This window comes from Akebia trifoliata, chromosome 15, assembly GCF_017979445.1.
Source record: "Akebia trifoliata isolate Shusen 1 chromosome 15, ASM1797944v1, whole genome shotgun sequence".
NCBI classification, from domain to species: Eukaryota; Viridiplantae; Streptophyta; class Magnoliopsida; order Ranunculales; family Lardizabalaceae; genus Akebia; species Akebia trifoliata.
The window spans coordinates 9,381,228-9,432,065 of record NC_141389.1 but is presented as its reverse complement, the minus strand read 5'-3'; the positions used below and the strand labels follow the sequence as shown (position 1 = coordinate 9,432,065).

General features: G+C 35.0%; 2 protein-coding genes and 1 long non-coding RNA gene across 6 annotated transcripts; 2 read left to right on the top strand and 1 right to left on the bottom strand.

The window, feature by feature from the left end:
- The first annotated feature begins 14,743 nt into the window (after positions 1-14,743).
- LOC147384255 (uncharacterized) lies at positions 14,744-34,878 on the top strand. The gene is made up of 3 exons (XR_015172551.1): positions 14,744-14,835; positions 23,610-23,702; positions 34,485-34,878. It is a non-coding gene; the product is annotated as an uncharacterized LOC147384255 (long non-coding RNA).
- Positions 26,464-34,243, bottom strand: LOC147384256 (uncharacterized). 4 transcript variants are annotated; one of them, XR_015172550.1, is made up of 8 exons: positions 33,642-34,243; positions 31,488-31,550; positions 29,170-29,283; positions 29,002-29,069; positions 28,180-28,232; positions 27,589-27,681; positions 27,451-27,504; positions 26,464-27,078 (listed from the first exon to the last, which is right to left on the bottom strand). XR_015172550.1 is itself a non-coding variant. In XM_086425387.1 (6 exons), exons 3-6 carry the CDS (start codon positions 29,270-29,272, stop codon positions 26,943-26,945), a joined length of 360 nt encoding a protein of 119 aa, XP_086281513.1. In that variant the 5' UTR covers positions 29,273-29,283; positions 31,488-31,550; positions 33,642-34,243; the 3' UTR covers positions 26,464-26,942. The 4 variants fall into 4 exon arrangements, 2 of the variants coding, with proteins under 2 accessions (XP_086281513.1, XP_086281514.1); XR_015172549.1 differs by lacking the exon at positions 27,451-27,504; XM_086425387.1 differs by lacking the exons at positions 27,451-27,504; positions 27,589-27,681.
- A 12,086-nt stretch (positions 34,879-46,964) lies between the features above and the next one.
- Positions 46,965-50,382, top strand: LOC147384254 (putative receptor-like protein kinase At3g47110). Its single transcript, XM_086426602.1, has 2 exons — positions 46,965-49,741; positions 49,838-50,382. Exons 1-2 carry the CDS (start codon positions 46,996-46,998, stop codon positions 50,230-50,232), a joined length of 3,141 nt encoding a protein of 1,046 aa, XP_086282728.1. The 5' UTR covers positions 46,965-46,995; the 3' UTR covers positions 50,233-50,382.
- The last annotated feature ends 456 nt before the right edge of the window (positions 50,383-50,838 follow it).

Here is a 50,838-nt window from a genome sequence, read left to right as displayed (position 1 = left end):
TTGGTCGATTTCCACACTGGATCAAGGTTAGTTCTTCCTTGAGTTGCATTGCCCTTGTACGCGACTTGCTTGCATACATAGTTGATAATTTTTTTCCATGCCTTATGAGAGGTTTTGGCTGTGGCAATGAGTGGCGTGATGGTTGGTGATGTAGAGGCAAGAATGGCGCTAAGAATTAGTTTGTCTTGCCGAACCCGATGGTTTTTCTTGGAGATAGACAGTGGGGTTCCATCAGAGGAGGGACATTGCAATTCTCAAATTGAGCACGCCATTGGGGAAATGTTGAGGGTGTGAGTTTCTCATTAATCTGAGCTGTAATGTTGAAAACAACAAGAGGAGTTTCAAAGGAAGAGATAAGTTGATTTGCAGAAGACATTTGTGAAAAAGGGATCAAATTATCGTTAGAGATAGGGACTCCTGATACCATATAGAACAATAAAAGTATCAAGTGCTCACAATGGAAAATTTCAACACACATTCTTATTGATATCTTGAGTACATTTTATACAGGCTTGTAAATCTATCTTAGGAAATATACTGCTATCAAAACTGACATATGCCTTGGATATTGGTTTGGAATCTGTAGCTTAGAAGAAATCGGCTTATATTCAATGGTGGCTATAAAGGGTAAAATCAGTATTGGACACGTGGCGTAAATAAGATGAATATCGATGACCGATCACATGATAATTAATGCATATCTTGAGGCATTGATATATCCTTGAGTAGATTTTTGGTTAAGATTGTAATCTTACCTAGAAACAAAAAGTCTCTTCATTGACTAGAGAATATCTATTTCTAGATAAGGAGAGATTTTAGAGAAGATCCTGATTTGATTTGACTTTTCTATTAGGTTTGTTTCGCTATCTATATAAGGGGTTAATAGATAGAGGAAAAAGGGGGCTCGGAGGAGAAAGAAAGTGGAGAAGAGGCTAGGGGCTTGTAAATCTTGTAATGGCTTGAAAAATAGTGGAATGGCTCTTCAGAGCCAGGGACATAGTCTGATTTTGGGACGAACCCCGTAAGAGGTTGAAGAAGAGGGCATATGAGTCTTTTCCCCTTTAGTTTATTTAGAAGACTGAGGTCAAGGGATGCATGTCATCAGTTTAAAAAATGCAGGGTATTTCTAATATTCAGCAAAACGTAGGGGGCATGTCTAAATCACCCTAAAATATGTAAACAGGACTACTTTAACATTAAAGTTTTAATGCTAATAACAATGTCCCAAGTATTCTCATCTTTGTTATAAAAAAATTATTCACTCGTACTGGTAATAGCTTATGACTATGATAAAATGATAAGTAAAGCTTCACCAAATGATAGGGGATTCTTTGTTTCATGGCCTTTTGTGTACCTTGTTCTTCCATGTACTTATGCACATGCTGGTTCTGCATGGGTGCTTTTGTCCCATCCTGTGACTACTAGGTTTTTTGCATGATCCGTCATCGTAGATGTGCTCTACGTGCAATCGAGCTTTTGTTAATGGTATATCCGTTTCCTCACTTAAATGGATGGTAGATAAGGATTTTAGCCAATTTCTCAACTTTGTCAAAGTGCTTTGGTGAAACTGGCTATATATCCAACAGCTTCTTCAAGCACAATAATAGAATTATTCTCAATATGTGATGTAATGGGTTTCCTTGTATCTTGAGGAAAAAAATCTATGGTTCTGAGGACATTGCCACATCAAAGCAGTCGGTTTAGAATGACTCTTATGGAATACCTAGGAGGTTGAGATTACCTTACTAGAAAATATATAATAGAGTTGTGAAAAGCACTGAAAAGCTAAAACCCAATAATAAGATCCCATCTAAACACGAAATAGCCCCCCCTCCCACCCACCCTAAAAAAAAAAACGTAAAATAAAATACGTAGACAAGATAAAATAAAAACAACCATAAACTCCATTATTCTCAATATGTGATGTAATGTGTTTCCTTTATGTACCTAGTGAAGCTTACCTAATTTGTTAATGATGTCTTCTACTATTCTCATAACAATTTTGTTGATAAGTTGCTAGATTACTGCATGCAATTCTTTTTGGCTCTATGTTTAAATAATTTGCTTCATAGAATTGCCAAAGCTTCACTTCTTAAAACTTACCTTTTTTTTTTGGTTTGGTAGGCAGTTCTGTAATGGTGAATACAGGTAGGTCAATTCCCTTATCTGCATTGTCAATAACTCAACTACTTTTGATTATATGAAATTTTCATTTCATAAGCATTCTAGATTGCTACCATCATATTAATAAAGTTGGGACTAGTGAGCACTAAAATGATGGATTACTTATTTTGCACTAACATATTGGTGCTCTCTTTCCAAACACTCAAACACATTGCAAGAGGGAGTGTTCTCCATCATATCCTTCCTCTAGTACGAAAAGCATAGCAAGCCCATGAATTGACTTTAGGGCATACCGATGTAGACACCCCATTTTTGCACTCGCCTGATTAATCAACTCGTCAATCCAATTGCAATGATTCCCAATGATGGATGTTTATTCCATTGTTTTATTTTGTTACCAGATGTGTTTCAGAAATCCGGATAAGGTATCTCGAATTGACAAAACCTTATAAACCACGCTACGCTAGGAAAATACGACCCCAGAAACATAGAAATCATCATCTTGCAGACCAAAAAGAAACTTCACGATAAAAATCACTAAAAAATTACCAAATTACCAAAATACCCCTAACCTCAAAACAACCCTAGAGCCTACATTACGCTTAGGAAAACTCTCTCGAATACATAAAATAACAAATCGAAACCAAATAAATTATTTCACCAATTTTAAAAGAATTCGACAAAATTACGAAAATGCCCCACATAAAGTTCAGAACCATTTCACACAAAAAACTTCATAAATGACACAAAATAATATTTCCATTGAATTCCTTACGAAAAATCGATTCTAAAACATCCTAGAACATTAAAAACCGACTTAAAACGTGAAAAGTCCTCTCCGGGGGCAAAACGCTAATTTCACAATTTTCATAATTAAAAAATTCGAAATTAATAAATAAAACATTAAATAATTAAAGTGAAACATTAATGAAATTAATTTAAAATTTTGAACCTAAAAAATCGATCAATCGGACTTTCGGGTAAAATTGTTGAGGGTTCGTGGAATATTTCTTTAAGGACCCCTCCATTTGGGGGTCCAAAGAATTAAAGAAATAATGGAAGGGGGTTCTCCAAAAATTGAAAGTCAATCGAGCAAGACTGTAGTCAAAGTATTAAAGTCAATCAAGTGAGACTAAAGTCAAAATTAAAGTCAATTAAGCAAGACTGAAGTCAAAATATTAAAAGTCAATCAATTAAGACTAAAGTCAAAACATTAAAAGTCAATCAAATAAGACCAAAAGTCATAATAGAATTATAATTAAATAATAACTCTATCTAATAGAGTTCTAACTTAAAAATAATTCTACCTAAAACAATTCTAATTAAAATACAATTCTACCTAAAACAATTTTAACTAAAACACAACTCTAATTAAAAGATCTCTAATTAAACACTAACTCTATCCAAATCAACCTTAAGAAAATTCTATAAATAAAGGTGCTTACACCCTATTTTCGGATCAAATCATAAACCCTAAGAGAAGTAGGTTTAGAAGCTCCCCTAGCCCCCCATAAACCCTAGTTTTGGAGCCCCAACTCCTTACCTAACACTCATGCTTTGATTTTAGCCTAAAAAACACCTAAAATCCCTCCAAAAACACCTCCAAATCCGCAATAAACTTGAAAAGTTCAGATCCAAAAATAAGGAGATACCTTGATCTAGGAGATCCGAAATCAAATCCGGAGACAGAACGAAGCAAGGGAGTACAGTACAAGCAGCTCTTTTTGTCAGATCTGAGGGAACAAAATCCTTGCTATCGGAAAGGTATGTAATTTTTTTATTTTTATCTAGGTTTTTAGCAATGTGATATATTTGGGAAGTTAGTAGAGACCGACTTTGGCCGGGCGGGGTTGGTGCCTAACACCTTCCAACCCCGTAACATGATCCCCGAATTCAGATTTTTTATGGTAGATTAGTTCTTTTTATCCATGTTAGAGTCAGTTTGGTTCCTAGACCACAATAATTAGGTGGCGATTCCCAAACCTCAAGGGTCAAAAGCGGATCCGCGCACCCCGCGGATCGAGGGCGCTTTCAGTGGCGACTCCACTGGGGACTATTGATGATCAAACTTGAAAAACCCCAATATGGGAGCATTGCCAAGATGACCTAGTTTTTTTTATTATTTAATTGGATTTATTTTATTTATTTTTTCTGTTTATTTATTTTTTTGTCTTGATTGTAGATGATTTTGGGTATTGCATTTTTTTTTCCAATTAAGGATCACTTTTTGATGACCCTTAAATAATGAAAGATTCAAATTGACCTATGAAAATGATCGAATGATGAAGGTTGGACAGAAATATTAAAACGTTTTTAGAGAATATTCTAGTGAGAATTAAGTCTGGGAGCCTATTAATAAAACATAGATCTCGTCGAGTAGATTAATTTAGAATCTGAGTTCACTCAATTTCGTTATCGGAAGCCTTAGATATCATCGATGCAAGTTCAATCTGTAAATCTGGAATTATTTCTGAATGAAAGTTGGGACAGCAATGTTAAAACTCTTTTAGAAAATATTCTAGTAAGAATTAAGTCTGGGAGCCTTTAATAAAACATTGATCTCGTCGAGTAGATTAATTTAGAATCTGAGTTCACTCAATTTCGTTATCGGAAGCCTTAGATATCATCGATGCAAGTTCAATCTGTAAATCTGGAATTATTTCTGAATGAAAGTTGGGACAGCAACGTTAAAACGTTTTTACAGAACATTCTAGTGAGAACTAAGTTTGGACACTTATTAATAAAATGTAGATCTCATCGAGTAGATTAATTTAGAACTTGAGTTCACTCGATTTCGTTATCGGGAGCCTAAGATATCATCGATGCAAGTTCAGATTGTATTTTCCTAATTCACAGAAAATCTGAATTTATCTAATGTTGGCACAATTAATGTTCTTGAGAGTGAGCTTACCTCAACCATTGTCATTCTATCATCAATGTAACACCTATTGGAATCTCGATTTATTTTGGATCATCCAAAAGTGATCATTGATTGGACCTTAAAAATTATAAAAATTATGCCTATTGCAATGTTTGTTTGATCATTATCATATGCCATATTTATTGATTAATTTACCATGATCTTGTTTGAAATACATGATTGATGTTGATCGTAATGTTAATGTGCTTATGTGATGGGAATAATGTGATCTTAATTGAATATTCATATGATTTGAATGATTTTGGTTTTGATTAAATGTATGATTGGTTTGATTGGATCCATGGGCCCATTTGTTTGAAAAAGGTCCCGGGCACACCCCACCCTGTTTTGCACACACCACATGCACGTTTACTATTTTACTCACTTACACGTCTCATTTAGCCAACGTGGCACTAGTGCGTGGCCCAGTCTCTTCGGAGATGCGACGTCATTCATGAAACCCACAACTCCAGTCACGTACCTTAGGGTATATCAAACTGGGGGCATCAATACCATCTGATCAGGTGATTCTGAGAAGTATGTTGATGCACCCAGGCTGGAGCGACCTGAGCCTTTGACCTATTGTAAGCCACACAGTCACATGTCCCGATTGCCAACGTAGTACTAGTACGTGGTCGGTCCCCTCGTGGGATGCCAAACCATTCATGAAAGCTACAACTCTTGACTCGTACCCGTAGGTATAAAAGATAGTCTAAGTATATCAATTGCACTTCTTGGTCAAAACCGGTGCCTAAGCAAGATCTTGCCCCGCTGTACCCTACTGTACGAGGGGGATAGACTACGTCTATTCTAGACAAGAGGTATTTAAGTGGGCCCTTGCTCAACATTGTGTGCCACCTGTCAACTAGAGATCAAACTGACTGTTTTTGGCTTCAGAGAAGTTAATTGAGGTTTTAGATTATCACCTATACGGTATATCAAACCAAGTCACCACGTATCGAAAGGTATATAGGTGTGCTTGGGCAAGGGTGGCCAGATAAAAATGCATTGCACGTAGTAAGCTTAGAGTCTAGAAACCTTCCCTGTAGGTCACGACTCGAACTTATCGTGGGTGTTCCCGGGTTGTTTATTGAATGGAACATTTTGATTGATGAATGTAGGTGAATGATGTGAATGATGAGATTAGAATGCATGTGAATGATGAGATAAGGAATGTATGGTTGTCCTCAAGGATAAAATTTTTTTTTTCGAAAATTAAAACGGGTGCACCGACCCAATAAAAAATCCATCTCTTGCAAATGACCCAGCCCAACTCGATCCAACAATCCTGATGGACCGGGCCATTTAAATCGAAATAGAAATCAAATTTCAAAGAAGAAAAATAATTTACAAAGGGAAAGTATTTTCCAAAATAAATGTTTTCTAGAAAAAGTGTTATTATTTAGAAAAAATGTTTTCTAAGAAAAAATGTTTTCCAAAAAATATTTTTCATAAGAACAAGATTTTCCAAGAGAAAATGCTTTCCAAATAAAAAACTATTTTTTAGAGAAAAAATGTTTTCCAAAAGAAAAGAAAATTCAGAAAAAAATGATTTACAAAAAATTTATTTTTGCATGAAAAATTATTGAAATATGTTTGTGGAAGTTGTTATTCAATGAAAACATTATTTGTCAATATTTTTCAAGAGTGCAATAAAATTATTTTTGTGAATAATCATTACATTAATGGATTGGTGCACAAAATTCAATAAAATCTCAAGGTTCATTTAAAATGTTATCAAGGGGGTGACACTGAAATTGGTTAAATTCACCTTCAAAGAGGTTTAAGGGTTATCATTGTGTCTAAGCTCAATCGTCCATCGTTTAGCTAGGGTTGTAAATCCGGTCAGTTAAAATAAACGTCAATATCAAATCAATAGTCAGAAATGACCTCAAAATTTTTCAACATCGTCCAGTTGTTCTTTGAAGATCATAGTGCTTCAATCCTATCGGTTATAAGCAATATCTCAGTCCTCAGTCCTAATCAAACTCGTGTGGGTACTTGTCTTGAGTTTTCATGAGTCATTTGGGTTAGCTCGAGTCCTTTTTTCTAGTAAGGTCATGTCTTCCTTAGATTGAATTTACTCTTTCCTATTGAGTCAAGTTAGTTCATCGAGTCTATAGAGGTGTCTGTTGCCCCATCTAAAATTGATCGGATAAAGGAAATTTTTGAATACCTCGAGCGCATTAACGAATTAACTAATAATTTGATAGATTTCGTTTCTGAACAAGAAGATAAGAGTCAGGCTCAACCTTTAATCGAGAAAGGAAAGGTCTTTGACCTTGAAACAAAAAATAATTCCTAAAGAGATTCAAATAGAAACCATCTTATCCCTAAAGGAACACGAGGGGATAATGAATTTACTCAGAAATTTCAAAAGACTTGTTCGTGTGATCATATGAGGGTATGTTAGGTACAAGCTTGGGTGTTGTTCAACACAGAATAGATACTCGCCTATATCGATGGAATTAAAGAAGATGTTATAAAATGTATCAGCACTATCCTTACTACATCTTGAGTTTCAAATCACATATTATCAGTCGATATGGGGGTACCTTTTGAACTGATCTCTGATAATGGGTCGTACTTCAAAGCATAATCATTACTCTATGTTTAAAGTTGAATATCCGGAAGCACAAATCATCCCCCTACCGTCCTCAGATCAATGGAACGGTTGAAGCAGTTAGTAAGAGTCTCAAGACTATCATCAGGAAAATGTGTCAATCACATCGAGATTGGTCAGAAAAATTATCATTCACGTTATGGACATATCGAACTTCAATTCGATCCTCTACTGGAGCTACTCCCTACTCCTTAGTGTATGGCATGGAAGCAGTCTTACTAGTTGAAATGAAAATTTCTTCTCTCAGGGTCTTGTTGGAAAATCATTTGTTAGAAACAGATTGGGCTCGACAGCAGTATGAAGAATTAAACTTGATCGAAGAAAACGAGTTAAAGCCCTGTACCATGTGCAAGCTTATCTAAGAAGAGTCACCCGTGCATTTGACAAAAAGGTCAAAGCTCATCATTTACAGGTCAAGGATTTAACTATCAGACTTCAAAGAAAATTGAACACTCCTCCTCGACTATAGGAGAAAGTCTAAACCCAATTGGAGAAATTCATTCATTAAGAAAATACTATCTGGAAAAGTCGTCAGACTTTAAGAAGTGAACTACTAGAGTGAACCAACCTTGACCGAATCAAATGGTACAACATTTAAGGAGGCCATATTTGGTCGAATTAATTTTCCTGCTACCCAATTCATTATCTCCTTTCTCAGCCCTTTGCAGCCTTTTCAAAAAAAATGATGCCTTTTTCTTTCTCAGCCCGATCACCTAACCTAGGGGAGGGAAAATCCGAACTACGTTTTGGTCTGATCCCAAAAATTTGGGGTACGTAGGTAACCTAAGAAGTTACTTCAGGCCCGACCACATCAAAATAAAAAAATAAATTCCCCGACAAAGAAAGAATCTAAAAGAAAAAATTTAAAAGAAAAAGAAATATCTGCAAAATAGGGAAGAAAATTCAAAGCAAAATAAAAGAAATGCCACACAAGGGGCATTCGGGTTTTTGAGCCTCAAAATCCCTTTCTTTTTATACCCAGTCCTAAGCTTACCTATGAAAGTCCTCTTAAGTACCGTGCGAGAAGTCAAGGAAGATAGCAAAGCATGATCAGACATCAACTCCAGAAGTTCAGAAGGGAAGAAGAAAAAAAAAGTCTACTAAGTTGAAAACCCAAAAAGGGCGGCTTAGGCAAAAATTAAGGCAAGCTCGCAAGGTTGAAAATCTGAAAGGACGACCTTGGCAACAATCAGAGCAAAGAAAAGAGAAAAAATTGTAAGCTCGTTAGATCGAAAACCTAAAAAGGCGATCTAGGCAAAAGTTAGGGCATGCTCGCTAGATTGAAAACCTAAAAAGGCAATTTAGGCAAACTTTAGAGCAATGAAAAAATAAAAAAAAATTCGTTGAGTTGAGAAGCTGAAAAGACAGTCTGAGCCAAAACATCAGAAGTTCGAATGATCAAGTTTCAATACCCAGTTTGAACCAAATATAGACTCAGTGGATACAAGTATCTCGTCTATGATTGATTTGAAGAGTTTCATGTCCCTAAGCGAACCGACGGGGAGAAAGAACAAATTCTATGATGAATTTCAGAAAGAAATATTTTCTTCCAATGTCTTTGAGCTTGACTCAAAATCTTCAATATAAAAAGTCAAAATTAAAAGTTAAACCTTTATTGCGCTTACGGTAATCAAGGATTTCAAACTTTCATAACAATGGCACTTCCTTTTTTCTAAAGAGTACAGTTTCCCCCCCTTACACTAGGGGCATTTATTTTCAAATTATATTCAATTATCCCTAGTGCAATGTTCCTTGTCAAACTAGGGGCATTTTTGTTCTGATGCCTGGTCAATTCCAACCCCAAAGGATAAGGTTAACTTTGCATTAAAGGTTACCCTCTTGATAGTAATTTTGAAAACTCCTCAGATTCAAAGAGAGTTAAAATATTTACCAGACCTTCATAAAATCCAACTTTTTATTAAAAAAAAAAGTCAAATGAGAGGTTAATCCCCCGTTTGTTCCCTCAAAACTTAGTTCATTATTCTTGCACCCTGAGTAGGTATAATAGAACTTCCTAAAAAAGAAAAAAATTAGTTCATTACTCTTTCACTCCGAGTAGGTAGAGTAGAACTTCCCATAAAAAATTAGTTCATTACTCTTTCATTTCGAGTAGGTAGAGTAGAACTTCCAAAAAAAAATTAGTTCATTACTCTTTCACTCCGAGTAGGTAGAGTAGAACTTCCAAAAAAAAATTAGTTCATTACTCTTTCACCCTGGGCAGGTAGAGTAGGACTTCCAAAATAATTAGTTCATTACTCTTTCACTCCGAGTAGGTAGAGTAGAACTTCCAAAAATAATTAATTCATTACTCTTTCACCCTGGGCAGGTAGAGTAGGATTCCCAAAACAATTAGTTCATTACTCTTTCACTCCGAGTAGGTAGAGTAGAACTTCCCAAAATAATTAGTTCATTACTCTTTCACCCTGGACAGGTAGAGTAGGACTCTCAAAAAGCTTGGTTCATTACTCTTTCACTCCGAGTAGGTAGAGTAGAACTTTCCAAAAAAAAAATTAGTTCATTACTTTTTCACCCTGGGCAGGTAGAGTAGGACTCCTAAAAAATTAGTTCATTACTCTTTCACTCCGAGTAGGTAGAGTAGAACTTCCCAAAAAAATTAGTTCATTACTCTTTCACCCTGGGTAATTAGAGTAGGACTTCTAAAAAACTTAGTTCATTACTCTTTCACTCCGGGTAGGAAGAGTAGAACTTCCCAAAATAATTAGTTCATTACTCTTTCACCCTGGACAGGTAGAGTAGGACTCTCAAAAAGCTTGGTTCATTACTCTTTCACTCCGAGTAGGTAGAGTAGAACTTTCCAAAAAAAAAATTAGTTCATTACTTTTTCACCCTGGGCAGGTAGAGTAGGACTCCTAAAAAATTAGTTCATTACTCTTTCACTCCGAGTAGGTAGAGTAGAACTTCCCAAAAAAAATAGTTCATTACTCTTTCACCCTGGGTAATTAGAGTAGGACTTCTAAAAAGCTTAGTTCATTACTCTTTCACTCCGGGTAGGAAGAGTAGAACTTCCCAAAAAAAATTTAGTTCATTACTCTTTCACTCCGAGTAGGTAGAGTAGAGTAGAACTTTCCAAAAAAAAAAATTAGTTCATTACTCTTTCACCCTGGGCAGGTAGAGTGTGACTCCTAAAAAATTAGTTTATTACTCTTTCACCCTGGGCAGGTAGAGTAGGACTTCTAAAAAGCTTAGTTCATTACTCTTTCACTCCCAGTAGGTAGAGTAAAACTTCCAAAAAAAAAAAAAAATAGTTCATTACTCTTTCACTCCAGGTAGGTAGAGTAGAACTTCCCAAAAAAAAATTTAGTGCATTACTCTTTCACTTTGAGTAGGTAGAATAAGACTCTCAAAAAAATATAAATTTATTACTCTTTCACCAAGGGTAGGTAGACTAGGACATTTAACTTTCTCCCAACTTTTGCTCAGATTTGTCTCAAATATCATTCAAATTTTCTCGAGTTTTGTTTTACTCAGATTTTACTCAATTTCACACAGTGCACACACTTGCACTTTTTAGTCAGGGAGAATTCTCTAAAATTCAAGGATCTGACACTGTCAGTGAGAGCTCTCGATCAAGGACCTGACAATCTTTTAATTCGGGGAGAGCTTTACCCTCAAGGATCCGAACACCTTGACGAATTGTTGAATCAGGCTGCAAAATGAACTGTCACTAGCTTTGGCATTCAGATATCGCACTATCTACCAAAATAAATTTGCTATCTAGCTTGCTTCAACCCTCTGCCAAAGAGGGGCATCTGTAGACACCCCATTTTTGCACTCGTCTGATTAATCAACTCGTCAATCCAATTGCAATGATTCCCAATGATGGATGTGTATTCCATTGCTTTATTTTGTTACCAGATGTGTTTCAGAAATCCGGATAAGGTATCTCGAATTGACAAAACCTTAGAAATCACGCTACGCTAGGAAAATACGACCCCAGAAACATAGAAATCATTATCTTGCAGACCAAAAAGAAACTTCACGATAAAAATCACTAAAAAATTATCAAATTACCAAATTACCAAAATACCCCTAACCTCAAAACAACCCTAGAGCCTACATTACGCTTAGGAAAACTCTCTCGAATACATAAAATAACAAATCGAAACCAAATAAATTATTTCACCAATTTTAAAAGAATTCAACAAAATTACGAAAATGCCCCACATAAAGTTCAGAACCATTTCACACAAAAAATTTCATAAATGACACAAAATAATATTTCCATTGAATTCCTTACGAAAAATCGATTCTAAAACATCCTAGAACATTAAAAACCGACTTAAAACGTGAAAAGTCCTCTCCGGGGGCAAAACGCTAATTTCACAATTTTCATAATTAAAAAATTCGAAATTAATAAATAAAGCATTAAATAATTAAAGTGAAACATTAATGAAATTAATTTAAAATTTTGAACCTAAAAAATCGATCAATCGGACTTTCGGGTAAAATTGTTGAGGGTTTGTGGGATATTTATTAAGGACCCCTCCATTTGGGGGTCCAAAGAATTAAAGAAATAATGGAAGGGGGTTCTCCAAAAATTGAAAGTCAATCGAGCAAGACTGTAGTCAAAGTATTAAAGTCAATCAAGTGAGACTAAAGTCAAAATTAAAGTCAATTAAGCAAGACTGAAGTCAAAATATTAAAAGTTAATCAATTAAGACTAAAGTCAAAACATTAAAAGTCAATCAAATAAGACCAAAAGTCATAATAGAATTATAATTAAATAATAACTCTATCTAATAGAGTTCTAACTTAAAAACAATTCTACCTAAAACAATTCTAATTAAAACACAATTCTACCTAAAACAATTTTAACTAAAACACAACTCTAATTAAAAGATATCTAATTAAATACTAACTCTATCCAAATCAACTTTAAAAAAATTCTATAAATAGAGGTGCTCACACCCTATTTTCGGATCAAATCATAAATCCTAAGAGAAGTAGGTTTAGAAGCTCCCCTAGCCCCCCATAAACCCTAGTTTTGGAGCCCCAACTCCTTACCTAACACCCCTGCTTTGATTTTAGCCTAAAAAACACCTAAAATCCCTCCAAAAACACCTTCAAATCCGCAACAAACTTGAAGAGTTCAGATCCAAAAATAAGGAGATACCTTGATCTAGGAGATCCGAAGTCAAATCCGGAGACAGAACGAAGCAAGGGAGTACAGTACAAGCAGCTCTTTTTGTCAGATCTGAGGGAACAAAATCCTTGCTATCGGAAAGGTATGTAATTTTTTTATTTTTATCTAGGTTTTTAGCAATGTGATATATTTGGGAAGTTAGTAGAGACCGGCTTTGGCCGGGCGGGGTTGGTGCCTAACACCTTTCAACCCCGTAACATGATCCCCGAATTCAGATTTTTTATGGTAGATTAGTTCTTTTTATCCATGTTAGAGTCAGTTTGGTTCCTAGACCACAATAACTAGGTGGCGACTCCCAAACCTCAAGGGTCAAAAGTGGATCCGCGCACCCCGCGGATCGAGGGCACTTTCAACCGAATTGGTGAAGGCCCAATAAATATGGAAAATAGAGAAGCACTGAGATCATATCAAAGTGGTGTCATTGTAATGGATCAAGAGATAATTAAATTCGCCGCCTCCCCTCCCCCTGCCCCCAGCCCCCCATCCCCTAGCTCTACACATGACAGTCTACCGAGATTTGTCCATGTGCAATTGGGTGAGAATTTAGCTGAGTAGAAAGAAAAAGACTTTCTAATTTACTCAGAAAATAACTACTGTTGTTAATCTCAAAATCTGATTTTCCATATCAAAATATTTATAATAATTGTACATTACCATACCTAACTTAAATTCATTAGAGATCAAACACTGAATGCCTTTGTCAATTGTTATGATTTTTTTCTAAATGTGCAAACTGATGGAAAAATCACTTGAGAGGGCATTTTCGGACCATATACAAGGGAACTAGGAAAATGAAGGAATTGGGTTGTTTTATTTTATTTTCTGATAAGTATAATTTTATTCCAAAATTAGGAGGACGAGGTGACCCCCCTTAAGTACAAGATCAAACTTACAAAGATGAGATGGAGAAAAGGAGGATAGATTGGTCTTGACATCTGACCAAGGATTTCAATGCCCTCACACTATTAGAGGACTCTCATAAGTGAAAACCTGTAAAAAAAAAAATCTTTTTCATATTCATCTCTGAAGAGATCTTATTGCAATGTTAAAATAGTAAAAAAAAGAAAAAGAAACCTTCTAAAATTTGATTTTCTATTTTTCTAACATTCCAAACCCTAATTACTTTGAAAACAAGTAACTACAACTAAAAGAACTAAATAAAAGTGGCTGCCGAACTCTAATTTTGGGCCTTAATATTAAGTGGCTGGCCCACTTATCAATTAAAAAAAATATCTACTTTGCACCCACCCACAACTTATTAATGGGAAAAAATAAAGTAGCTCACCCAAAAGCCCAAAAAACATCAAAACTCTCTAATAAAAACAAAAAATAAACTCTTAAAAGGAATCTAATTCTTCATGCCCATGGTCCCCATCATATTGACTTCTTATAGTTGTTAAAAATACTTATGGTTGTTTGATAGTCTCCCCTCTTATAATCCAATCCATGGTGTATGGAAATGCTTTCTTTTACTTCCCATAATTTCCCTTATTATATTTTGAATAATGTCATAGACTTTCATAGATATGTGTTTGATTCCTGAGGTCTCTAGGAATCTAATTCTTCATGCTTGTGGTCCCCATTATTTTCACTTCATGTAGTTGTTAAACACACCTATATTTGTTGGATAGTCTCCCTATTGTAATCTAATCCATGGTATATGGAAATGCTTTCTTTTACTTCCCATAATTTCCCTTATTGTATTTTGAAAAACCTTCTTATTCATTCATATAGAGCTAAAGTATAATGCTATATACATGCATAGGGTACATGTTTGTATCTTGAGACTTGAAAGATGTTGTGTCAGATAACTTGAATCTATGTTGAACACCAACACTTGTCCATGTCATTGTTTGTATTGGTAAAGATATTTATGTTTGTTAATAATATCTTTCATTTGTCTGAGTTAATTGCAGAAAAACAGGAATACCAGTTGGGTACAAAGGCTGCCAGTTCCATAGGGTGATTAAGGATTTCATGATTTGAGCTGGTGATTTTATAAAGGTCAGTAGCTGTTGAAAGCGCCCTCGATCCGCGGGGTGCGCGGATCCGCTTTTGACCCTTGAGGTTTGGGAGTCGCCACCTAGTTATTGTGGTCTAAGAACCAAAATGACTCTAACATGGATAACAAGAACTAATCTACCATAAAAAATCTGAATTCGGGGATCATGTTACGGGGTTGGAAGGTGTTAGGCACCAACCCCGCCCGGCCAAAGCCGGTCTCTACTAACTTCCCAAATATATCACATTGCTAAAAAACCTAGATAAAAATAAAAATAAAAAATTTCATACATTTCCGATAGAAAGGATTTTGCTTCTTCAGATCTGGCAAAAAGAGCTCTTTGTACCGTACTCCCTTGGTTCGTTCTGTCTCCGGATCTGACTTCGGATCTCCTAGATTAAGGTATCTCCTTGTTTCTGAATCTGAACTCTTCAAGTTTGTTGCGGATTAGGGGTGTTTTTGGAGGAATTTTAGGTGTTTTCTAGACTAAGATTGAAGGGGGGATGTTAGGTAAGGAGTTGGGGCTCCAAAACTAGGATTTATGGGGGGGCTAGGGGAGCTTCTAGACCTACTTCTCTTAGGGTTTATGATTTAATACGAAAATAGGGTGTGAGCACCTCTATTTATAGATTTTTTTAGGGTTGATTTGGATAGAGTTAGTGTTTAATTAGAGATCTTTTAATTAGAGTTGTGTTTTAGTTAAAATTGTTTTAGGTAGAATTGTGTTTTATTTAGAATTGTTGTAGGTAGAATTGTTTTTAAGTTAGAACTCTATTAGATAGAGTTATTATTTAATTAGAATTCTATTATGACTTTTGGTCTTATTTGATTGACTTTTAATGTTTTGACTTCAGTCTTAATTGATTGACTTTTAATATCTTGACTTCAGTCTTGCTTAATTGACATTAATTTTGACTTCAGTCTAACTTAATTGACTTTAATACCTTGACTCCAGTCTTGCTTGATTGACTTTAAATTTTTGGAGAACCCCCCTCTAAAATATCTTTAATTCTTTGGACCCCCAAATGGAGGGGTCCTTAAAGAAATATCTCACGAACCCTCAACAATTTTGCTTGAGAGCCCGATTGATCGATTTCTTTGGTTCAAAATTTTAAATTAATTTCATCAATGTTTCATTTTAATTATTTAATATTTTATTTATTAATTTCGAATTTTTTAATTATGAAAATTATGAAATTACCGTTTTGCCCCCAGAGAGGACTTTTCACATTTCAAGTCGGTTTTTAATGTTCTAGGATGTTTTAGAATCGGTTTTTCGTAACGAATTCAATGAGAATGTTGGTTTGTGTCATTTATGAAAATTTTTATGTGAAATGATTGTGAACTTTATGAGGGGCATTTTCGTAATTTTGTCAAATTCTGTTAAAATTGGTGAAATGATTTATTTGGTTTCGATTTATTATTTTATGTGTTTGAATGGGTTTTCCTAAGCGTAATGTAGGCTCTAGGGTTATTTTGAGGTTAGGGGTATTTTGGTAATTTGATCAATTTTTAGTTATTTTTATCGTGAAACTTCTTTTTAGTCTGCAAGATGATGATTTCTATATTTCTGGGGTCGTATTTTCCTAACGTAGCGTGATTTATAAGGTTTTGTCAATTCGAGATACCTCATCCAGATTTCTTAAACATATCGGGTAACAAAATAAAGCAATGGAATACACATCCATCATTGGGAATCATTGCGATCGGGTTGATGAGTTGATTAATCAGGCGGATGCAAAAATGGGGTGTCTACAGCTGTCCATTTATTTTAAGTACAGTTTTAGTTTAATCATCTAGAGTCATTTGCATCAAAATCATTCTGCTCTTCTGATTTTTAATTTTCTAAAGTTAAGATTGTTCATTCTTTTGTTTGGTGGTGACTACTTCTAACTTGTTTGTTAAGGACACTATTTTCTTGAGAATAATGCTTTTTGTTAACACATGGTGGCACTCTCATTGGGAAAATATTAATTTATTGAATATCTTGCCATCGTATAATTAATAAACTGGTTAATTTATTTCAATTAAATTTTTTTAGATTTTTAATATTTACAAACATCAATCAATTTGAAAATATATCTACATGTTAAATCAAATGTATGGATGTATCAACTTATCCGCTTTGGCATGCCTAACACTGGATGCGTTTGACATAGACTCATGTGTCTATATTTTAAGTTTACATAGGCCGTGACTAATGGCATCAAACTATATATATCAGAATGGGTGCAAACAAATGGTCTGTGTATGCAAGTGCTTGGGGAGTTACTTTATCTTATAAATAGAAGTATAATGGAATAGAAATCATCAAGTCTCAATTAGAGAACTTGGTAGGAATTTATAATAATCAAAGAGTCAAAAAGACTAAAAAGCCCTTATAATAAGAAATATGAAAATAAAATCTATAGCTAAACAATTAAGACTAAAATAACTATATTATTTCCAATACTCCCCCTCAAGCTGGGGCAAATATATCAACTAAACCTAGCTTGATAAGGTGAGAATTCATAATAGAATGGACCAACAAACTTCGTAAGCATGTCGATAAGCTGATCTGAGGAAGAGACGAAGATTGTCTGAAGATCATTAGATCAAATTTTCTCCTTGAGAAAGTGAACATCAACCTCAATATGTTTAGTTCTTTCGTGAAGGATTGAGTCAGAAGCAAGCATGATAGCAGACTTGTTGTCACAGAATAAATTAGAAGAACTGGAAATAAGAAATTCTAACTCCGTTAGTAAATATCAAAGCCAAATTAGCTCATACGTGCCAAGGGCCATAACACGATATTCAGCTTCAGCAGAAGACCGAGAAACCACATTCTGTTTCTTACTTTTCCACAAAATAAGATTATTACTATAAAAAATACAAAAATCAGAGGTAAATTTCCTATATATAAGAGAACTAGCATAATCAGCATCTGTAAAACAAGACAAATGCGGTTGAGTAGTGGAAGAGTAGAAAAGTCCAAGACTAGGACACGACTTTAAGTAGCGAAGAATACGATAAAAGACATTAAGATAAGAAGTACACAGAGTATGTATGAATTGATTGACTACACTAACTGCAAATGATAAGTCCGATCTAATATTAGTCAAATAAATTAGATGACTTACAAGTCTCTGATAAGAAGAAAGATCCGATAAAGATCCCAGAGTCAGCTTGGAGATGATTTTAATCCATAGGGATTGAAGCAAGATGACAACCAAGCATCCCAGTGTCACGAAAAAGATCTAATGTGTATTTACGCTAAGATAATGAAATCCCATGGTGAGAGCGAGCCATTTCCATCCCTAAAAAGTACTTGAGTGTACACAAATCCTTAATCTCAAACATGACCCAATAGCATCTTAACTCTGTCAATTCACTGCGCATCATCACTAGTCACCATAATATCATCCACATAAATCAAGACAATGGTATAACGACCATCCACTCCTTGACGAATAAAGCAATTATGATTTGAGTGGTGTCTAGAAAACTCTATAGATAAAATAACCTTAGAAAAACGTTGAAATCAGGCTCGCGAGGATTGTTTCAAGCCATACAGGAATTTAAGAAAGCGGCATACTTTCCCAGAATACTCCCTTTGAAGACGAAACCCTAGAGGGGGTCCATATATATAACTTTAGTTAAATCACAATTCAGAAATGCATTCTTCACATTGAGTTGGTGAAGTGGTCAATAGTGACATGTTGCTAAAGAGATAAGGAGTCGAACTGTGGAAAGTTTGGTAACCAGAACAAACGTGGCACCAAAATCTTTTTCAAGAGTCTGTGTAAACCCATTAGCAACGAGGCGTGTTTTATACTAATCAATAGTCCATCGATGAGATATGCGATAGTGAAGACCCATTTGTAAACAGTCCTCTCCCTAGATGGAATGGTGTTAAGCTCTTAGTTATTATTTTTCTACAAAGCATCCATCTTAGTAGTCATAGTTCTAGTCCATTGAGGGTTTCGCAAAGCTTTTGATATAAATTGAGGAACGCGAATAGAATTAGTGGCTGCAAAGTAGGCTTGATAAGAGGAAGAAAAATCTTGATAAAAAATAATTGGGCAATAAGATGATCAGTCACACACCCTCGCTTATCTTTGCGAATGGCAATAAGCAAGTGAGTCAGAAAGAAAAAGGATAAGGGATAAATATATGTGTAGAGGTAGGATAAGATATACCTGGATCCAAGAAGGAGGTTGGCAAAGGTCGAGGAGGGCGAGGCTGACAAGTGTAAACCTTAAGCGTTGGCAAAGATGAAGAAAAAACTGAAGAAGGCAACACTTGAAAGCGCCCTCGATCCGCGGGGTGCGCGGATCCACTTTTGACCCTTGAGGTTTGGGAGTCGCCACCTAGTTATTGTGGTCTAGGAACCAAACTGACTCTAACATTAATAAAAAGAACTAATCTACCATAAAAAATCTGAATTCGGGGATCATGTTACGGGGTTGGAAGGTGTTAGGCACCAACCCCGCCCGGCCAAAGCCGGTCTCTACTAACTTCCCAAATATATCACATTGCTAAAAACCTAGATAAAAATAAAAAAATTACATACCTTTCCGATAGCAAGGATTTTGTTCCCTCAGATCTGACAAAAAGAGCTCCTTGTACTGTACTCCCTTGCTTCGTTCTGTCTCCGGATTTGACTTCGGATCTCCTAGATCAAGGTATCTCCTTGTTTTTGGATCTGAACTCTTCAAGTTTTTTGCAGATTTGGGGGTGTTTTTGGAGGGATTTTAGGTATTTTCTAGACTAAAATTGAAGGAGGGATGTTAGGTAAGGAGTTGGGGCTCCAAAACTAGGGTTTATGGGAGACTAGGGGAGCTTCTAGACCTACTTCTCTTAGGGTTTATGATTTAATACGAAAATAGAGTGTGAGTACCTCTATTTATAGATTTTTTTTAGGGTTGATTTGGATAGAGTTAGTGTTTAATTAGAGATCTTTTAATTAGAGTTGTGTTTTAGTTAAAATTGTTTTAGGTAGAATTGTGTTTTATTTAGAATTGTTTTAGGTAGAATTGTTTTTAAGTTAGAACTCTATTAGATAGAGTTATTATTTAATTAGAATTCTATTATGACTTTTGGTCTTATTTGATTGACTTTTAATGTTTTGACTTCAGTCTTGCTTAATTGATTTTAATTTTGACTTTAGTCTCACTTGATTGATTTTAATACCTTGACCTTAGTCTTGCTTAATTTACTTTTAATTTTTGGAGAACCCCCTTCCATTATTTCTTTAATTCTTTGGACCCCCAAATGGAAGGGTCCTTAAAGAAATATCTCACGAACCCTCAACAATTTTACCCGAAAGTCCGATTGATCGATTTTTTAGGTTCAAAATTTTAAATTAATTTCATCAATGTTTCACTTTAATTATTTAATATTTTATTTATTAATTTCAAATTTTCTAATTATGAAAATTGTGAAATTACCGTTTTACCCCCGGAAAGGACTTTTCATGTTTCAAGTCGGTTTTTAACGTTTTAGGATGTTTTAGAATCGATTTTTCGTAAGGAATTCAATGAGAATGTTGGTTTGTGTCATTTATGAAAATTTTTATGTGAAATGATCGTGAACTTTATGAAGGGCATTTTCGTAATTTTGTCAAATTCTGTTAAAACTGGTGAAATGATTTATTTTGTTCCGATTTGTCATTTTATGTGTTCGAATGGGTTTTCCTAAGCGTAACGTAGGCTCTAGGATTATTTTGAGGTTAGGGTTATTTTGGTAATTTGGTAATTTTTTAGTGATTTTTATCGTGAAGTTTCTTTTTGGTCTGTAAGATGATGATTTCTATGTTTCTGGGGTCGTATTTTCCTAGCGTAGCGTGGTTTCTAAGGTTTTGTCAGTTCGAGATACCTCATCCGGATTTCTTAAACATATCTGGTAACAAAATAAAGCAATGGAATACACATCCATCATTGGGAATCATTGCAATCGGATTGACGAGTTGATTAATCAGGCAAGTGCAAAAATGGGGTGTCTACAACACTATAGGAGACGGATCCTGCAAAGTAGAAGATTCTCGCAAAGTAAATGTGGCACTAAAGTATGAGACATTTTCAAAAAAAGTAACATCAAGGAAGTATATGACATGATGAGAAACTGGATCATGACACTGATACCTTTTTCACATAGGGGAGTAACCTAAGAAAAGGCACCGAATAGCTTTATCATCCAATTTTGTGTGATTAGGAGTTCTGTCATGAACAAAGCACGTGCACCCAAATACTCGAGGTGTAATGAGGAAAAATATGCTATCAGGTTGAAGGAGAGGAAGAGGCACTTGTCTCTTTAAGGTGCGACTCGGGACACGGTTGATATCTCAAGAATAGAGAAGGTAAGGGGTGGTGTTGAGGATCTGTGTCCGAAGTGCCTCAAACTCAGGACATAGACCCATACAAAACTGGTAGGTCTAATGTCGAGCAATCCTTTTAACAACATAATTGGCTGCTTCTGAAGACAATTCAATCATAGACTCATAATGAGACAGTTCCTCCCAATGTGATCGAAGAAATCAAAAGTAATTAGCTACACTCTGAGTCTCTTGGGTAGCTTGGGCAATGTCTCGATAGAGCTCATAAATCCTCGAGTCATTCTTGGCATGTGCATATGTCTGAGTAAGTGTTGACCACAAAGAAGAGACAGCCTCATGGTACATGAATATGGTACAGATGCGCTGCTCCATGAAGTTGAATAGGCATCCAAGGATAATGTAGTTGTCGATCTCTCATGATTCAAATTTGGGATTAGTAAGAGGTAGCGTAGTAACGATGCCAAAGAGCCATCCAAATTTCCCTCTACTACCTAGATAAAGTCGTACAGATCGAGACCACGACTAAAAGTTCCAACCATCGAGAAAAGCAATGGTAATATATTGGGTTGAGGAATTAGCCCCAAGTACAGTGTTGGAATCCTTGATCTCTTGATTCAATGTCATCGCATAAATTAATAACTTTGGCTTGAAGGGAAATCTCTCGAAACTTTAACCCAATATGGAATAAATCACGAGAAGAAATGGCAGTCTTTTATTCTTTGAAAACAGCCAAAAAAGAACCTCAACCTTTTACTCAGCTCACGACAACACCTCCTGTTGCTATCGCAGGGCAACAATCAGCCTAACAACTTGCCAAACTTGTTCCTATTACGGTTGTAGGACAGAAAAAAAGGCAAACAACCTTGCCGCAGTACCTAGAAGTGTAGAAAAAGACCAAAAAAACTGTGATGCAGATGTTCCTAGTGCTATCATAAGGTAAAAAAGAGGCTAACAGCCTTGCCGCAACACTCAAGAGTGATCCTATTGCTGTCGCAGGGGAGAAAAAGGGTTAGCAGTCTTGCCACAAATACCCAGAATTGCAGAAAGATGGCCAGCAGTCTTGCTGTAGCACCCAGAAACCACTTTATTGTTGTCACAAGGGCAGAAAACAGCAGTCCAATTTATCGTAGGGTACCCATAGTACACCAACAGCCTTAATGAAGAAACAAACCCTAACGTAGGGTAGAATCACAGTGCAAAAACCTTATTACAGCATGTGATAACTAAAGAAAAATCCCTAACACAACATGCGATTAAGGGAGAAAAAAAAGAAAAAAAAGGAGATCTTCTAATGATGAGGCTGCTAGGTTATTAGATCTCAAGAACTAGAAGAGTGATTAAAGGAAAAAGGAGAAGAGAAGATAAGAGGTGAGAAGGGACTTCAAGATCCAAACAACCCGAAGAGGGGAACCCAAAGTGGGACGTCCTCTAGAGGCTTTGATACCAAGAAGAATAAGGGAATAGAAATTGTCAAGTCTCAATTAGAAAACTTGGCAGGAATTTATAATAATCAAAAAGGCTAAAAAGCCCTTACAATAAGAAATATGAAAATAAAATCTATAACTAAACAATTAGGACTAAAATAACTATGTTATTTCCAATATAAATCATTGTTGAAATAAAAAATCAATATATGTGTAGAAGTAATTTGATTAGCTACAAATGCTATAATATTTTTCTTAAATAGTTTTGATAATTTATATACTAAGATAAAATAGTATAAAATATTGGAAGCAATTAATTTTGTTTTTTTTTTGTTGAAGGAAACTCTTTAGGTGAGTTAGAGAATGCAATGGACAAATAAGCTCATAAGCAAGCCTCTTCCTTGGATAAGGAGTCTGCAATATTGTTTTCCTTCCTATGGATACATGGGTGAGCCCTCCAATGGACACATGGGTAAACCTCACTTAACACCATCTGCTAATATCCGTAGGATAAACACATCACTCTCCTTCCATTAAGACACCACCTTTGCATTAATGACCTCGTGTCAGAGGAAGGTTTTGTGACTGTCAAAGTTGATGAACTTAGCCTAATAGAAGCCAGCCTTTTATTTGCTGTGTAACCAAAATGAATGTTCTTACCTCACCATTGTTATCCAAGCATAGGGGGCAGTTCTTGAAGAGGGTGGGTTGCTCGTCATTCCACCACCAAAGTTCAGCTGAAGGACCCTACCTATTAAATGGCTTTTTTTTTTGTTTTGTTTTGGTAAGGGCCAATTGAAACCTACTTGAAACAATAGTTTCTCCATCCATAGATGCAACGCCAACTTTTGATCATTTGAAATTCTTCTAATATATTTTTTTTGATAGATAAATTCTTTTAATATTTGATAGATATCATTTATTAACTTCGTAGAAATTATGCTTGTCATAGTAGTATCATGGTTACTTCTGCGAACTCTTCTTACCATGTGAAGATTTCATGTTTTGCCATTTAACATTAGTGATAATTGTTTTTCAGGGTGATGGTAGTGGATGTGTATCCATCTATGGAAGCAATCTTGAAGATGAAAATTTCATTGCAAAACATACTGGCCCTGACTTATTGTCAATGGTATGGGTTGCCCCTCGAATTAACCTCAATCAATTTTATGCCAGAACTGTTCTTTTATCTCTAGTGTTTGCTTTTTTCCATTTATTTTAATAGGAGATACTAGTCACTATTTCTCTTTCTTTTTGTTTATCATGTAATTGTACAACATGTATGTTGTATTTTTCAGTGTTTTCAGAGGCATGTGAGGCTTATGCCTTGAGGCGCTCCCTCAATAAATCGTGAATGGAACATGATAATCCAAGATCTACAAAGTTGACCATTATTCTTTAAATATAGAGCTTCTTTGGTGAACTCCAGAGAATGGATCTCTCTCTCTCTTTCGATGGTATAATATATTGGAAGGGAGTGAGTTGCACTTTAAAAATTATTTTTCAAGTGTTTATTAGAGAAATTATAGGCGAGGGCATTTCTATCGAAAAACATGAGTTAATGTAGCAAACTCTCCTATGTTGAGTTTAAAAAAAAAAGTGACCCTTTTTTGCCATAAACCTATGGAATTTTTATGCTAAAAGTCTTATTTGTAAATTCAAGATAAATTTTTGGAAATTAAGAAAATTCTAAATTGTGCTTCGCATCTCACCACGAGAGTCTTGAAGATGATATGGAAGCATAGGTTTTCCTAACAAATGCCATTATTTGATGGTTTCTTCTTTCTCTGCTCGTGTCCAAATAAGAATGAAGTTCTCACTATAGTGCTATTGAATTGCTGGTGGGTCATTCCTTTTCTTGGTTGTACTCTAGTACATAGTGCATAGTTACAAAAAACTACTTTTAAGTCTCGTTTAAATCATGTTTTGTGACTCCAACGATTAAAACAATGAAAATATATGATTTTTCATAAAACTGTGTTTTTTAACATTTTAAACGCGTTTTTTTACATTTTAAACACATTTTTCTAAAAAGAATGAAAGTAACCTTTTTTTTTCATACGCCTATGGTTAATTTTTGTGGCCTTATTGTTGTTTGTGATTTGGTTTATAAATGTTTTTTAATATAGACTTCATACTAATGCCTTGATGTTATGGTTTTTTTAATTTCTACAGTAGTGTATTGTTTTGCTCAAAAGATAAGTTGATGATAAAAAAATTTTAGCATCATAAAATATATAATGATGCGTGGAAACATGTTATCACTCATTCATTCAATATAATAATATATATAGGGGAGCATTCGGAGGCCCTAAAGAGCGCTAAACATTTTTTCAAATATGGGTTAGAAGTCATGGAATGGGCTGATTTTTTGTGATGGGCTGACTTTTGTTAGGATGATTTCCTCACCATATAGTTCATCCTCACAAGAAATCAGCCCGTTCCGAAACGTCTATCGCATATTTTGAAAAATGTTTGGCTCTCTTTGGGGGCCTCCGAACACTTCCCATATATATAGTATTGGAAAAAGGTTGCATGGACCAAGGGACCATGTAGAGCATGGATCAAGGTCCACATTTGGGCCACGTGAACTATCACATTTGTCCAAATGATAACTCAACCTTTTGTTTGTCATCTAGATTGGGCTTGAAAATAAAACCCTCCCAAAAAAAATATTTTTTGGCGTTGAATCTTGGGTTTAAAAATGGATGGTCATTGAACTCCTAGATTTACAATTTAAATCCAACGGTGAAAAAATATCTTTTTTCAATTATGTTTTTTTGAGAGTTCATAAAAATTTATGCTCTTCGTACATGTGGTCCATAGAGATGCATGGTCCTTTAGTCCATATAACCCCATCTCATCTCTCTCTCTCTCTCTCTCTCTCTCTCTCTCTCTCTCTCTATATATATATATATATATATATATATATATTCTTCTTAAAAATATATTGGAAACTTATGATAAATGTCTGAAGTATTATCTATGGGAAGCGTTCGGAGACCCTAAAGAGAGTCAAACATTGTGCCAAACATTTTTCAAAATAGGGGTTAGATGTTTCGGAATGGGCTGATTTTTTGTGCGGATAATCTTTATGGTGAAGAAAACACCCTCACCAAAACTTAGCTCATTCCGAAGCTTCTAACCCTAATTTACAAGTTGAAGAATCATGGACCATCTAATTTTTGTAAACTGCTTTTGATTGGGTTAGAAGTTTTGGAATGAGCTGATTTTTTGTGAGGATGATCTCCTCATCATAGAGATCATCCTCACAAAAAAAATCAGCCCATCCTTAAACTTCTAACCCATACATTGAAAAAATGTTTGGCTCTCTTTAGGGCCTCCGAACGCCACCCATTATTTAACTATATATATATGGGGAGTGTTTGGAGGCTCTAAAGAGAGTCAAACATTTTTCAATATATGGGCTAGGAGTTTCGGAATGGGTTAATTTTTTTGTGAGGATGATCCCTATGGTGAGGAAATCATCCTCACAAAAAATCAGTCCATTTTGAAACTTCTAACCCCTTCAAAAGTAGTTTACAAATAATTGACTGTATATGATTCTTCAACTTGTAAACTGGGGTTAGAAGTTTCAGAATGGGCTGGTTGTTTGTTACACTACGTCATAATGCGCCAAAAACGACTGTCCAAGACAGTCGTTTTTAAAAAAAGCGACTGCCCCTACAGTCGGAAAACGAGTCGTTTTAAAAGGAGTGGTTTTTTAAAAACGACGGTCCAAGACAGTCGGAAAAAAACGACTGTCCAAGACAGTCGGAAAAAAACGACTGTCCAAGACAGTCGGAAAAAATGACAGTAAAATAGAGATATAGCGACGGTCGCTGACCGTCGCTATAGGGTATTTTGTTTAAAAAAAAATTTTATTTTACACCTGACCCCTCACATGTTGCTAAATGTTGGAGATACCCCTATGTTTTGACATTGATGACCTACACCCCAACTAATAACATGAAAAGACCCAAATGCCCCTCATCTTCAACTTTCATAAATCTAACTATTTTCGGAACCACCTAGTATAAATTATTTATTTTTAGAAAGTAAAATCAAACAATTATGCAAATTTAACGTTTTCAAACAATTAACAACCACAACCTTTTGTATATAAAGTCCTAGTGGGTGCTATCACAGCATACAGCCACTAGCTTCCATATCAACCTAGTACTATATCTCTTGTAGTTGGAACTCTAGAATTGGCCCCCTTGAAACTCTGTCCAAACTACCAACCAGAAGGTGCCACATCATAGCTAGTGACGGTCCTGCCATCGCTAGTGGTGATTTGGAAGGAGAGACTCTGCCCATTGAGGTATGAGTTACTCTGCCAATTTTGACCCCGGTTCCTTGACATGGCTTGCTATCCTGTTTTAAATCCCTTGATTGACACTTTTACAACATCGTCTGCATTTCCCACATTGGTGATCAAGACCAAGTTGAAGTAAGAGTGGCCATTGATGGTGAATCTTATTCCTCCTTTCTTCACACAAGGGACCCTGCCAACACCAACAACAATTTTTATAAGTAACATGAACAATAAAACATGTATAAAGGAACTGAAGTTAGCGGTAACGGTGAAACATGTATAACTAATATCTTCATTAGTTACTATTCGAATGTAACTTGTCAAGATAGGAAAATGAAGGTTCGTTTCAAGAGCCATTGAAGATTGAAGTCAGAACACAAATATAAATTGCGCAAAAATCCATAATTTCATTTTTATTTCTTTGTTTCTTCCAAATCCAGAAAAAGGAAGAAAAAAGTAAAAGCAAAAAATCTATATTTAACTAGATTATTAACCTCAAAGAAAATCAGTTCAAAGTTTTCCCTTGATACTAATAAGCATATGGAGTTCAATTCAACACTACATCAGAGATTAATGTAGAAATAATGTTGAACCATCACTCAGAACAATACTTAACCTAAAGAATTCAACATCACACACCTTCATCAATTTCCACACACATACACATGAATCCACTAAAGCAGATGATCTAAAAGCTTACCAAAGGGAGTGCATCAATGAAATAGTTGTAAATTGTATCAAGAGGACGCATATTGTAATCCGCTAGAGTACAAATAGCAGCTAGATTGATCATCTACAACACAACAAACCACATTAACAAGATATGACAGATGACTTCTAAAACAAAGAAATAGTAAAATTTCAACAAAAAAAAACAAGATAAGAAGGTAAAAGAAACAGAAAATCGTAGATACAAAGTTGGTGCTTCGTTTATAGATTTTTCCTACATGACAAATGTCTTAATCACAAAGTTTATGAGATCTAAATCAACATTAAAACTATAAAAAGTCCAAATTCACAATAGAACTACTAAATCGCAACTCAAGAAACAAATCCAAAATAGTATGATCTCCAAAAAAGGAGACAAAAGAATGAAAATACTACAAAGAAAAGCATCATTGCATTTTAGAGTCCTTACTGGGGTCTTCCCCTTGTATGTAGATTTTCAAAATCATGGCACACGGGAAAATAAAACAAAGAACAGAAGACCACGAAAGAGAGAGATAGAGAGAGTAAAATCTGTAGAAACAAAATCTAACTGTAAGCACATGAATGAAATGTGAAGTTATACCTTTTCCGCAGAGAGCGCATCAGTACATAATTGCTGACAAGTTGAGAGTTCACCTAAAGAAAAACATAAGAAAATATGAACCATATTTTCTCCAATTATTGAAGAGCATAAAAGTGTACATAAATTTCAAGCAGGCAATTGCAATAAGAGAATCATGAATTAATTAGATAGCCCAGGCATTCATAAAAGTAACAACTTTAACAACCCATTTAAGTGGTAAAACAAAAAAAATAAATAAATAAAATCGCTAAAAAAGAGAGAAGAAAGATCTCAACACCTAATCGCTAAAAACAGAATTTCCAATTTCTCAACAGGATATAATTACAAGTACCAAGAATTAAAACCAAAGCTTCTAATAGAAGATACACAGTTCCTTTGTTGTCTAAGTTTTGATTGTATAAAGAAAGCAACTACCAAAAATGACCGACCCTTTTTACAATATTCAGAAGCTATTTCATTTGTGGCTGCCATATTACTTCCTTGGCAGAAACCATTTTGAAATGGTACGAAACTTTAAATCATGCTTAGCAGTAAGGATGCTTATTCTTGTTGCACATATCCTTATCCTAGGGGTATTACTCGTCTGGGATCATATTACAAGCCAATTATTTGTTAATTAAACAGTTATACTCCTCTAGAGATTCATTGTAAACTTGAAGACAATCAATGGTGATGTTCAACCTAATGCTACTGTTTTGGTGACATTTTCAATGAACCTCAGAAAATTTATCTTAAGTAATTAATTTATATACAGATGTATCATGATAACAGAAGACTTGAATTTAGACAGAACAGAATGGAAGAACATGATTTGTTAAGCACCTTTGTTTTGCATTTTGCATCTGCAGATGTCTCGGCAAGCTGAGCTGCATCTGTATTAGATGTGACCCCTACACAAAATCAAACAAAATTAAATGTGAGAAACATGAATCCGAAAGTGGAAATTATTTAAAGTCAGTCAAAAATTTATCCAATCTGAATTATATTCACCTCCTATAATCACAAGCCCATCTAAATTTAATGCTTGGCGTGCTTCCAATGTAGCTTTCACTTGCTCACTTGTTTTTATCTGATCCTTTGTTCTACCCAACATGTCATAACCACCTTCACAAGCAAGAAGACAAGAATAATCCAAATAAGTTATACCTTGAATAGCTTGAGTCCAAAAGGTTGCTTACAAACTTGATCCTCAAAGAAATAAATGGCTAAGCCAAGCATGGGAAAGATAATTGGTGTTCATGACAGAACTGACATGATTATCATCCAAAGAAAGTACCACATGTGTGCTTTCTCCACTAAATTACCATATTGTTAAATTTTGCTCTGAATCACCCACCACATTCTCAAAATAAACATGTTTTGAACATATTATTTCATAGAGTTTAGTAACCATCCAAATTAGCAAAAAGGTGATACATATAGATCAAAGTTGTTCAGCTTTATCAAATAATGATCCTTTCACTCACGTCTGGAAAGTTGAATCATATTTTTTCCAGCTCACAACACAAATGAATAGGCAGAAGGATAAGAGAAGCGCAAATGACATTTTTTTAAATGACAAATTGCAAGAGAATTGATATGAATTACTAAATTTTAAAAATTACAGATTACATGCTTGTTAGGGAAAGGGGGAAAGCTGGGGCAAGACTATAACTAGAAAGCCAAATGAGATGGTTTGTCCATGTTCAATGAAGGCCGATTACAGCCCAAATTAGGAGTATGCAAGTTGAAGGTTCTAAATAAGCTAGAAGAATGCTTAGAAGAACGTGTATTGAGAAAGTGAAACGGATCTGAACACACATTCAATAATAGAAGACGTGGGCTCTGTACAGAATTTAATGGAAGAAAGGGTCTTGTTTAGCTGAATCCGAATCTTCTTGAACTAATATCATTTGTTGAAGTAAGATAGAAAGATCGTTTGCCAATCACAATGGGTGCAGATTCGCAACAATCTGTATAACGCGGGAGACATATACAACTTAGGCACCAAAAGACTGAACCCCTATACTAATTTGCAATATTCAAATAAAGCAGAAAGCAAATAAGAAAACCACCAAAAGACTTTGCAGGACATCTAGAACTAAAAAGAGCATGCTTTACCTAAAAGGATATAGCTAAAAGGATCAAGAACTCTTAGATTTTTTTTTTCTTTTAGACAGGCAAGAACTCAAGATTTCATTGCTAAGAAACTGGATGAGTGATCTGAATTTAGAGTTAAATAACATCACATAAGCGATAACTCGAAAGGGAAACCTGAAGAAAAACAGTCGTGTACAAAAGTACAATAACAAGAACCAGCAAGGAAAAATAAATAAACAATATGTTCTAGGAAAAGGAATAAGAAGGGAGCAATCAATGCGAGAAAAATGGGGGAATAAAACAATAAACTTGTTATCTTTTACTTGGTGGGTAAGTTGGGCTTGAAGCCACAACCATACAGTCACAATGCGATATGTCAACCAACTGAGCTATGGGTCCAAGCACCAGAAGAAACCAGTGTTGCCTTGGCACTTCTAACGTCCAAATTTTTTCTGGGCCGAAATGACACAACATTTCATGGACTGACACTTAATGCTTAGACACTTTCCATACATAGGGTAGAACCACTTTTTCCATTCTTTTCAAAGGAACATCTTTTTTTTTATACACAGGTATCCAGACTTGGTCTGACTATTCCCATGGACAAGTGAGTCACCCTTCCAACACATGCCTTGAATCTTAGCACCCATGCCATGTGCCAAGGTAACACTGGGAAGAACTATTCCAAGCATTTGCTGATAATCAGAAGAAATGAAATTTTACTAATTTACGAACAAACAGGTTTTCTAAATAGAAAAACTTTCACTAGGATTTTATATTATTTTAATCAGAACAAAAAATAACTCGTTGCTCCGCCACTATGAATGTGGCTTTCATGGTGAATTTGAGAGCCTGAATGGGTTCTGAAGGAGATGATCAGAGTGATAATTGCATCACCAGAAGATTTAAAATAAAAATGAGAGATGTGCCAGAGATGTGCCATAGGGCAGCCAGGGGCCAGGGCATCAACTTTAGATGCATGCAACAAGTGAGTAATATGAGTTGAAGATTGAGACAAAAAGATAATTGTAGTATTTTCATCCAAGAAAGAAAAAAAGTGGCATGGCCACTAGGGGATCTGAGACAGAAAGACCATAAAAACGAGCTTTCAAGACAATCTAAAGATGAAATTTAAAACTTTAAACACACAAATAACAATAACAGATTGCACAGATGACTCTAAACACACAAATAACAATAACAGGGAGAAAAACTAAATTCATCCAAACCTGATCAACAATTTATGCTGTTCTATAGGGAAGAAAATACATTATGCCCACACTCAATGCTACCTATAAACCAAATAGAAATTAATAAAGCAACTCAAACTATATATCTAGTTTTCAGTATTACTTACAGGATCAAGGTTGCCCATCATATTTCAGCTAATTCAATCATACATGTAAATAAACATTAGTGACAGACAACAAGTACATTATACATAGAGCAGAACAGAACAATGATAGTTAAGATGAGTTATTGGTGATACCCAATCAACAATTAACACTTTCTTAGCATTTTCACTCTGAACTGCCAATACTACTAGAAGTAAAGAAGGTTTTATAATAAAATTGGAATTTTCCAATTTAGAGGACTGAATATGCGTCGAATGTTCAAGTTGGTAATTTTCCACCTCAACCATTTTTTTACCATTTCAATTTATGGTTTCGTACAAACGCGATTGCTTCTAATTTATTAGATGTGTGCTGTATTTCTATGTTCCAAATGTTCTGCTAGGATTGCTACAACTAAGTTTTCATATAAGTGAAGAATTATTGATGGAAACAATAAAATTTGAAATACACTATTTCTGCTTAAATATTAAAATATCAGTAGGCATATCTACTTTTTAATTCTCCAAAACATCTGCCTGAATCCTTGAGATCTTCATTATGAAAAAAGGAAGAAAGCATGCATCATAAATAAAAAATAAATGGCACAAAGCCTTCCTATTCATCAAATTATAGCCAAGCAATGTACAAATATAGCCAAGGGTAAACTTGTAACAGTTGCATTAACCTTCAAATTACCTAACCAAATGGTATCTGATAAAATAAAAAAGAGAGGAAAAAAATAACCAATAACATTAGCACCAAAGAGGGAATCACCTCTAACTAAGAACATATGTTAACAACCCCGTCAATGAATTGTGACGAGAACCTGAGGCACAATGAAACTAATAGGAAAGAAACTCAAGCTGAATAATTATGCAGCGCACTGCATTGCTAAGGCTTCTACCTAGAGCACATGAACCCTCAAGCACTCATAGCAGCTCATTCTAGAGAAACCCACAGCAAGAAACAAGACACTACCTTCGTAACAAGTAAATGGTACTTTTTAAGATTCTTGTTGTCTGTTACATATCAACAACAAACACATTCTAACCAGAAAGGTAGTGTCAACATTTTATTTTGATGATTTTCCGGGGAAAACGACTTCATACATAGATTAGCATAAAACATCCTTAATACGCTAATTTATTACGTCGTTAATCACAATCAAGCTTTACTTTTCTTATATTGCTTTTTATTATTGATAAAATTACAAGGAAAAAAAATAACCTTCATAGTTTAATAAAATTGAATTATAGATGTGTTGGCATTGTAGAGTTCTCAAAGGCACTTATCAGATACCGGATGTTGGACTCCATGTCTTTTTTTTGGGTTCAAAAGGACAATTTAAGTCATCAACTAGCTTGCATTATTATAAATTTTCTTCTATACTAGAAACAGAAAGAACCTCTTGAATAAAAAAACCAAGAACCAGGATGTTATCTTATGGCCATAACTATGAACAATAATGTACTAGGTTTGATCCCACAATACTCATAAAAAAGTGGCCTTTTAACCAACTCAGAATATGGCTTGTGCACTCACATGTCACCTCTATATAAAATATTAAAACATCCTCAACATATTTACATTTTGAGCAGTAATAAACTAAGTCTCTGGTGATTGGAGAAACCCCCATTATGCAATGGATGCAAGTTACAGATGTTTCTCAATTCAAGAAGAACCATACAAAATAGGCAACCTCTGAATAAAATAGATTAAAAAAAAAAGGAAAAAATAAATTTAGAAAGAAAAATAAAAGAACAAGAAGCATCAGGTCATTATATCAACACTTTAGTTATCTAAACAGTAATCCAAGAAAGGAAAAAAAAAAAAAAACATGAAAACCAGAACAAAGCCTCAAATACTAAAGTGCGATTTTATATCAATACTTTAGCTATCTAAACAGTAATCTAAGAAAGGAAAGAAAAAAAAATGTGAAAACCAGAACAAAGCCCCAAATATTAAAGTACGATTCTGTCTCTTTTCACTAATTGAAAACAATCAAACCAGATATAAAGCTCCACCAATAGAAAAATAAGCAAATCAGACCTTAAAATCCATCCGAGTGCGCAAGCCCTAGATCTGATTTCAGCTTAAGATTCGTAGATTTGAGATGCATCTGGAAGCGAGTTCACAAACCCTAGATCTTGGATGCTGTGGAGAGAGAGTGCATGCGAGAGACCAATACAAAGACAAAGAGATCTAAAGAGTGCAAGAGACAAATACAAAGACAAAGAGATCGAAAAAGTGCAAGAGAGTGAGAGATCGACAGCGAGAGCGAGAGACAGAGTATGATCGAGAGATTTGAGAAAGAGAGACAGAGATGAGTGAGAGAGAGACAAAGATGACTGTGGGAGAGTGAGAGAATATGATCGAGCGATTTGAGAGAGAGAGAGAGAGAGAGAGATGAGTGCGAGAGTGCGAGAAACATAGATACAGATCGAGCTGTGTGTGTGAGAAAGAGAGAGTGAGAGAGTGAGAGAGAGAGAGAGAGAGAGAGATTTGATATAGTATATCGATATACAGCTAATAATTTGTATGTAAGTAGAAACGACGGTTAAACGACTGTTAAAAACTGTCGCAATTAACGACAGCCCTTAACAGTCGTTTTTAGCGCAAATGTGCTGTCGCGAAATACGCAATATGACGTAGTGTTAGGATGATCCCCTCACCATAGAGATCATAACAAAAAATCAGCTCATTCCAAAACTTCTAGCCCATATATTGAAAAATGTTTGGCACAATGGTTGGCTCTCTTTAGGGCCTCTGAATGCTTCCCTATATATATATGTACTAGTATATTGCAAACTATTGTTTTTTGTTTGAGTTACAGCCCAGTGGAACTATTTCCAAGATTTGGAAGGCATGATGTGTTTTTCCCCCCCTTTGCAGGCAAATAGTGGACCAAACACTAATGGATGTCAGGTAAATTTCAAAATTATTTCTGGTTGATTTCATTAGCTTTCACATGGTCTTTTCCAGAATCAGTCAATATGCATTTTCCTTTCCCAGCATGGTATAGACATCCCTTGTCTTTTTGAATGTTTGTTATGTGGGCGTAAGTGTGTAGGTTGGGTTTTGATTCCAGGTCTCTGGTATAATCACACACGATCAGTACTTTATACCTAGTTTTGTTACTTCTGTTCAAAACTCAAATTTGGTTATGAAACCTGTTTCGAAACATTTATTAACATATAATCTGTAGGAAGCCCAGCATTATTTAATGCCTCATTTCAGTTGTTTTGAAGATCGTAATATTGGATCCTGCCTGATACAGAACCCAACTGGCACTGATAAATTTTTGTTGCACATGACCATATGACTCATCCATTTCAATATTCTCATCTTGGGTACACTCAATGTAAGAAAATATTATTTTTTGATTGCCCAAATATTATTTGGAGTTGGATCAATCTCTTGCATTCATCGATAAAAATTAAGGCAAATCAACCAATGAATATAATAATTGACCAAATCCAATCATTGCAATAGGCATAATTTTTGTCCAATTCCAAAAGATTTTTTTATTTTAATTAAGGGTTATTTTGGGTGATCTCAAACAAATTGGGATTTCGATGAACATTAGATTGAGGATAAGAATGATTATTGGAGGATTTAAAAAACAACCCTTTTAAAAAAAAAAAAAACTCCAAATAAAAACCTAGAAAAAAAATCAACCCTAAGAAGAAAAAAAATTCTATAGCCACACCAAACCTTTCACAATCGAATAAAAGGGTTAATAAACACCAATGGGGTGTTATATAAAAATTGGTGTGACAATAGCGACCTTAACAATAAGAAAATCTCATCATCCCATTAGAGAAAGTTGCCACCAAATTTTTTTCCTCATATATGTGAGATCATATGAAGTTACTGTGTTTTTTTTTTTAGTAGGAAGCTTTATAAAACAGTGAGCTTATGTGATGAAGATTCAAGAAGCATGCCGAAAATTGATTTTAAAAGAAGACAATATGGGCCCAGTCATTATCGGTAAAATAAAAAAATTTATAACACATTTTTTCTTTGCTGCCGGCACACACATATACCCCAATTTCCAGCACACAGCCAACACACTATTCTATTTTAGATCGTCATGCTACTGCCCCACACATGTTGCCAACACAGCACTTCAAAAATAAAATTTTATGTGTACATTGCTGCCGGCAACACACATTTCAGATTTTTATTTTTTATTTTTCGATGTTGCAGTCATAACATACATCCAATTTTTTTATTTTTATTTTTAAAAGAATATATATGTATGCAGCTCTCAGCAACATATAATTTTTTTTTTTTTACACATATTGCTGCCAGCAATATAAACCGCATGCACCACTCACACGTTTTTTGTTTTTATTATTTGTTTTTACCAAAACTCTAACCCATGTAGCGTTTAATAAAAATTGGTGTGGCCACAAACATATAATCCCCCCAAGAATCCCATTTCTTCTGTTGGACAAATTCGAAGTATTTTCTTAGAAGATAGGCGGTCGTATGGCCTACCAATCAATTTCACAAGTTTTGCAAAAAATCAAATATTTCTGAGTTCACTTAACAATTTTTATCCTCTTTAGGAAACAGGATGCTATATTTCCGATCATGAGCTCAGAGCATCGATCGGAGTAGAACAACACCCATTAAAAAAAATGGATAAAACCGATTATTATTTTTTCAGGATTATATGAAAACAATTGCAAGTAATGATTACCAACTACAGCACCACACAGTCCATACCAAATTTCACCAACTAGTCGCCATTAAATGAATAATTTGTTGACGATTCACTTTTTTCAATTAAATTTCTTGAGAAATTTCACCAGCGTTCGATCTTCATCGAGTCGTAAAGAGAGAGAGAGTGATCAGAAGGAGAGAGAGAGAGAGAGTAGAGAGCAGAGGACGTTTTTTCTGTTTGCTGTCCTTCTTTCTCTTTTGAGAAGGAGATAGAAATAAAAAAAAAAACTGATCTGCTACTGGCACACCACCTAAGCAATATGAAAGCATTAAGGGTTTAGCACTAAAATTGAGTTTCTGCTAAGGGCACACCAACGAGTAAAAACAGTAAGTTGCTGTTCTTGCTAATAGCATGCTAAATTTTATTATTATTATTATTATTATTATTATTATTATTATTATTGGAGATCGACCTGGACTCCTAATTACTGAATCGGGTGACGATTTAATTCCACTGTGAGATATAGGAATTTCAATCGATAAAACAGAAATATGGGTCTCTCTCTCTCAATTGTCTCATCTCAGAAAAGCCGTCTGGGTATGATCAAACCCATCAAATTAGGATGGCCAAACATTAGGACATAAATCGTTTATCAAACTCCAGCGTAATAGGATCCTTAGAGATCAGTTTATGGAGATTTAAGTTGGAAAATTTGTCTCCATGAACTTGAATCAATTTAACTCGTTCTTTGATAAATCCAACGATTTTAGTCGACCAATCAAAACCTTAAACCTTTGATTGTTCAATAGAAAAAATCAAAATTTTCAAGAGAGAGAGAGAGAATGAGAGGAAGAAGGAACAAGATAGATCAGAAGGAGAGAGAGACGTCTCTCTGTTATTGTTATCTTCTTTCTCCTTTGAGAAGGAGATAGAAAGCAGAAAATATCTCCTTCTGTTAACGACACACAATTCACCTCAATAAAAGCATTGAGAGTTTAACGATTAAAATCTAATTTTTACTAGGGCCACACCATCCTAAAAACCAAAAACACGCTGATGCTTGCTAACAGAGCCTAAAAAACATATATATATTTTTTCCTTTCTTCTTGCTGTCAATGGACAGCACGTCTTTGCCTCAAAATATCAACAAAGCACACACTAAAAAATAAAGAAAAATAAAAATAAAAAATAAAAAATAAAAAAATAAAACTAATGCTTGCCTCAAAATATCAACAAAGCACACACTAAAAAATAAAGAAAAATAAAAATAAAAAATAAAAAAATAAAAAATAAAACTAATGCTGTTGAAAGATAAACCATACACTCCCTATTTTTTTTTTTTTAAGAGAATATCGTCGAAATACATATTGCACACATTAAAAAAAAAACCTACACACGCATCTAAAAAAAAAAAAAAATTCATTGTTCAACCACCATCATCCCATCTTCAATAAAACGATCCCTTTGAAATCTCGCATTATTTAGGATCATTTCGAATGACTTTTGATTGAACCATAAAGATTAATATGTTAGATCAAGGTACTCTAAGTAAAACCAAATAATTAATGATGTACCAACAAGAATATATATAAAAAAAAAATCGATAAACAAACAATAAAAAGAAACTAACTAAAAATTAAAAAAAAAAAAAATAGGTCATTGGCAATGTTCCCATACTTGGGGCTTTTCAAGTTTGATCCTCAAAAGTCCCCAGTGGAGTCGCCACTGAAAGCGCCTTCGATCCGTGGGGTGCGCGGATCCGCTTTTGACCTTTGAGGTTTGGGAGTCGTTACCTAGTTATTACGGTCTAGGAACCGAACTTGGATTCTAAACGGATAAATCAACTAATCTACTACAAAAAATACTGAGTCCAGGGATCACATTACGGGGTTGGAAGGTGTTAGGCACCAACCCAGTCCGGCAAACGCCGTTTTCTATTAATTCTCAAATAAGCTACATTGCTAAAAGACCTAAGTAATAAAAAAATAATAAGAAATAGATACCTTTCTGAAGACAACGGTCTTGTTCCCTCAGATCTGATAGAGTAACTCCTTGTACAGTACTTCTCGCTTTGTTTTGTCTTCGGATCTGATTTCTGATCTCCGAGGTAAGGTATCTCTTTCTTAGATCTGGATTCTTCAGATTTGTTTATGGATTTCTGGATATTTTTGAAGGGCTTCTAAGTGTTTTTCGAGTTACAATTGAGGTATGGGTGTTAGGTAAGGAGTTAGGGCTTCAAAATTAGGGTTTATGGGAGGCTAGGGAAGTTTTTTGACCTACTTCTCTTAGGGTTTTTTCTTGGATACGAAAATAGAGTGTGGAGGCTCCTATTTATAAACTTTTTTGGGTAGAGTTAGTGTTTAATTAGATTTCCTTTAGGGTTTTAATTAGGGTTTTGACTTTAATCTTATGAGATTGACTTAGTCTTATTAGGGTTTTAATTAGGATTTTGACTTTAGTCTTATGAGATTGACTTGATTAGGGTTTTAATTAGGGTTTTGACTTTATTCTTATGAGATTGACTTGATTAGTTTGGATTAGGGTTTTAATTAGGATTTTGACTTTAGTCTTACTTGATTGACTTTAATTTTTTGACTTTAGTCTTACTTGATTGACTTTAGTTTTTCTGACTTTAGTCTTACTTGATTGACTTTAATAATTTTTTTTTTGGAGAACCCCCTTTATTATATTTTTAATTCTTTGGGCCCCTAGATGGAGGGGTCATTTAATAAATATCTAGGCAACCATCAACAATTTTGCCTGAGAACCTAATTGATCGATTTTTTAGTTCAAAATTTTAAATTAATTTTATTAATGTTTCACTTTACATTATTTAATGTTTTATTTATTAATTTCAAAATTTTAAGATTTTTTAATTGGAAAATTACCGTTTTGCCCCTAAAGAGAACTTTTGCGTTTCAAGTCGGTTTTTGATGTTCCAGGATGTTTTAGAATCGATTTTTCGTAAGGAATTCGATGAAAATATTGGTTTGTGTCATTTATGAAATTTTTCGTGCGAAATGGTCGTAAACTTTATGAGGGGCATTTTCGTAATTTTGTCGAATTTGGTGAAAATTGGTGAAATGATTTATTTGGTTTCGATTTATTGTTTTATGTGTTTGAAAGGGTTTTCCTAAGCGTAATGTAGGCTCTAGGGTTATTTTGAAGTTAGGGGTATTTTGGTAATTTGATCATTTTTTAGTGATTTTTATCGTGAAACTTTTTTTTGTTTGAAAGATGATGATTTCTAGGCTTTTAGGGTTATATTTTCCTATCATAGCGCGGTTTCTACAGTTTTGTTAGTTTGAGATACCTCATCCGGATTTCTGAAACATATCTAGCAACAAAATATAGCATTGGAATAATCATAAATCATTGGGAACCGTTGTAATCGGGTTGACGAGTTGATTAATCAGGCGGATGCAAAAATGGGGTGTCTACAGATGCCCCTCTTTGGCAGAGGGTTTAAGCACACTAGATAGCAAATCTATTTTGGTAGATAATGCGATATCTGAATGTCAAAGCTAGTGACAGTTCATTTTGCAGCCTGATTTAGCAATTCGTCAGGACGTTCGGATCCTTGAGGGTAAAACTCTCTCTGAACTAAAAGGTTATCAGGTCCTTGAACGAGAGCTCTCACTGACAGTGTCAGATCCTTGAATTTTAAAGAATTCTCCATGAAAAAAGTACAAGTGTGAGTGTGTGTACTATGTGAAACTGAGTAAAAATTGAGCATAATTCCGAGAAAACCCTCGGCGGTATCTGAGTATAATTCCGAGAAAGCCCTCAACGGTAACTGAGCAAAATCCAAGTTAACCCTTGGCGGTAACTGAGCAAAATCCAAGTTAACCCTTGGCGGCATCTGAGAAAAATCCAAGATGACCCTTGGCGGCAGTTGAGCAAAATCCAAGATGACCCTTGGCAGCAACTGAGCAAAATCCAAGATGACTCTTGACGGCCCTTGGCGGCAACTGAGCAAAATCCAAGTTAACCTTTGGCGACATCTGAGCAAAATCTAAGATAACCCTTGGCAGCAACTGAGCAAAATCCAAGATAATCCTTGGCGGCAACTGAGCAAAACTGACAGAGGAATGAATGAATTTTGGGAAAGAATGAATAAATCTGGAAGATATTGAATCTGGAAGAGAATGATCGAATCCAAAAATGAATGGATCTGGAAAAGAATCTGGGAACGAAAGAATGCCATATCTCTTACTCTAGGTAAATGAGTTATTAGTTAATCTCTGGGCACAATCAAATGTGAGATCCAAAGTGCTTTTGTTTGAACCTCAAGGTTTTATCCAAAAGTTTTATGAATTTAAAACCTGAGTTTTTATTTCTTTTGAACCTCAAAGGTTTTTCAAAAAACTGTTATTAAAAGGGTAACCCTAAGTTTGGGGGTTCCCACTATCTCTTAGGATTAACATTGCTCAACCTTAAAAATAAAATGCCCCTTGTTTGACAGGAAACGTGGCATTGGAGATAATTGAACACATCATGTAAAAATTAAAAAAAATGCCCCTAGTATAAGGGGGGAAAGCTACATATCAGAGAAAAAAGAAAATGCCCCTTGTATGAATGTTTGAAATATTTGATTACCATAAGTGCAATAAAGATTCAACTTTTAGTTTTGATTAATTTTATTTAAGATTTTGAGTCAAGCTCAAGAGAATAAAATTATTTCCTTTTGAGACTCATCGTAGAATTCACCCCTCTCTCCCTTGGTTCACTTGGGGAAGTAAAAATCTTCAGATTGATTGTAGACAAGATACTTGTGGCTTCTGAGTCTGTGCGTGGTTTAAGCTAAGTATTGGACGTGATTATTCGGACTTATGATGTTTCAGCTCGGACCGCTCTTAGCTTTTTAATCCCCCGAAGATTTTTTCTGTTTTTCTTTGTTACTCTAACTTTTGCCTAGATTGCCCTTTTAGGTTTTCAAACTAGCGAGCATGCTCTAGTTTTTGCCTAGATCGCCTTTTCAGGTTTTTAAACTAGCAAGCTTTTTCTTTTTTTTTTCTTTGCTCTGATTGTTGCCAAGACCGTCCTTTCGGATTTTCAACCTTGCGAGCTTGCCTTAATTTTTACCTAAGTCGCCCTTTTCGGGTTTTCAAGCTAGCAAGCTTTTTTCTCTTTTTCCTTTCTGAACTTATGGAATTGCTGTCTGATCATGCTTTGCTATCTTCTTTGACTTTTCGCACGGTACTTAGGAGGACTTTTATGGGTAAGCTTAGGACTGGGTATAAAAAGAAAGGGATTTTGAGGCTCCAAAAACCCGAATGCAAAAACCCGAATGCCCCTTGTGTGGCATTTCTTTTATTTTGCTTTGAATTTTCTTCCCATTTTGAAGATATATTTTTTTTGATATGGTCGGGCCTGAAGTAACTTCTCAGATTGCCTACGTACCCCAGAATTTTGGGATTAGACCAAAATGTAGTTCAAATTTTCCCTCCCCTGGGTTAGGTGATCAGGCTAAGAAATAAAAAGGTTTTTTTTTTGTTTTGAAAAGGCTGCAAAGGAGTTGAGAAAGGATATATTGAACTGGGTAATAGGAGAATTGATTTGGTCAAATATGACATCCTTAAATGTAGTACCGTTTGATTTGGTCAAGGTTGATTGGTTCTAGTAATTCGATTCCATCATGATATTGAAGTCTGACAGCTTTTCCTAGTAATATTTCCTTGATGATGAACGGACCTCTCCAATTTGGTTTGAACTTCCCTCTAGGGTCAAAGATAGGTGCTCGATTTTCTTTGAGTACCAAATCTCCGACTTGTAAGTGATAAATTTTAACCTTCTTGTCAAACATACGAATGATTCTTTTTTGATAAGTTTGCACGTGGTGCAAAACTTCTAGGTTGTTTTTCTTCAATCAAGTTTAGTTTTTCGCACCCAATGATGAGCCTAGTCTGTTATTAGTAATTGACTTTCCAACAAAACCCTATGAGATGTGAATTCCATTTCGACTGGCAAGACTGTTTCCATGCCATATACTAAGGAGTAAGGAGTAGTTCCAGTAGAGAATCGAATTGAAGTTCGATATGCCCATAACGCAAATGACAGTTTTTCTAACCAATCTCGATGTGATTGACACATTTTCTTGATGATAGTCTTAAGATTCTTTTTATTGACTGTTTCAACCTTTCCATTAGTCTGAGAACGTAGGAAGATGATTTGTGATGTCGAATCTTGAATTTTGAACACGGAGTAATGACTTAAGCTTTGAAGTACGACCCATTATCAGAGATCAGCTCAAAAGGTACCCCCATATCGACTAATAACATGTGCTTAAATGAACTTTTCAACTCGAGATGTAGTGGAGATAGCGCTAATATATTTTCTAACATCTTATTTGATTCCATCGATATAGACGAGTATGTATTCCGTGTTGAACAACACCCAAGCTTGTACCTAACATACCCTCATATAATCACACGAACAAGTTTTTTGAAATTTCTGAGTAAATTCATTATTCCTTCGTGTTCCTCTAGGGATAGGAGGGTTTCTATTTAAATCTCTTTAGGAATTATTTTCTGTTCCGAGGTAAATGACTTTTGTTTTCTCGATTAAAGGTTGAGCCCGACTCTTATCTTCTTGCTCAGGAAAGAAATCTATCCTTGAAGCCAGATTAGTAGTTAATTCGTTAATGCGCTCGAGGTATTAAAATATTTCCTTTATTCAAAATGGGACGACAGACGTCGTTCTAGACTTGGCAAACGAACTCGATTCATAGAAAAGAGTTGACTCAATCTAAAGAAGATATGACCTTGCTGAAAAAAAAAACTCGCGCTAACCCCAAATGACTCATAAAAACTCAAGACAACTAACCACAATGGACTTGATTACGGACTACGGACTTGAGATATTGCTTTCAACCGGTAGGACTGAGGCACTATAATCTCCAGGGAACAACTGGGCAATGTTGAAAAATTTTAAGGCCATTCTAACTATTGACTCGGTATGTTTATTCTAACTGACCGGACTTCCAACCCTAACTAGGTGGTGGACGATTGAGTTTAGGTGCGATAATAACCCTGAAACCTAATCGAATGTGGATTTAATCAACTTTAGTGTTACCCTTTAATAACATTTTAGATTAACCTTGAGATTTTATTGAACTCTGTGCACCAATCCATTAAACAATTCATTAATGTAATGATTATTCAGAAGGAAAATAATTTTATTGCACTCTTGAAAAATATTGACAAATAATATTTTCATTGAATAACAACTTCCAACAAATATATTTCAATAATTTTTCATGCAAAAATAGATCTTTTGTAAATCATTTAAAAAAATATATATTTTTCGTCATTTTCTTTTTTTGGAAAATATTTTCTTTTAGAAAACTTTTTTTGGGAAAATATTTTCTTTTGGAAAATCTTATTCTTCTGGAAAACATTTTACTTTTGTAAAGCTTTCTCTTCTGGAAAACATTTTACTTCTGGAAAATATTTTTATTCTTTTAAAATGGGTTAAAAATCCAAATTAGAAAAAATTTTGATTTCCATTTGATTTAAATGGTCCGACCCATCATGATTGTTGGGTCGAGATGGACTAGGTCATTATGAATTATTGCAACAAATGGATTCTTTGTTGGGTCGGTGCACCCCTTTTAATCAGGTAAAACAAAACAAAAATTTAATCCTTGAGGACAATCATACATTCTGATCTCATTATTCACACACATTTAGCATTCACAAGGTCCCATTTAATAAATAATCCGGGAACACTCACGATAAGTTCAAGTCGTGACTTACAGGGGAGGTTTCTAGACTCTAAGCTTACTATGTGCACTGCATTTTTATCTGGTCACTACTCTTGTCCAAGTACACCTATATACCTCTCGAGCGTACTCAATCAGACGATACGTGGTGACTTGGCTTGATATACCATATAGGTGATAATCTAAAACTCCAATCCACTTCTCTGAAGCCAAACACAGCCAGTTTAATCCCTAACTCAGAGGTGGCGTGCGATGCTTGAGCAAAGACACTCTTAAATCACCTTTTCTCTAGAATAGACGTAGTCTATCCTCCTAGTACCGTAGTACATCGGAGCAGGATCTCGCTTAGGCACTGATTTTGACCAAGAAGTGCAACTGATGTATTTGGATCATCTTTGATATACCTATGGGTACGAGTTAAGAATTGTAGCTTTCATAAATGGTTTGGCATCCCACGAGGGGACCGACCACGTACTAGTACTACGTTGGCAATCAGGACATGTGACCGTGCGGCTTACAATAGGTCAAAGGCTCGGGTTGTTCCAGCCTGGGTACATCGATATACCTTTCAGAGTCATCTGATCAGACGGTACTGATGCCCCAGTTTGATATATCCTAAGGTACATGACTGGAGTGGTGGTTTTCATGAATGACGTCGCATCTCTGAAGAGACCAGGCCACGCACTAGTGCCACGTTGGCTATATGAGACGTGCAAACGTGCAAAATAGTAAATGTGCATATGTTGTGTGCAAAACAGGGTGGGGTGTACCCAGGGCCTTTTTCAAACCAATGGGCCCATGGGCCAATTAAACCATACAAGCAAAGGTATTAAACCATATAGGTAAAGGCATACATTGATCAGAAACATATTCATATGGTTCAATTTAAGATTTAAACATGCACATCTCTTGCATTCATCGATAAAAATTAAGGCAAATCAACCAATGAATATAATAATTGACCAGATCCAATCATTGCAATAGGCATAATTTTTGTCCAATTCCAAAAGATTTTTTTTTTAATCAAGGGTTATTTTGGGTGATCTCAAATAAATTGGGATTTCGATGAACATTAGATTGAGGATAAGAATGATTATTGGAGGATTTAAGAAACAACCCTTTTTTAAAAAAAAAAAAAAAAAAAAACTCCAAATAAAAACCTAGAAAAAAAAATCAACCCTAAGAAGGAAAAAAAAATTCTATAGCCACACCAAACCTTTCACAATCGAATAAAAGGGTTAATAAACACCGATGGGGTATTATATAAAAATTGGTGTGACAATAGCGACCTTAACAATAAGAAAATCTCATCATTCCATTAGAGAAAGTTGCCACCAAATTTCTTTCCTCATATATGTGGGACCATATGAAGCTACTGTGTTTTTTTTTAGTAGCAAGCTTTATAAAACAGTGAGTTTATGTGTGAAGATTGAAGAAGCATCCCGAAAATTGATTTTAAAAGAAGACAATATGGGCCCACTCATTATCGGTAAAATAAAAAAATTTATAACACATTTTTTCTTTGTTGCCGGCACACACGTATACCCCAATTTCCAGCACACAGCCAACACATTATTCTATTTTAGATCGTCATGCTACTGCCCCACACATGTTGCCAATACAGCACTTCAAAAATAAAATTTTATGTGTACATTGCTGCCGGCAACACACATTTCAGATTTTTATTTTTTATTTTTCTATGTTGCAGTCATAACATACATCCAAATTTTTTTTTTTTTTTTAAAAGAATATATATGTATGCTGCTCTCAGCAACATATAAATTTTTTTTTTTTACACATATTGCTGCCTGCAATATAAAACGCATGCACCACTCACACGTTTTTTGTTTTTATTATTTGTTTTTACCAAAACTCTAACCCATGTAACGTTAAATAAAAATTGGTGTGGCCACAAACATATAATCCCCCCAAGAATTCCATTTCTTCTGTTGGACAAATTCGAAGTATTTTTTTAGAAGATAGGCGGTCGAAACCTTCGACCCACTCAATTTTCTATGCTCTTCGGATATTTTTCGGTGTAAATTTAAGGTAGGAAACGTCTAGATCTTCTAATAGTCTTAGATTTCTATGCATTGTAGTTTTAAACCCAAAATCTATTATTTTATTGTAAAAATATATATTTAAAAAAAAATCAATCATTTTGAAGAATCTATGATTCTCGTCACTCGAGGTAATTTTTTAGGGTTAACTTGTAAAATCTACCGAGGACTCATTACTTATCTATTTTCGACGATTCATATTTCGTTGGAAAGATCTGGAAGTCCCCTTTATAGAAAAAAAATATCAACAAAAATTTAAATAAAATTTTGTATTCAGAGAAGTCAACTTACAAACCCTCACGAGTTGTAGATCCTTTGCTTTGGGATGCACAAGAAAAATATTTATGGTTCTGTAACTGTCATTTAAAGGCATTTGAAAAAAAGGGCATGAGGTCATTATTAGTCTTTAAACAAACAACCAAAAAGGTAACATTATAGGTTTACACCCGTTCACCCAATAAAACATTGGGGGTCCACTTGTAGATCACCTAGATTTATAATCACACAGCATTGTCCAAGAGGCCAACACTGAAGTCAAGTCGTAGGATAAGAAACACTCGGTTTTGCTGGAATTACCTTTCACTTAAGTGATGATAAATTAACGTGCTTTTGGCTCATACACTTGACACACTTTTGATGTGGATATGTGGTGCATCCCGTAGTGAATTGGTGATGTGCATTCATTGATATTAGCATTGTCTTAAGAATGATTGGATTCAAATTCTGTTCAAGAGCTTACATCCAGTGGATACAAGTTATCAAACACTATGATTTTTGGTACATAGGTTCACCAAGGGATGGACCAAATATCCATAAGGTCAGTGGGTCCCACAATACCACATGGCATGAAATGGAGTGCCACCTGACCTTTGTTAGGTACGACACACTGTTCTGTATTCTTACCCTTTGTTAGCTCGTTAATTTATCACGACTCCTCACTTATTTTCAATGTATGCCTTTTTCAACCAGGCACTCACTCTTTTGTCTATAAATATAAGTCACCATGCAATTGCAAAACCCACAAGAGAGCTTACATTTTTAATAATGATGATGAGTGCATTTAGTTTCTTTTTTCTGTATTCGATCATTTTCTTGCCCATTGTTTTACCAATAGGATCAGGCATCATCCTAAAAGGGAATGAAACCGATCGACTTGCCTTGATTGCCTTCAAGGATCTTATATCTCACGATCCTCAGGGAGTTATGAACTCTTGGAACCATTCTCTCCATTTTTGTGAATGGCAAGGTATTACATGCAGTCGTCGACATCAAAGGGTGTTAATATTGAAACTCAATTCCCAAAGGTTAGTAGGATCCCTAACTCCTTATATTGGGAACCTTTCTTTCCTAAGGTTCATAAATCTTGGAAACAACAGCTTCCAAGGCGAAATACCCCAAGAAGTTGGCCATTTGTTCAGGTTACAAGAAATCAATATGAGCAATAATTCTTTTGTTGGCAAAATACCAATCAATTTGTCCCATTGCTCTGACCTCAGAATCCTTCGTTTAGACAGAAACAAGTTTGTTGGGAATATACCCATTGAGTTTGGCTCTCTATCCAAGCTCATTGCATTGGGTCTTTTTAAGAACAATCTAACCGGTTGGATTCCAACTTCCTTTGGTAATCTTTCATCTATTAAGATTCTTTCTCTACCATATAATAGTATAGAAGGACATATTCCAAGTTCCCTTTGCCAACTTAAAAATCTAGAGTTTCTTTCACTTGGTCCAAATATTTTGTCTGGTGTGTTTCCTCCCTGTCTCTACAATATATCTTCTTTAGAATTTATTTCTATACCATATAACCAGCTAAATGGGAGTCTACCACTTGAGATAGGCCTCAATCTTCCGAATATCCGTCATTTTCTTATTTCAGGAAATCATTTTTTCGGATCCATTCCTATATCATTGTTCAATGCTTCAAGACTTGAGAAGCTTGAGATCGGTTATAACAATTTTGTTGGAAATGTCCCTCTTGAGGTTGGAAACCTAAAGGTTCTTCAATATCTACTTTTAGGTCCCAATCATCTTGGAAGTGGAAAAGTTGATGATTTGAAATTCCTCAATTCATTGACCAACTGCTCCAATCTAAAGGTGTTGGAATTCGATATCAATAATTTCGGAGGTAAGCTACCTAACTCTATAGCCAATCTATCAACCCAACTCACTAAACTATATCTAGGAGAAAATCGAATATTCGGAATCATTCCATCTGAAATTGGGAATCTCATGAACTTAATTAAATTGGATATGTTTGCTAACTTTCTCGATGGTAGTATTCCCAAGGAAATTGGGAAGCTTCACAAGCTCCAAGGATTAGATTTAAGTGCAAATAGATTTTCAGGATATATTCCTAGTTCTATAGGCAACATCACTCAAATATATTATCTTAATTTATCGCATAATTCCTTAGTAGGAAATATCATTTCAAATTTTGAGAATTCTAAATTTTTACAGATTTTGGATCTTTCTAAAAATAATCTTAATGGAACTATACCCAAATGGGTCATTGGTTCATCCTCACAGTTAATTTACCTTAATTTAGCTTATAATTCATTTACTGGGTCAATACCTTTGGAAGTAGGTAACATGAAAAATCTTGCAGAACTAAATCTTTCTGAGAACAATATGTCTGGAGAAATTCCTAGCACACTTGGTAGTTGTTTGAGCTTGGAACGTCTTTATTTGCAAGGTAATTTCTTTCAAGGACCCATTCCCTTGTCTTTTAGAGCTTTGAAGGCTATTCAAGATGTAGATCTTTCACGAAATAACTTATCTGGAAAAATTCCTAAAGATCTTGAAAACCTTCCCTTCTTGAAAAAATTGAATCTATCCGTAAATGATCTTGGGGGTGAGGTACCTATAAAGGGAGTCTTTCAAAATACCAGCACATTTTCTCTCTTTGGAAATAGCAAACTTTGTGGCGGCGTACCAAAACTTCAGTTACCTCCATGCCTCATTCAAAAATCTAAGCAAAGACGAATATCTCTTGCTTTCAAGGTAACAATTGGTGCAATTCTATTTACAATTGTGGGTGCATCTGTTCTTGTTCTATATTGGAGGAGAAAGCCAAGAATGAAACCTTCTGCAAATAATTTCTTGGGTGATTGGTATGAAAGGGTTTCTTACAATGAACTCCATAAAGCAACAGAGGGATTTTCTTCAGCAAACTTAATTGGAATTGGAAATTTTGGCACTGTGTATAAAGGAATTCTTCATCCGGATGAAAAACTTATTGCAGTGAAGGTATTCAACCTTAATGTGCGAGGAGGTTCGAGGAGTTTTATGAACGAGTGTAAAGCTTTAAGAAATGTTCGACATCGAAATTTACTCAAGATCATAACTGCATGCTCAAGTGTCGACATTAGAGGTAGTGATTTCAAAGCTCTCGTTTTTGAGTTCATGAGTAATGGGAGTCTTGAAGACTTGTTGCACCCAAGTGAAAACAGGAGGTATTCGAACTTTCATCAGAGACTAAGCATAACGATTGACATTGCTTCCGCATTGGATTATCTTCATAATCATAGCCAAACACCAATTATTCATTGTGATCTAAAGCCAAGCAATATTCTTCTTGACGATGACATGACAGCCCACGTGGCTGACTTCGGTTTGGTAAAGATTCTTTCTCAGTGCAGCGAAATTGAAACCAATCCAGTACTTATACAAGGTTCTGTTGGGTATATTCCTCCAGGTATTTATCAATCTTTTTAAGTTCATCTGGTAATTTTAATTGGTCCAATAACATGTTAATTGTTTAAAAATTTATTAAGCAATAAATGAATTGCAGAGTATGGCATGGGTGCTGAGATCTCTAAGCAAGGAGATGTATACAGTTATGGAATACTTGTGTTGGAGATGTTCACAGGAAAGAGGCCGACAGATGAAATTTTTAGGGACGGTCTAAGCCTTCATGAGTTTTCAAAAATGGCATTGACTGGGCGAGTGATGGAAGTAGTGGATCCACGTTTACTTTCAGAAGATCATAATGAAGTTACCAATGATTTTGAAAGTCATCAAAGATACAATGCAACAGATAAAATGCAAGAATGCTTGATTTCCATATTTAAAATTGGAGTTCTATGTTCTACAGAGTCATTGGGTGACCGAATGGAAATCAAAGATGTTCTCACAGAGTTGCATATGATTAAGAAAATGTTTCATGAAGGCATAATCCACTCATAGATTTAGGTTCAGTTTTTCTTATCTTTTCTATTATGATTATTATTATTATTTTGTACTTCTTTAGAATTATTTAGGCATGTCATTGTAAATTTTTGTATGTAGTACTTCCTATTGCATTTCCTTTACTTAATTATAAGATGTGTTCTACTTTATCATGTTCATTGTGGAGGAGCATTTATTTATTTTTTATTATTTTTTATTTTTTTTATGGTTAAGCGTTGAGGTTGTTGGGCCCTCACCCTATATTAATTCCCTCAAGAGTATATATCAAATCTCTTTCAATTTTATATTTAGTTCTAAAGATATATCTTCAGAATTATCTCATCTAATTACAGTAGAAGTTTGTAGACCCAACTTAGATAAGTAATCAGCACATTGATTGGTCTCCTTCCAATGATGCTTGAAGCTTACTTGTTCAAAATTCTTGCTTATTCAATCTTATTGATCAATTTATTGTATCTCCAAGGCACATGTATTTCTTTTAATAAACACTTGATAACTATCTCTGAATCGGAGAAATTTTTAACCGATGAATACTTCTTCCTTGAATGTATTGCAACCCATCCATAATGGCATATAATTCTACTTTTTATTTTATTTTTTTCT

Coding starts and splice junctions, on each gene's coding strand:
- LOC147384254 (XM_086426602.1), top strand. CDS start 46,996: ATGTATGCCTTTTTCAACCAGGCACTCACTCTTTTGTCTATAAATATA. Junction 49,742..49,837: donor TGTTGGGTATATTCCTCCAG/GTATTTATCAAT, acceptor AATGAATTGCAG/AGTATGGCATGGGTGCTGAG.
- LOC147384256 (XM_086425387.1), bottom strand. CDS start 29,272: ATGTTGGGTAGAACAAAGGATCAGATAAAAACAAGTGAGCAAGTGAAA. Junction 28,233..29,001: donor ATGCAAAATGCAAAACAAAG/GTGCTTAACAAA, acceptor GTTTTTCTTTAG/GTGAACTCTCAACTTGTCAG. Junction 27,079..28,179: donor ATGCGCTCTCTGCGGAAAAG/GTATAACTTCAC, acceptor TGGTGTTGGCAG/GGTCCCTTGTGTGAAGAAAG.